At 34.4% G+C, this 72,089-nt stretch overlaps 1 protein-coding gene across 1 annotated transcript; it reads right to left on the bottom strand.

Annotated features, from left to right (window-relative positions):
* Window positions 1-35,701: 35,701 nt before the first annotated feature.
* On the bottom strand, window positions 35,702-39,199 carry LOC111914314 (mechanosensitive ion channel protein 6). Its single transcript, XM_023910086.3, has 5 exons — window positions 37,403-39,199; window positions 37,198-37,321; window positions 36,767-37,060; window positions 36,479-36,681; window positions 35,702-36,156 (listed from the first exon to the last, which is right to left on the bottom strand). Exons 1-5 carry the CDS (start codon window positions 38,971-38,973, stop codon window positions 35,868-35,870), a joined length of 2,481 nt encoding a protein of 826 aa, XP_023765854.2. The 5' UTR covers window positions 38,974-39,199; the 3' UTR covers window positions 35,702-35,867.
* Between the last annotated feature and the right edge of the window lie 32,890 nt (window positions 39,200-72,089).

Below are 72,089 nucleotides of genomic sequence, written 5' to 3'. Positions count from 1 at the left end.
AATAGCAACATACTTTTAGTAATTTTAATTTAATTATAGAATAAAATCAAATTAATTTTAAAAAACTCATTAAAATAATAATAAATTAATTGTAAAATCAAATTAAATTAGTTATAAAATCAATTTAATATTAATATTAAAATAAAATAAAATTATTTTAAAAAAATTAAACTAATAACAAAAAAATATTAAATTAATTAGAAAATCAAAATAACTTACCTGTAGAATCAAATTAAATTAACTAAAAAATAAAATTAAATTAATTATAAAATCAAATTAATATTAATATGAAAATAAAATAAATTAATTATAAAATCAAATTAAATTAATGTTAAAAAACACTAGAAACAAAAAAAAATATTAAATTAATTATAAAATAAAATTAAGTTAATTTTAAAATCAAAGTGCTTAATTTTGTTAGTGACTTAATGTTGGTCATTACAACTTTAGCTTAATTAGGTTATTAATAGCAACATACTTTTAGTAATTTTAAATTAATTATAAAATAAAGTTAAATTAATTTAAAAAAATCAATAAAAAGAAAATATTAAATTAACTGTAAAATAAAATTATGATGTTATAATTAACAAAAATCAATAAAAGGAAAATATTAATAAAAGCTGGACTACTAACAAAAATCATACTAGAAATAACTCCCGTGTTGGAATACTTTTTGAATCATCGACTTTAGAATACTCTAATTGATTTTTGCTTCCCGTAGAGTAATCGTTAAACACTAAACTATGTTTCAGTTGCATCATGTCTATTGACAAAAGTTGGACTACTAATCCACATCGTCGATCTCCTGAGTTCCAGCTAGGACTCGACTCTTTTGTCCAGAGATCCATGTTACACTTAGATTGTAAAGGTGAAACCAGATGTCCATGTGAGCAATGTGATAATTGTTACTTCATGGATCCGAAAGCAATGAGAAGTCATGTTCGTATATATGGTTTCAGTCGGTCATACGAAACGTGGATATATCATGGTGAACCTTTAATTCCTCCGGTTGTAGATGTCGTGTCGCCAAGTAACGAGAGGGATGATGTTATTGACGATGTTATGTGGGAGTCGAGAGAAAATGATACCAACATCGATGAAGGAACCTCGAATACAAGGGGTAGCGGTGTCGATAATGATTTTGAACAGTTGTTAGAGGCAGTCGAAACCAAGTTATATCCTGGTTGTACGTTTTATTTCCTTGATTTTCTAGCAAAGTTGATGCATATCAAGGTCAACAAAAAATGGTCTGATAGTTCATTTGATCAACTCCTTGAGTTGTTGCATTCATCATTTCCACAAGACAACAAGGTTACTCGTTCATGTTATCTAGCCAAAAAGAAACTGAAGAAGTTAGGTTTGGGGTATGAGTCAATACATGTGTGCAAAACGATTGTTTTCTCTTCTGGAAAGAACACAAGTCATTGCAAATTTGTCCCATTTGTAAAGAGAGTCGATGGATTGATAAAAACACCAAGGGTAAGAAGGTTCCCAGTAAAACATGATAAATATGCTATCAAAGAATTTCCGAAGAAAAGTAGTTTTATTCATTTTAAAACATTTGGGATGTCATTGTCAATACAGAAACATAAGCATAAACAGAACTTAAATTCATTATCACAAGTGATTTACATCTCCTTAATCTTTCAGTGTAGTGTAGCTTTATATCGACACCTATGATACAATTAAACTGAGTGGGTCAGGTTGGGAAACCTGGTGAGTACATAGGGTTTTCAACCCACAATAATATAATTATTATGTTTAATCATCAAACAATTAACCCAAATACCCATCCCCATTATCTTCTTTATTCCTAAGTACCTTCCCTAAGGATTTATCCTAAGGGTCGTCTCCTACATCATATTTACCTCTCATCTCCTTACATCGTATTTCCTTATATGTTTGTTCCTAAGGACTCTCCCTAAGGATCATCGCCTACATCGCATGGACAATATTGATTCAAGGATTACTCCCTCAATACGTGCCCAAAAAGGGTTAGGGTATCATCACATGAATACGTAGTTACAACATCGTCAGAACTCGTAATTCATAGTAAGGGGTTAGAATATTATCGCATGAATACGTAGTTACAACATTGTCTGAACTCGTAATTCATAGTAAGGGGTTAGAGTATCATCACATGAATATGTAGTTACAACATCTCCTGAACTCGTAATTCATCACCTACAGGTTATGAGCCTGGTGGTGTTTCCACGGGGTTGTCTATAATAGTCCGTGGTCGCCATCTATACTCTGGTAGATGACTACATCTCCAAATTGCCGGGCAAGGTTATAGTATCTTTCATCCTGCATCACCGATTCATCATCACCTATCTATCCTCACCAAATTATCATCACCTTCCTATCATCACGTATCTCTCATCATTTTATTTCATCACACACCTACTATTTTATCTATCCATATTTTATCCCAAAATATTTGCAGATATAAAATAAATATATAGTTTAAATCATTTAAAACATGTATAAAATCATTCATCTAGCATAGACAACAAGTATTCAGATAATATGCACACATAACACGTAATTCATATAAAATACTTCATATCTATGTGTAAGATGAAAATAACTATGCACTCACCTGAAAGGTGATGACTCAGCACTCAGACAACACTTCGATGCTCTCAAAACAATTTTCCTTCGATAAAACCTTGTATTAATACCACTAGGGTTTAGTCTAACAATAACCGCGACAAATTAATAGTCTGACTATTATTTCTATTATATAAGCGTTAAACGATACTTATATAACTCATAATAATAGCCCAAATAATTATTTTAAGGACCTAATAACATTACTATAATTATTTGAAAGCTATATTAAAAATTGCGTAAGCGTAGCTCACTTACAACGGATTTTAAAGAAAACCGGGCTTTGGTCGGAGCAGCGTTTCCGAAACCGAAAGACCCTTTTTCTCGGGACTTCCCTCAGGTGCTAGGGGGTTTACCTAGGGTTTAGGGGGAGGGGGGGGTTGGAACTCTAGAGAGAGAAAGATCTTAGAGAAAGAATGAATTTTGGTGTGATTTCTTTGGTAGCCCTCATAGCCTATTTATAGGCGCGGGCCTTCGGACTACGCTGCGCGTTCGGAAGGGCTACGCTGGGCGTAGTTTCGGATAGGATGCGAGTTGTCAGTCTCCGGGTGGTGCGACGTGGAGCTTGCTGGGCCGAGGAGTGCGAGGCATACATGACACGTTACAAGCTTCGTACGCGGTGCGTAATGCGAGGACAGGTGCCACCCATCCGAAGCAAGGCGTGATCAGCAAGCAACAGTCCAGATCATGCCACGTCATCAATCGAGAACAATTTTCGCAAATTCGAGTCTAAACTTTAAAAATTCGTATATTTTGCATAAGAGCTCCGTTTTTGACGTTTTCTATATCCACACGAAGGAGAGAACGTACTCTACAACTTTCATTTAGACTCCGTCGGCTAATTTTGACTTTATTTTAAAAGTTATATTATTTAACAGGCCGGGACATGATTGGTCCATTAAAAATCCATAACTCCTTCATCTAACGCCCGTTTTCGTCCATCTTTTTATCGTTACGATACTTTTAACGAGATCTTCGAGTCTCATTTAGGTTGTGTCGGCTAAAAACCGCTCGATCTAATATTCGAATTTCGGACTATACACTGCTAAGCCGAAACTTCGAAAAATCATAACTTCCTCATATGGAGTCAGATTTGAGCGTTCTTTTTATGGACGCTGTCGGTTTAACGTATTCTGCGACTTTCATTTAGGTCACTAAGGATAAAACTCGCTCTATCGTAAATTCACTATTTACGCTTTCCGGTGTCGTGCCGGTTCCGTCGCGAAGCTTCGACGGGTCATAACTTATTCGTTATAACTCGGATTTCGACATTCTTTATATGTACGGAAACCTTGAGACATATTCTACAACTTGGTTAAGATTATTCATTCTAAATAATCTTTTGTTGAAAATTCGTTTTCGACCCCCATTATCTCTAAATTGACTAGCCCGGATCTACGGACGTTACAATTATCTCCCCCTTAGGATGATTACGTCCCAGAATCATCAGCGAAACAGGGCTCACATGATGACTCCATACGTTATATCTTTATCCTAAGTAATAACCATAACTTTGATGTTTCTTCGAATGAATATCTAACTCTAAGACTTCCTGATTGCAGACGGTGCTTGATCTTGCACTTGCTCCCTATCTCACGTTAGACTCCAAATTATGACCTTCAAGCGACAATCTCGATCCTTACTGGAGACTGCTTCCTCTTCTTAACAAACTTAAGATAAGTTATTTTATTACTAAAATGGACCGATGTGTCATATTCTAATGACTTATCATCGTATGTTCCCACGCTTAGACTCATGTATCTTAAAGTCTTCCAGAACAGACTATACATTTCTTCATGTTCTAATCATATCTTAAAAGGCAGTGTTTCTAGCTACAAGCAACTATCGCGATACCTCTACCGATCGCTTTGATTATCTTTTATTTCAATCTTCCGACTTAAGTCAGATGCTACATCAAACTTGGTTCTGTGAACCACGTAACATACTCATCGTAGTCGGACTCAGTTAGATATGATACTAGGGTCGGAATAACAATCATTTTCTTAGTCATTACCGAAATGATGGTAACAACATACTTGAATAAAACGAAATCAATTACTAGCTTCTTGGTAACCTTGTGACTTTCCCTGATCCAAGCGTGAGTCATGTGCTTCCGGTAGTATATGCATCTACTACCTTTCACACCTACTCATACTCGTCCCAAGTATAGTCTCGCAGTTTTCCAATTAACCATAAAAAATCACATAACAATTTGACACATCAAATAACAAAATGAAGGTTTTATATTATTCCTTGAAACGATTACATAGGTGTTCAAGTTCAACCTATACTATGCCTCTAATAGGCTACACCTCCTGACACTATCTGCATGACTTCTTCATAACTTGATCCTCGAATATCCATCTTCACTCCTGATTCCTTGCATTGCCATCTACTTTGTCAAGGATCATTTGGAATGCTCTTGCTTTTGGCTTTAGCGGCGCATTTTGCCTTGTAGCTTCGTTCTTCTTTGGACAGTTCTTCGAAATATGCCCATCATTTCCACATTCGTAGCACTTCTTGTTTTCGAATGTACAATCTCTGGAATAGTTACCGGTCCTACCACACTTATAGCACGTCACTTTTCCATCGCATCTTCCGAAGTGCATCTTCTTGCACTTCTCACACCATCTTGCTTCACCTCCTCCTCCTCCAGACTTCGGGAATTTTCTTTCCTTGTTGGACCTTGAAGATCCTTTATGCTTCCTTTTCTCGCCAACTTTAGCTCTCTCTAGACCCCTTTCCCTAATCTGGGTCTCAACATTCTTGGCTGCCTAGATGGCGGCTTTCAAAGTGTTGCTTGCTTGACCATTTGACCATAGTCTGCTGGTAATCCATGGGCAAACTTGTTAAACTTGGAGAGTTCGGTTGGGACTAGGTAAGGGACCAGCTTCATCTTTTCCGTAAAGCTTGCAGCGTATTCTGTAACCGTCACACCCCAAAACCTGAGAAAGGCGAACTACGTTCTGGGGTGGAGGACGTCATGTACAGTATCATAACAATTGCATAATAGTAAAAACAAGCGACAACAACCATTACATTAATATAGTGATTATAAATACAAACGTGTTCTGCATAGTTAATAGACACCAAAAGTATAAACAAAAATAAAGATGAGACTTGTATACGCTCCATCTTCTCAAAAGCTGCACCAGTACTTGTCTATCTTTGACCTGAGGATACAAGTCATTTTGAAAACGAGTATCAGCATAAAGTTGGTGAGTTCATAAGAATTTAGTGTCGTTGTTTGTATAAAAGTGTTCAAAATCGTGTAATGTAAAAGTCGTAATTACTGTTTGAAAATAGTAGAAACCTCTAGAAAATCCTATATTTTCTAGAATTGAGCATCTGTAAGTTAAATCCTTCGAGTGTGTAAAAGTATTTCTATTGAAGCTTTCAGTTATAAATATAAGATAATGAATTTCATTCAAGTAATGTAAATGAGGATAAGTATTGCCGGATGGCTGTAGTAGCGTTGCAACTTCAATTAGAAATATATGTTTATTTACTTCGGGAAGTTAGCTTAGACTTTAAGTCTTAGTGTGTTAACTTGGATATGGATGTGATCTCTCATGTAACCAAACTGAATGATAATAGAGGGTCTGATGACCTTCCCGGTCATACGTAGTGTAGCGATGTAGTGCCACCCCTGGGCCTAGTCGGCTCAGACTGTAGTTAACAGTGGGGATGTAATGGCGTCCGTCCTGTATAGATCTATACATGTAGTGTTGCTTTCCCTTCGGGAAGCTCTGGTTACATGGTATTTGCGCAGTAGAGTGCCGTATAGAGGGATAGTGTGTTACATTCTGGATTAGTGTATTCTCTTGTATTATAGTATAGTAACTTTTAGTATAGTGTATAGAGTGTTCTCTTTAACATGCATTAACTTGTAATAGTAGTAATTGTAGTGAGTATCGTAGAGATAGAGGTAACGAGTAGTGGTCTTAACTATACCTATTATAGTTTAATAGAGTGTGGAATTGCATGCCTTTGATTTACAAAGGTACTGAGTAAGATGAAGATTTTCATATCTAACACAAATATATATAATATATAACTAAGAAATCAACGACAGTCGGACGGATAACAATATACCCTAAGACCATAATCAAACAAGAACAAGAAATAAGGCGAGCTATCGGTCCTAAGTCCTTCAAGTCTTACTTATATAAATATATTGGTGTGGATATAGTTTAAAAGAAAAGTAGTTTAAACACAGTTTGAAAATAGTTTAACAACAATTTAACCTAGAAAAAAATGCATTTGATAATTATTTAAAACAGTTTTATTGATAAGTAGCTAAAAGTATAGAAATTCCTTCTTAGTTACAAGTTATAAATCACATATGATTTGATACTGAAACTTGTTGTATTTAGCTTGTATCCCCCCTAAAACATGTAGAAACATTTAAAAAGGTTAATTAAGGGGTATGAACTCACCTGTAGCGAGTAGATCGGGTGGAAGTTTCGGATAAGCGTTTGGTGTCAAGTAAAGACTTGAACACACTCTATGACCCTAGTAACATATGGAGACATAGGTTTACAAGTAATTAGTGATTAAGACACTAATTAAACACATATAAACATCCTAATGCGAAGAAAAACTCTTTGTTCAAGTGCAAGGAGGCTATTAGGTTGCAATGAAAGAGTATAAGGCCTCACCATGAAGTTTATTCTTCTAATACTCACCTTAGGTGAGTTTACGGCTGAGGGACCATTTCCCCCATGAGTTTACGTCCGTAAACTCATGGGAGGAGTGGGTTTGAGCGCTTAAAGGTTTCTTAATTCACTAGGGATAGTTCTAGGGCTTAATCCAAGGCTTGAGGGGTGTTTAAGGTTAAAAGAGGGCACTCCCTTGGAGTTTGCGGTCCTAGGATCACTCCTTGGGAGTTTACGGTCGTGAAACCCATGGTTTACGGTCGTGAACTCTTGGATACCCCTCATACTTCGATTTTGAGGTCCTTAGCTCATTCCTAAAAGTTTCTAAGTGAAGGTCCAAGGCTAGATATGGGGTATAGGGCTTAATTTGCATAGTTTGAGGGAGTTTACGGCCTAAGAATGTTCTTGGGCCGTAAACCCTCTTTTAAGCCCCCAAACATAATGTTTAATGCATAAAACACTTCAAGGGTAAGTTCTAAGTTAGCCTCTAAGCTAAGGAAGGGTTTTGGGGCATTTTTGGCACATTTTTAGGTGTTTACGGCCTAAGAGAGTTCTTGGGCCGTAAACTCCTTGTTCTTGCCCTATTTGGATGATTTTTGAGCTATATGGACATGTAATAAGCATTAGAACAATCTAGGGTAAGAAGACTTACAGTTTGGAAGTGGAAACTTGCGGTTTTTAGATGGATCGGGCCTTGAGGAGAGAGAGTAAAGAGAGAGAGAGAGAGAGAGAGAGTGACTAAGGTGGTAAAAGGTCCAAATGATGTCTACTCACCCTTATATAGGGTTCGAGTTTTGTGACCAGGTGGGAATCTACGCGATACTGACGTTAAACGGGGTTTACATTTTTACCCGATTAAGTGGTCGTAACCCGACTTAGTTGTAAACTAAATTTTTTCCCAATTAAAATTGAGGGTATTACTTGTGTTTCATTTATTTCATAACAACACTAAAATAAAATAGAATATAAATTGGTTTGCCTAACCCAAATGTTAACGGAAAGTTTAATAAGAACGAGTTTTATTAACGGAAAACGGGTTACGGTGACGGAATAAATTCTAGGTTGTCACAGTAACGCTCATTCTTCCCTTCTTCAGATTCTGGAACTCATTGTTGATTTCTAGAAGATCCTCTCAGAGCAGTATTGCATCATCAACTGCACCAGAAAATCCTCCCAAGACATCTTACTAGCTTCTCCCTTAGGCATTGAATCAGCTAGTAGCTTCCACCAGCTCAGTACTCCAGATTTCAATAGAGGAACCGCGAGAGCGGTCTTTTGTCTGTTGCTACACTCGCAACTCTCAAACATTGTCTCCATCTCGGAGATCCAATCCATAACTTCCACCGGCGTCGGGCTTCCATATAGACTCGATGGTTTGGATGCCATGAAATCCTTGTACTTGCATCCGCGTCCGTCATTTCCTCCATCCTGATTGTTTTGTCTAACTATCGGTGGGTTATCTTGGTCAACCGTCCCACTGTAGTTTCCTCCTTCTGACTGCCCATCATTCAGCTCGGGCTGTTCAATAGGCAATGTAAGTTGCTCTCGATTTTGTTGAAGTAAACGCCTTGTTTCCTCCATTTGACGATCCAACATCATTTGGATCATCGCTTGTACCCCGACCATCGTGATTGGCTCAGGTGCGGTTACTACAACAGGTATTTGTTCAGCCACTAGGGATTGTTGATTCCTATCTCCATTCCGTTCCCGACTCCACTTCGGGTTCTTGCCATTTTGATCTATACACCAGATCAAATGTTGGGTGCGAAATGACAAGAATTAAGATAGGAAAGATTTTATTTACGAATAACGTGTAAATATCCTTATTACTCCGAAAGGTTACATGTCAGTTCTAATACCGTAATTAAACATTTAGAAATCTGTACACATAAAATTTCCAGATCCGGTCGGCAACAGACCATGGATCCGATCAAACGATAACATAAAGCATAACAAATCATTTAGCACGTAAAAGCAATTTAGGCATCATTCCTAAAATAAGCTAGTGCTTGTGTCTATTCAAGTGTATTACCTAAGACACACTCCTCACAATCATTTCTTAACATTCTAAGTTTAAGTCTAGAAATAAATCCATATTCCTATTTCGCTTAAACTAATGCTCTGATACCAACTGTGACATCCCCATTTTCTCGGCCAGAAAAGACCGATTTTGTTTATGCTTTATAAAAATCAGAGTACCTCTTTTAATAAAAATGTTGCGGAATTTGTTCCCAGTAAAACATGATAAATACACTATCAAAGCATTTCCGAAGAAAATATTTTTATTCATTTTAAAACATTTGGGATGTCATCGTCAATACATAAACATACGCATAAACAGAACTTACATTCATTATCACTAGTGATTTACATCTCCTTAATCTCTTAGTGTAGTGTAGCTTTATATCGACACCTGTGATACAATTAAACTGAGTGGGTCAGGTTGGGAAACCTGGTGAGTACATAGGGTTTTCCACCCACAATAATATAATTATAATGTTTAATCATCAAACAATTAACCCAATTACCCATCCCCATTATCTTCTTTATTCCTAAGTACCTCCCTAAGGATTTATCCTAAGGGTCGTCTCCTACATCATATTTACCTCTCATCTCCTTACATCGCATTTTCTTATATGTTTGTTCTTAAGGACTCTCCCTAAGGATCATCGCCTACATCGCATAGACAATATTGATTCAGGGATTACTCCCTCAATACGTGCCCAACAAGGGTTAGGGTATCATCGCATGAATACGTAGTTACAACATCACCTGAACTCGTAATTCATAGTAAGGGGTTAGCGTATCATCGCATGAATACGTAGTTACAACATCGCCTGAACTCATAATTCATCACATACAGGTTATGAGCCTGGTGGTGTTTCCACGAGTTTGTCTATAATAGTCCGTGGTCGCCATCTATACTCTGGTAGATGACTACATCTCCAAATTTCCGGACAAGGTTATAGTATCTTTCATCCTACATCACCGATTCATCATCACCTATCTATCGTCACCAAATTATCATCACCTTCCTATCATCACGTATCTCTCATCATATTATTTCATCACGCACCAACTATTTCATCTATCCATATTTTATCCTAAAGTATTTGTAGATATAAAATAAATATATAGTTTAAATCATTTAAAATATGTATAAAATCATTCATCCAGCATAGACAGCAAGTATTCAGATAATATGCACACATAATAAGTAATTCATATAAAATACTTCATATCTATGTGTAAGATGAAAGTAACTATGCACTCACCTGAAAGGTGGTGACTCAGTACTCAGACAACACTTCGATGCTTTCAAAACAATTTTCCTTCGATAAAACCTTGTATCAATACTACTAGGGTTTAGTCTAACGATAACCGCGACAAATTAATAGTCTGACATAACGACAAACACATTCTTCACGATGAAAGCTATGTTGTTATGGACAATAAAACACTTTCCCGCTCGTAGTAGTTTATTGGGTTGGAGCGGACAAGGGTATAAAGCATGCCCGACTTGCAATGAAGACATTCCCTCGTACCGTGCAGTAAATAAAGTCGTTTATATCAGTCATCGTCGGTTCTTAGATGATGATGATCCATTAAGGATGAGTTTGAAATTTAACGGACAACTCGAGACAAGACCCGCTCTGAGACATTTTACTAATGAAGACATACAATAGCAACTAGGCCGTCTACTACTTCGTAAACCGGGTAAACATCCTAAGACTCTCTAGGAAAACATGGATTGGAAAGTATTCGAGTTGAACAAGTGGAAACGTACCATATTTTTCGAGCTCGAGTATTGGTCTTCTCTGCAGCTTAAGCACAACTTTGATGTAATGCATGTCGAGAAAAATATGGGTAAGAGTCTTTTGGGGGTACTTCTATGATGAATGATAAGTGTAAAGACATATCAAATGCACGTGAGGACTTGAGAAATCTGAATATCCGACGTAATCAATGGTTGCAAAAAAGGGTAACAAGTTCACTAGACCACATGCAAGCTATTCATTCAAGAAACTTGACCGCAAAATCTTTTGTCAATTTATAAGATATGTTAAATTGCCAGATGGGTTTTGATCTAACATCAGTAAGAAAGGGGTAGATAATGATACTAACATTATTCAGTTGAAATATCATGACTATCACATTCTTATGAAACTTTTGATACCAATTGGAGTTAGAGCGTTATTGGACAAAGAAACTTCTACACCAATTGTAGATCTTTTACGTTTTTCAAGCAAATTTGCTCTATAACACTAAAGGTGGAGGATATGAGGAAAGAAAAAGAAGACATTATTAGAATCTTGTGCAAGATAGAGTTGATTTTTCCTCCAACGTTTTTTGACATTATGATTCATTTAGTTTTGCATTTACCTGATGAAGCGATTGTCGGAGGCCCGATATGTATGAGATTGATGTATCCATTCGAAATGTATATGAAAATACTAAAAAACTATGTTAGAAATAAGGCGAGGCCCGAAGGCTGTATATCTGAAGGTTATGTTGTTGGAGAAGTTTTGTCATTTTGTTCGATGTACCTTTGAGATGTGAAGACTTGATTCAATCACTCTGAAAAAAACGAGGACGTTGTCATTGAAAAAACAAAGTTTTGGATGTTTGAGTCCAAGTGCCGACCGGCCAGCGCAACGCAAATCAAACATCTTGATATAAGGGGAAAACGTAATATATAATGGTTTATATTGAATAGATCTCAAGAAGTCAGGCAATACATCAAGTAAGTGTTCTTATTTTTAATTATCTTTCATTATTTATTGTTACTCTTTTCCATTTATCAGTTACATATATTTGATCAATATAGAAAATTCAAATCTGAACATCCTGAAAGTGATGAAAAGACCGAATTTCCCAGTTGGTTTCTTGAAAAGGTAATAATAATTAACAAACAAATGTATTTGATCAATATAACGAATCAACAATACATAACACATCAACATATGTTTAATATGTTTATCAGATGGAAAAAGAAAACTCTTCAGAATTCCACAAAGAGTTGTCGGCCCTTTCAATGGGTTCACAAAGCGATGTTTATACTTACACTGCATGCATAGTCAACGGTGTTAGGTTTAAGGTACTTAGTCGTGATGCACAACGCAAAAAGCAAAACTATAGGGTTCTAGAGGTGGGCGAAAATGGAGTGAAATATTATGGCTGGTTGAAAGAGATTATGGAGGTGCAATATCCATATGATTATTCGACTGTAATATTTTGGTGCAAGTGGTTCGATACAAGAGATATCCTTGATGATAATTTCATAAGTATCAACACAGAACACGAAGCATACCAAGATGATCAACTCATATATGCTTCACAAGCCAAACAAGTGTTCTACATCCACGAGTCTATTAATCATCGAAGAAACCAAAACAACAACCCTCATTGTGTCGTCTAGCATGTTAATCATCGAAGTATTTGGGATCTACCATCCGACAATGCTCATGTCCAAAATGCTTACAGTGACTCTGTCCAAAATGTCGACAATGTGGAGGCCGAAAATGTTGACGTAGTTCAAAAAAACTCTTCATCTGAAGCTAGAATTTTTATCGACTTCTCACAATATTTTCAAAACAATGTTGATGTAGCTCAAACAATGCTGATTATGATGATGAGGACGATACTGAAGTACCTCCGCCAATTGGTAGAGTCAATAATGTTTCCGATGAAGAGACTGATTATGATGATTATGACTCTGATTAGGATACTGATGAAGAAGACATTTAAGTATATGATGGAGATTCTGATTAAAAAAATCAAATGTATTTTTTTAATAGAAACTTTATTTGAAGTCTTACTTTTATTCATATTTTTTGTTTAACTTTTATTTATGTTGTTTGTCTATATTGCATATCTTATAATTTAGTAGGATAACTAACTTGTATTCATATTGTATTTCCATATTGTACATCTTGTAATTTTACAGGCTACAAATGAGGTTTACGTGGGCGATATTCTTTGTTGTGATGGCCGATGTTATGGGCCTTGGTCACGGAGGTGATGGAGCTGGGGATCCACCACCTCTAGGAGGCTATTGTCGCGGGCAGCATGAACAGGATGGTACGTTTTATTATGATATATTTATATTTATTAGCTATTTTCATTAATTTATTATAAGTTATCATGACTAATATTTTCAATTGTATTTTTTCAGTCGAGCTCCCAAAGAAAAGAAGGGGCTTGTCAAAGAATATAGAGGTAGGAAAGTGGATGCAGACAAATAAGGGAAAACCCGTGGATTTGGATTTCGACAGGGAGATCACATATTCCACTGTCGAGAAGCCTGCCAATTGGTTCACATATGACATTGGGAGGTATATGTGGAACAACATCCCTTTCAACGTATCTGGTTGGGACAATGTTCCCCCTCGTTAAGGAATGCGAAAATTGTGCATCTAAAGGTAACTTAGATAATATTTTAAGTTTAGTTGTGATTGTTATTTAATTAACTAACTTTTTGTAGTTTTTGAATAAGTTTGATTTCGATAAGGTTAACTTGGATTCGGAGCGTGCACAATTGTTGAAGAGCATTGATCTGAGTCTTGCAAAAGTTTATAGAGCCCGAAAAAGTAAAGGCCATTCTTATTTTAAGCAAATCGGGGGCCTACAGATATCCCAATGGCACTAAACTACCCCCTTGTTATGTCACCTGAAAATTGGGCGAAGGTAATCGAACATTTTCAATCTCCCGAATTTTTAAGGCATTCGGCGTCAAAAAAAAAGAAGTCCGTGCAAAACAACTAGTTGTAAACAGAGGGGGGTCGAGCTCGTACATCAATGCATGCTTCAAAGAAGTAAGTTATGATATATTTAATTGTTTATTTAAAGTATAATTAATCTAATTTTTAATGTTAAATAGGATATCACTCGAATCGAAGCATTTCGTAAGACTAATTCCAATCATCAAGGGGTATTTTATAGTCTTGCAGTCGAGCAATAATACGTAAGTGGTTAATTTGTATTTTCATATAAGTGTTTATATCATCAAGGGTATTTCGTAATCAAATTTTTATGATGTTTATAATTTTTTGAACATAGAGACTGCTTTACTTCAGGAGATCAATCAACAAACTCAAGCTTCTTCTTTAGCAAGCTGTCTAACGCCAAGTGATACAAGAAAATGTTTTGAAAAAATATTGGGTGCTCGACGCTGACATATCAAAGGCATTGGTCGTAAACCTACTACCGTTGTGTCTATGTACGATTAAGAAAAACCAATGACACAAGAACCACCCCAATCACATGTAATTGTTTGTTTAAGTTGAAAAGTATAATGCTATAATGGAAAAACAAAAAAAAGTAGGATGCTATAATGATATGTTAGTAATTGTTTGTTTAGTATATAGTACAATGCTATAATGGAAAGTAGAATGCTATAATGATATGTTGGTTATGGTTTGATATAATGATATTTTGTAGTTTGGTAATTTTTGGAAAGTAGAATATTATAATGATATGTTGGTTATAGTTTGATATGTTGATATTTTGTAGTTTGGTGATTTTTGGAAAGTAGAATGTTATAATGATATGTTGGTTATGGTTTGATATGTTGATATTTTGTAGTTTGGTAATTTTTGGAAAGTAGAATGCTATAATGATATGTTGGTTATGACTTGATATGTTGATATTTTGTAGTTTGATATTTTTTAGAAAGTAGAATGCTATAATGATATGTTGGTTATAGTTTGATATGTTGATATTTTGTAGTTTGGTAATTTTTGGAAAGTAGAATGTTATAAGGATATGTTGGTTATGGTTTGATATGTTGATATGTTAGTATTTTTTTTTATTTTGGTAATTTTTTAAAATTATAATACTATTATTGATATTTGTAGATGGAAATGTTGCAAACGATACTGAAGGACCCGACATGTTCTACAGAATTAGAAGAGTCGTTCATTGTCACCGCCAAATAATGAAGGAAATGATGAGAGTGATGACGACGAGTAGAAATTTTAGGATTTTATGAAATGTTTGTTTAGAAGAATACTTTAGGTTGTATGGACTGATATTTTGGATTGTGGATCAATGTCTAATAGATTTTATAAAATTGTAGATTAATATTTTATAAAATTGTAACAAATTTTATAAATGTTATATTGTTTTTTTTATAACTTTAATATTAAATAAACAAAAAAAATGAAAACAGTTTTTGCGGCGACGCCTTTAGCGGTGACAAATAAGTATTAGCGGCGATGTGTTTTTAGCGGCGATTGTGAAGTATTAACGGCGACGAACCTGGCATTAGCGACGAAGCATTAGCGGCGACGTATTTGCAGCTACATGTCGCCGCTAATGCCTTTAACAGTGACACCCCTATCTTCTGCGGCGACTGGCATCGCCGCTAATGCCCGTATTTCTTGTAGTGATAGCCAATTAAACTAAAATGAAAAGGTGAAGACGGTGGTTATAAAGTAAATGTGGCCTCATAATTCTCATACCTTACTATAATAAATGAAGATGCATTTTGTCACATTTTAATCTCTCATAGTTTTGACATTTGTCATTTTGTAATATTTATGAAATAAATAATGTCCACATGTTAATTTCTAGATTTTTTTTAAAAAAATTTTAAAATTAAAAAGCCACATAATACTTATATACTTATATATATGTAAAATATCAAATGTAATAAATATAATAAATATAACAAATGTAATAGTTAATTGTGTAATTCATATATTTTTTATTTTTTATTTCAAAATTTTATTTAAAATACTTATTGTTTACACTTTGATATATTTTTTTTAACCAACTCGTGAAATATACTATATATATATATATATATATATATATATATATATATATATATATATATATATATATATATATATATATATATATATATATATATATATATATATAATAACTGAGAGGCTCAAGCATTATCAATTAATCGATGTGGGATTGTGGGATAAATTTGCTTATCTTATCAATAACATATAGCTGCAATTTGGAATGAGATTTTGGGGCACCGGCAGCCCCATAATGCCTCCGCCACTGATCTAATCTTAAAAAAAACAAAAAAAGACCATACCGGCTTTTCTTCACTACTTACAAGTTTAACCCGTATTTGGCTTGTCTATACAGAGAATACATGTTATGTAATGCTATTAAACTCAAAAGTCAAAATACACATTATTCTATCAACATGTCATCTCTTCTGCCGATTGCTCAGCCAGCAGTCTTTGAAGCTCGCTCGGTCTGCATGGTATAACTACCGCACCTTCATAATTAAACCCAAACTCTTCAGCAGCTCGTTCCAGTAGTCTTACAAATGAAGCCCTTTCAAGATATGCCACAGGAACAACAAACCTCCTCTCCTCATGTTCATCCACTGCTATCACTGCAAAGTGCCCTTCTTTCACATCCATATTTCTGGCAAAAACTCTCTTCTGTAACCTCTTCACAATCACAGAAATCCCAATCTTTTTCGGCATATTGCACTCTGAATATATGACAAATGATATCTTTTAGTCTCTGGTGATCAGGTTGTCAGCACGACTAGTACTTATACTCTTTGGAGTCACAATATAAACATGGCATGCATGTGTGCACGTATACACTATGTCGACTCCGTGTATGTGTGTGCACGTGCCGAAACGGAAAACTGGAAATTTACCACGAAATTGTGGAGCACGATTGATGCACATGGTGGGTTCCTTGTTTAGGTAAGTTCCCTTCACCGGCTAATTAATCCGAAAAAGGTTAGTATCTTTTCGTACCATTTGAGTGGTAAGGTGGGGTTGCAGGATCTATAACAAGTGTTATGTTATACCACCGACTCTAAAACCTCTTATGATTAACGTTTCTGTATCTCGACCTAAAACATAATATTAGTGAAATATTTATTCAATTATTTGTAAACAAAATTACATAAATGGTCCATATGGTTTATGAAATATCACAAATTAAGTTTTTTGCTAATTTTTTTATACATATGGTAATGGTTTCGAAAACTTGAATGAATAGTCTTTAGCAATTAGTATGAAAGTAATTTGGTCTATGAGGTTTGTGAACATGGGTAACTATAGAGGTTACTTGTAATTTGGTATATGAGGTTTGTGACCATGGGTAACTATAGAGAACATTTATGTAATTTTGTTAATATTTTATGTTGGTGAGTTTGTGCAATGACATCTTCACACCTTAATTTTCTAAACTTTCATGTTTATCGTCAATAGTATATATAATTTGATTTCACTAAATAACTTTTGTTTTTAACCTAAAAACACTATTTTTTATGTGTTTATTTTTATTTATGTGTCGATATAAATTGAAGGTGGTCAATGTTTCGATATGAATTTAGAACTTTTGTTTTGTTATTTTCTTTAAGAAAAAAACTTACTTGCTTTTTTTTTTAATGCATGTGTTGGTTTAAATTCGAGTTTGTCTATGTTTCGACGTAATATTTTTTACGTGTTCATGTTTTATTTTATGTACGTTTTCAATGTGTGAGTCTGATCACATATAATAACTTTTGTTTAGGGATGAACATTTGGACCGGTGAACCGGCTGAAACCGGTACTGGAACCGGAACCCGATGGAACAGGTCGGGCAGGGACTGAGACGATATTCTTGTTGATTTTTAAAACCGGAAACCGGTAGAACCGGCAAAAACCAGAACCGTATGTTGCTATTTCTTGATGACCGGCTTCAACAATGAAGACACGATAATAACCGGTAGGAACCGGGAACCGGTGGTCCGATTCAGTTCTTAATTTCGGCCGACTTCGGTTCCTGGGCCGGTCCAGTTCGGGCCGATTCCAGGCGGGTCGGTTCCTTTGCTCATCCCTACGTTTGTTCGTTAACTTTAAAAAATGCATTATATTCGAATTTGTCTACGTTTCGACATAATTTGTTTTTTATATTGTCATGCTTCATTTTATGTACATTTCCTACGTATGAATCTCTCATTTGTTAACTAAAAAACTAATTTTTACATGTTTATTTTTATGAATATGTCATTATAAATTCAAGATGGTTAACGTGTCAACATCAATTTAGAACATTCGTTCATTAGTTTTAAAAAAAACTTGTGTTTTTTATATACATATAGTTATAAATTTGAGTTCGTCTACGTTTCGATGTAAATTTTTTAATGTTTTCGTAGTTATTTTGATGTACATGCTTAGTTTTTTTTACATTTGACGTAACATTTATCAGTACAATCGTTAAATTCAATTTACAAAATTTAATACATTTAATTACGCTTTTTATTGCTACGTGAGATCTCGGTGCGTTGCTGACCACCCCGATGCAGGCTTCCTCAAATGAGCACTCCAGATGTCACGCTGCAATAAATTTACAAAGCTAGGTTAGAAAGTATTGCTCTCCGATGCCTAAGTTAGATGTCATCTTTCAGGTTAGGGTTTGAGTAGATTGCTAAAGATTACTTACTATTTATGGAGAGACCGAGCTTCGTTTTATAGTTGAGGCTTTAACCACCCCATGATCTTTTCTTTCGGGCCTTGCTTTGGTCCTCAGGTTGTAAGGGTAAGACCCTTTTAATAAAATAAACTTGCATGTTCCATGTTTCCTGGGATACTGCTTTATAGGTTATGTACAAAAGGTAGGAAGATTCCTGGTGTACGTGGTCGAAATATCTTGATGTGCTGAGTACCAATCTATACTTATTTGTTGGTTATGGATTTTCTTAAGATGGAGTTATTTGGCCGACCTGGCTTTACGTAGGTTGGCGCCTATACCCCAATTAGCCCCAGCCTAATTGTTGTTAACTTTTCCCAAATGGTTTATGATAATTGGGCTTGAAAAGTGTTGTTAAATCTGCTTCTTTAATCAAACATTGGGTAAGGTATTGCACGCGCCTTGATATCTGTGTTTTTGGCTACTTGATCGTATTTTTGCAGACGGTTGGCTTTCCCGCCTCATTTTCCATAAATACTTGTCACATCCATCTGTCAGTTTTTCTTTGATAAATTCTCCATTTTTTCTCTTTTCTCTTACGTGCCCCGATTCTCTATTTTGCTTAGACTAAGAACATGTCTCGTCCGATAATGCTTGTGGTTCATTCTTCCGTTACTTACGAACATCTTGACCAGATTTCCACGAAATATCATCTTGTCGAGGAAGACGGAGCCGTTTTCCCTGGTTCTACAACGGTTATTGACCGTCCGCCATCAAGTATAGTTGGTTTTTATCTCTATTACTTTGAGGTTGGCCTTCGTGTTCCCCCTTGTTCTTTCTTTGGTTCCATCATTGAGTCGTATAGAGTCCATACTTGTCAGTTGAAGACCAATTCTATTTTGAAAGTTGTTTGCTTCGAGTTGCTTTTTCATGCATCTCTCATTGTTCCTACTATCGATTTGTTTCATTACTTCTTTCGCATCTGTAGTAATGACGCTTGGTATTAATTTTTTTTCCAGGGGGCACTACTAGAAAAAGACCTTTAATGATGTGCTTTTTACGACACGCGCTGATTAATGATACGCAAAAGGGCGCGCCCTAAAAATAATGTTAGATCTTTGGAAATTTGAAGAATTTAGGACGCGTATTTTTGTGTGCCCTAAAATTATTATCCCACAAAAAAAAATATACAAACACGGAGGGTGCTTATTTAAAACGTGCGTCCTCTGTGAGTGTCACTTTATAATTTTTCACTCAAAACGCGCGTTCAAGGGGGAAATCAAATCCTCTTAAAATTCTAAAATTTTTAATTACCCCGCTTCAAGATCTGTCTTCATTCTCTTCTTCCCTTTTCTCTACAAACCCTAATCATAAATACCATATCTTCTTGCTTCGGTTGTTAGAGTTGCACAAATGGTGGTTGTAGTTTTCGGGAGCTTTTATGGTATGTATAGTTTAATTGGACCAAAATTAATCATATATTAATTTTTTTTAGCCGAGGGCAGTGGAGCTGAACACGAACACAAGGGAAATTACAACATCTCACACCTAAATCGAAGCAATCGAACATATTTCAGTCCTCTATCTTACATTGAAAATCGTTTCCCCTGCTATTGCCGACCCTTTTGGAGTGACTTCTAGGGCTTGAATGAACACTTATCCATGTCGACACTCCATCCAACGCCCTCATCGCGTTTTTTTTTTCTTTTAGTCGAGGGGGTGATTCTAGTCATGTATATGCTATTCCATGTTTATATTTCTGTAATTGCAATCATCTCCTCCCAATTTCTTTTTCTCTAACCCCTTCCATTCCATGGGCAGAGGTCAGTTGGTCGTCTCGCATGCCATAATTCATGGAGGTGCTGGAGTTCAAGCCCTGACAAAAGAACCCTCAAACCTTACTCCGATTTTCCAAAATTAGTTGTTATGTAAGTCAATTAGGGATGTCAACGGGGGCAAATGGGGCGGGGAGTGCATCTCCCGCCCCCGCCCCCGAAATTTCCTTGTCCCCATGCCTTCGCCCCCGTCCCCGGACTGTTCAATGTTCCTACCCCCGCCCCTGCCCCCGAATCCCCTTTATTACCCCCGCCCCTGCCCCCGTTCCCCCGCCCCCGATTGATTTTGGGCTACTTTTTTTTGGGCTAAAAGAAGTTGTTATTTAGACTAAAATAAGCTATTTTTTGGGTAAAAAATAATTATTTATAACAAAATTTTATATGTTAAAAATACAAAAGTTATGGCATTTAAAAAATTATACTAACAGCTTAAAAACATGTTTTTTGATGAATTTTGGAAGCTCAAAATCATGTTATAGTTTATTATATTTATATAATTAATATATGTAAATATATGTGTAATTTATTAACAGGGTCCCTATGGGGATTTCGGGACGGGATTGCCTACCCCCGCACCCGCCCCCGAAATTAAAATGGGGGTTAACCTTGACCCCGCCCCCGTCCCCGCCCCCGATTTTTTTTAAAAAAATACCCCAAACGGAACGGGGCCCCCACGGAAACGGGGTCCCACAGGACTTTTTGACATCCCTAAAGTCAATGACTTATCGACCATGATTTTTGACCAACTATTCTGTAACATAGTTCTTTTGTGATATAGATACCCTCAATTTCCTGAGGTTATATCCTTCAGTAAGGACCGAAAGAAATTCAACATTGCTTGTCATCATCCTAAGTTCTTTGTTCAACAAAGAGATGATAGTATGCGTGTAATTATCACTTCTGCCAATCTCGTGGCCAAACATGTGACTTTCTTACACAAATTACATAATTACCCTTATTAAGATTTTTATGGAACAAAATTTTCTATTTTCTCTATGATGTAATGGCTATGAGTGACAAATATTGGTTGGTGGCAAGATTACCCTCATGGGAATGTGCGTGATTATAAGTCTCTCTTTTGTCAATCATCTTCTGAAGAAGTAAATCAAGATTCAAAATCAGATAAAGCTTCAATTACAGATATTATTCGCTAGTTACTAATAAGATAAAGCTTCAATTATAGATATTATTCGCTATGTAGTTGTGTATATACAAAAACCATGATTTATAAATTCATGCACAATGAAGAGCATTATTTAAACTTAATCACGTTTCTTGTTGCTAGGATAACATTCTAACACTCTTGGGCGAAAAGCTACCCTTCTATCACCTGAACCTGTTGTTGCATCTGGTGTTCCATGTTGCTGGTGTGTTATTTCTTTGTTCAAAATCATGGTTTTTCCCTACTTTTATAAAAAATTGGTTCCATTAATTCGTTCTTTCTATATTAAATAAAAAAACGGGTGCCCATATATACAACTTGATGGATTAAATCATGTCTCTACATGCATTTTTCTGATAAGCTTGGGATCCCTTTCCTTGACACCAATGCAACAGATTCGGTCAATGTGGAACAAGCTTTCTTGGACAACCGATGTGATTAAGAAAAAGTAAGACTACTTAACTATGACAAGGGTTATTGGAGGTTATTTTAGTCTTTTTTGTTGTAATTTGAGGTTAACTTTTCTAATCTATGAATTGTTGATTCTAATTAGCCGTTTTTACTGGTTGATTGGCAACATATACGTGTTAAAGGGTAAAATTGGAAATTCATAGTAATTTTTTTGCCACATGGACCTTTTTTTTTAATTAAGTAGAGACTATTTATGTTAAACATTTCTCGACAGGGCCTGTTTTGTAATCGTATTTATACATTATTAAATGAATTGAAATATCAGCAGTGATAAATGATATTTTCTTCAAACTTTTGTTTCTTTTATACATATATATATATATATATATATATATATATATATATATATATATATATATATTTGAAAACAAAATTCCTCTGTTTTCAAGCAATTTTATGCTATTTTTTTCAGGTAAAAGTGGTTGTTGCATCAACCCAAGATTCAGAATCATGGTTAGATATCGGATAGCAATTTGGACCAAAATACCCCTACAAATGAATGATGTGGTTTAACTGACAACTCAATTTATATTTACATAAGAGATATAACCTACAACATATGCCAACAAAGTTAAGTACCTATAATGGAAACCAAGTAGAATCAGAAGCCTTTAATCATCACTACAAAGATGGATATGTTGTCCCCTTGTATGCCAACAAAGTTGTGTTCTGTTGTTCCTTGTAGCTTTTCTTCTGATAATACCCCTCCCCATGTTAATCTCCATAACCCAAAAAGTGTCTCACCCCAAAATACCGATTATACCCTTCACCAAGTTAATCTTAATAATCCAAAAAGTGTCTCACCACATTAATATTTAAAAATGTATTTTTTATATATTAATATTAAAAATGTATTTTTTATATAGTTTGGTCATCCCGAGTGGGTTGATTTCCCAAGATCAGACAATAATTGGAGTTATGAAAAGTGTAGACACCAATGGGAACTTGTTGATACAGAGCACTTAAGATACAAGGTTGGATACTTTTTTTTAATAGTTTATAATTTTATATCTACATTTTGTTACAATTACATTTTAAAAGCATGAATTTATAAATGTAGTTCATGAACGCTTTTGATAGAGCTATGAACTTGTTTGATGAAATTTTTTCCTTCCTCTCATCAACCAAGCACATTGTAAGCAACACAGATGAAGATGACAAGGTACACCGTTATAACGACTGTTTTTTAGATTCTTTATGATTTGTATTTATTTTAATCTTCTATCCAGACCAACTTATCATTGAAAGGACTTATTAATGATCATTACTTTTGGCATCATGTGAAATTGTTCATAATTGGGCTGTTAATGTTCCTATTTGTTTTCATTTATGCAAGTAACAATCTTGTTGAAAGGACTTATGAATCAGATGTTAATGGTAACAAGTTTAACACTCGAGTGCATACGATCAGATATTAAAGCAAGGTTGGTGTAAGAGTTGATGATTAGAACATTGTTCCAAGACCTTCAGTGAGTTATGATGATCTCCCTTAATAGCAATGTAGTATTAGGTTATATATTTAGCGATGATTATTTGTATTTGACATTTTAGTGCAATGAATTATCTTTCTTATTTATTGTATTTTATTTTGTATTTTGTAAGACATTAACTTTTGTGCAATGGATTGTATTTTTTGTATATGGTATTTTATTTTCTATTATGAGACATGAAATGCAAATTTAATTTGAAAATTAGTAAATCTATAAATAATCTAAAAAAAAAATTACGATACGCAAAAATGCGTGTCATCTTCATTTATGACATGACCTTTCTTGACAGCGGCTTTAATGATACGCATTGCGTGTCATAAATGTGCGTCGTCTCTCGTTATGACAGGGCCTTCCTTGATGCACATTTGCGCATCGTCTGAGCGTTTTACGATGCGCAATGAGCGTCGTAAAAGGCCTTTTTTCTAGTAGTGGGGAGAAGTTTTATTGAGGGCCTCCCTAAATCCATCAAGAACCGGAAGAATGAATCTATTTTGTTAAATGCATCTCGGTTTCCTTATCGTAATGGATTTCATACTCCTAGTATAATTATTGATTAGAAGCTCGATATGACTCCTGATTTAAGTCAAGACATAGATAAGATATGCCGCCTGAATGTTATGATGAAAAAATTTCCTAAGGCTGTATTGGGTTAGGCCGGTATGAGCCATTATTGGTTACACATGGGCGTGTTTCCCTCAATGTTTATTCGAGGCCCACGTACTCCTTTATTTTGTTGCTAACTGTTTATTTATTTTTGCCTTAATCGTTTAATTGCTTCATTTTATAGATGGAAGTTGGTTACTCTTCCTTTTTCTACTATGTTAAGGGTAAGATTTTAGCTCTTGATCTTGGTTCTGATGATTTCAATCTTCTTATTCTTGATGATAACTTTGATGGTAGCGGGAGTGACGGCAATATTCACAAAATGAGGAGGAATCAGAGTCCTCGTTCAGAGTTCATGAATCATATGATGATGATACGGGTGAGAAAACTCCAAATGTTACCACCATCTTGTTATTGTTTTTTGGGATGATGGTGAAGGTGAAACTAGAGAACAGACACTTGTTGTTCGTAAGAGGGGTAGGGATTCAATTGCTTCTATAGCTCTTGCGGTTGTTCTATCTGTTGGCGAGGGTAGTAGTGGTAGAACTATGAAGAGATGTTGCTCCTTGGATCCTGGTGCTTTCCAGTCTTTTGATGATAGTATTGGTGTGGGGCGGCCTTGACGGGATTTAGGTAAAACAAATAAACTTAAAACCCTTAAGTTCACATGCAGCCTAAAGGATCTATGTTTTCACTATTGAACCTATAACTACGAACATCAAATAAGAAACCCTAAGAACCCTAGGTAATTTTTGAAAATAAGAAATTAGGGTTTAAGATTAAATACCTTAATTGTTATTGTAGTAAATAACAATGATTCTTCAAAAGTAGATCTCTTGAAATTAAGCACCATAAGTGTCGTGCCTCTTATGGAATCACACCCAAGCTAGCAAGAAGATAACTTAAGAGAGGGGAGATGGGAGGATTGAAATTTTGGCTATCCCTTATGGAATTAGAGTGGCCAAAAAATGAAGGTCTTAGGGTCCTTTATATAGTGGTACAAGGAAGCCTTGGATAACCCTAATTGGAATATAATATTAATATTTCAAATTGGTAATTGTCCAACTCCTTATTTATCCACATGGGATATTCTAGAAACCCTAGAACATCCTCCTAAACTCGTCCACCACCTTTGTGGAAGGTTCTTGAGCCCTTTCTTTAACTATTGACAATTGCACTTTAGACCCTGCACTTTCAATCAATTCTTTGAATCCCGAAATTAATTCCAATTAATTTCTGATTAATTATTAATTAAATAATAATTAATTCTTTTAAGGAAGACTATAGGCTCATCTGTGAATGCATTATGTGTATTGTTTTGTGAGATATTTTAGGGAAACTCACTAAGCTTTGACTTACAATTGTGGATTTAAATGTTTGTAGGTACTTTAAATGATTGGGGAAAGGTGAATGCTTGATCGTACATATCCTCCTATTAATTTATGTTTTGAGAGACTATTTTGATACTCTAATTTCTATGGATTTGTCTTGAAAAAAATGTTTGATTATCTTATGGATTTTATGAAAATGTCTTTTAAAAATGATAACTTTTATCGTGTTTTTTGGGGCGTTACAACTCACTAAGCTTCGTGCTTACCCAGTTGATTATAAATGTTTTCAGATACTTCCTCAGATCGTGAGAAGGACAAGGCTCGAATGTACACGTGCACTATGTCTTCTGCTTAAATCAATTATACTCTAATTTAAATAGAATGCCGCCAAATAAAATGAAAAATTTGTTATGGAAATTGGGACGTTAAAAGCTGGTATCAGAGCCTTGGTTTAAGAGAATTGGATGAACACTCGTGTAATTCCAGACTCAAACTAAGGATCTGAATATCTTAACAAATATTTTAAAGAAAAAGAACTTTATAAAAAGGGAAGAATGTGATGCGTACAGTTAGCCAGGGCTAAGAAAGGAAAGTGATTCCCAAAATATCCATATTTATTATGTGTACATGTTGATGTATGAACCATTTGAAATACATGCTAGTATGTAAGGTATGGATCTTTTTTAGGAATTACAAATTAGAGTTTACATGATACTTAAGATGCCTTATAACCTAGAGATTTGTTTGTTATGTGCAACTTGGAACCTATATTGATATTAATTAGTTATTTGATAAATACGTTAGGTTACTTGCTCCCAAAATTTGATAGTTTTAGATTGCTTGATTTGGCTCTATTGCACAACTCTCGTTTGATTCCAACCATTGTGGTGTCAGATCTTTCTGTCGATAGACTATTTGATTTTAGCGGCATATAATTGTATTCTTCCAATAATTAGTTAATATTGGTAGAAGTTCTTCCTCGGTTGATAGCAGAGTGAAGTGGAGGGAATCCTAGAAGTAGAATCTAGGAAGTATAATATGTGCTTGGTAGGGCACATACATATATGTTTAGCGTCATCACGTGTAGTGTTGAAAAGTGACTTAGAATCTTTGGGACAATTGTTGGGACGAGTACGTATAAGTGTGAAAGCCAGTAAAGACATGTACTACTAGAAGCATAAGACCCGTACTTGGATCAGGAGGAGGTATAAAGTTACTAAGCCAATGACATTTTGGGTAGATAGTGTGGCTTACACTATAAATTCATTTTGTGTTATTTCTGTCATTACCTGTTCTATTGTGATGTCCAGGAGAGTGGCTCTATGTTCGAGCCTATGTAAGTGGCGAATTTAGTCATTTAAGAAGGAGATGATCAAAGTGATCGACAGATGGATTGTAAGATCTATTGGGGCTGAGCAGCCAATAATTAAAGTTGCTACCTTCTATGATGTGGATGTATGTCGACCTTCCATAACCCAAGGAGGAGGATCAAGTTGTTAGCACTGGAAGGATGGAGTAGATCCAACATCGGTCATTGTTTCTAGTAGTTCTACTATGTTAATAATGCCCATATATACCATTTAGATTTGTGTGTGCATTGGTACAGTCTAGACAACGTTAAGCTTGTCAAAATCACATTCAATATTTGGTTGTGTTATACCATAAGATCGCTGGCTGTCGCCATAAGTAGTGATGCTACATTAGGAACGTCAAGGTCATTATATATGACATTCAAGAGTATACTCAAAGTAAAAAAAATGGTCTACGAATCACATAGGCAAAGCCAACTTGGATTTTGATATGTTATGAGTAGCAACAGATGATCGATCGAACCTATATGGAAGAGAACCGAACCTTAAAGAGAAAGTGTGAAGGGTAACTCAACTTTCGATTTCAATGTCAAGGTACAAGAGAGTTGTGGCACAAGTGAGTGGAGGTTATTAATTTCGTTTTCATTTTCATTGTGCAGGTAACAAAAGAAGAAAATTTTCTGCTTGAATACACATAGGCTATGGGCTTTTGTTGGATTAAGGTGTCTAAGCTCATAAGTAAATTTCTATATTATTATAATTAGAAGCAAAGTTCTTTTTGGGTTGGCCTTATGACCAAAAATAACTAGAATTGATATTAGGAGAAAGAGATAACTTATTAGATTATTATATGATTAATAAACTAATTGGAAATTATAAAAAAAAATAATTTCTTAATATATTATATGATTAATATATTAATTGGAAATAGATAGTTTATTTGTTGACTTATTATGTGATTAATAAATTAATATGTGATCAATTGTTAAATAATTGATTTTTTAATTTATATGATTAATAAACTAATGTGAAATCAATTAGAATTGATTAATTACTAATCAGAATTAATCTGGAATTAATTCGACAGTAACTGGAATTAATTAAAGGTGTAAGAGGTGAATTGTAATTGTTCAATAGTTGAACGAAAGAGGCAATTCTAGAACCATCCAAGCATGGACGGTTTTGGGAGCTCTTCTAGGATTTCTGGAAGCCTCCTGTTTGCATAAAAGAAAATGATTTAAATTAGGATTAAATCTATTATTTAATCAATTCAAATCTTGCTTTGCCTACAAGTTCTCTAAACTATAAATAGGACCCATTGGCTTGCAAATTTCATGATGACATTAACTATATGCATATGACTGAAATTTCTCTCACATCTACTCTATCCTTTTCATTCTAGGGTTTCTGGTTTTGGGCGTGAGCCATTAGAGACATCATCACTTTGGTGCTAGCTTTCCAAGACCAACAAACACAAGGGATTAAAGTGATGATATAGATACTTTGGTGCTAGCTTTCCAAGACCATTGGCTTGCAAATTTCATGATGACATTAACTATATGCATATGAATGAAATTTCTCTCACATCTACCCTAATTCTTGTATTTTGATTATACTAGGGTTTCAATTAGGGTTCGTGTTAGTTTTGTTGTTCATTGTATGTTACATTCAAAGTGTTATGATATAGATACTTTAGGTTGCATGTGCCCTTAAGTGTTATGTGAAATTTCTCAAGCATATAGCTTTTTTAACCTATAAAACCCATAAATGGTATTAAAGCTTTGGTTGTGTCTAACATTGATTGTACATAAGTTGAATTGAACAATTTTTTTTACAAAAATTTGTTCTCATGACGTGATAATGTCTCTGCCATGATGTGAGCTTAGCTTAAAACAAAAATTCAGGATTTTCTGCCTAATCTGATTTATGTGGTTGTTTTTGGTGATTATCTGATTTGAATTCTGCCAAAATCCAATTTTTGCATGTTTTAGATAATTAAAATAAAACCTAAATATTATAAGATAATCTTGGAAAAATAATATTTAATTATAACATTTATTAAATTGAATTATCCTTATGATTTAATAATAAATTTAACTATAAGATTAATTAAAAGATAATTATAAATCCATGAGAGGTTTAAATTGATTAATTATATATATATATATATATATATATATATATATATATATTGAAACGTTTAATACTATATGTATAAGAAAAGTCAGTCAAATCAATAGTATGTCTCATTCATGAAGCCATGCTATAAGAGGGGTATATGGAAAGAAGCTATAAAATGATCGTTGATTGGGTATCCTTTTCACCCACCGCTCCTTTGCGTGATGGGGGGTCGTTAGTCAAACGAGTTCGATAAGACATAAAATATTAAATGTATAATCTATAAAGTACTAAAAAGTTCTTTTAAAATCTCAGTCTAGTTACTTAAGGAAAATGTGAAATTATATACTAATCCATGAAAACGCACATTGTTTCTTTATGAGTCATTAGTAGATCGTACATGATTAACCGACACACTAATGTGAGACTATAAAGATGAAATGATGAAACACATTGCTGGATTTAGGTGTTTAAGCCAATAACCAACTTGGTATATTCTTGTAATTAGAAGCAATGCCCTTTTTTGGTTGCCCTCATAATTAGAACTTATTAGAATGACATTTATAGAGAGATGATGCTTTATTAGATTATTATATGATTAATAAACTAATTGGAAATTATGAGAAAATGATTTGTTAATATATTATATGATTAATATATTAAGTGGAAAAAAAGTGTTGGTTTATTAATTTATTATGTGATTAATAAATTAATATGAGATCAATTGTTAAAATAATTGATTTGTTAATTTATATGGTTAATAAATTAATATGAAATCAATTAGAATCGATTAATTATTAATCAGAATTAATCTGAAATTAATTTGTGATTAATTGGAATTAATTAAAGGTGCAAGGGGTAAATTGTAATTGTTCAATATAGTGTATATGTAGAATTGTACTTTCGATGTAATCAAAAAAAGAATTTGACGAAGAGTTGGTAATACCGACGTTCCTCCGAACACATCGACAGGCATGGGGAAATAAAGAGTTTCCAAAACGATAGTGACGTAGGCACCGTTTAATATCATACCTTAAAACTGATGGGTTTCGAGCATTACATCATTCCTATGGTGTACATGCAAACCCTAAAGCTTTGGATCTAGTTTGTCTAATGAACATGCAATAATCATCCAAAGCCATAAACCCTAGATCTATCATGCTATGAATTGAATTAAGGGTTTAAAAATTACCTTTGATTGTTATGTAGTAATAACAATCTATTCCTCCTTGTAATTGGCTTCTGAAAGCTTAGTGTCACAAATGTCACACCTCTAATGGCTCACAAACACCAAGAGCAATAGGATGAAGAAGGAGGAAATTGACACAATTGATAGTTCTAGTCCTCTAAGTTTAATTAATCTGTTTTAGCCACAAAATTAATTCTTAATTAATTATTGAGTAATATTAATTAAACAATATGATTTCTCCTTTAATATATTATTCTCATAATATATTAATAAATCATAATTAATCCTCTCTCTCCATAATTCATCCTATCAAGTTGCTTTGGTGAAGGCAACCCAAAAGGACCATGCACCATCGCGTCAAGTACATACCAAAATATTTATGGACTTAGACACTAATCCAACAAAAATCCCTCTCATAAACCCTATTGTGCTCGTTTTTGCTTTCTCCCTGATGTAACACCGTTCTATCCAAATCGAGGGCTTTCTTGAAGATATCTGAAACCACCATCGTTCTCTCCAAATCGACCAACAATGATAGAGCAATCGTTGTCAACGATCATGGTGGAAGAGAAGGTGGTGGAAATTGACAGACTTGCCTCCCTCAAGAGTTTATGAAGAAGGTATATGAGAGGGGTATCAATTTGGAGCATCATTGTCAATTTCCATCAAGATACAATAATGGAAGAAGGTATATCGATTTAGACAGTGGTAAATAGGTGGAAGAGAACGATTGGATGGTAAAAACGATCTGGGCAACGCGTGTCTCTTGTTTAACCGGGGAGACTAACAGAGACCAAAGTTGAAATACCAAGGTAAACATTAAACATAAATCTAAACAAAGAAAGAGACCAAAGCCGTCTCCCAGCCAATAAAGGGGCTAAAAATGTTAAGTTGAAAAGGTTACTGTTCCTAACTTGGGTACATATATATATATATATATATATATATATATATATATATATATATATATATATATATATAAAAGTAAGTTCAAATAAAAACAGTAAATAGTGTGAGAACGTAAAAACACTATATTTATGTTATTATTCTGTAACGAATGTTGTATATGTGTATTGTTGAAGTAATTCTAATATGAATATTAACGTTTGCTTATTTATATATTTATTAGAATATTAATGTTATTCTGTCATAAATTTATATATGTGCATTTTGTAGTAAATTGTAATTTTAGTTTTAACATATGACTATTCATTTATTCATTATTGAATAATAACATAAAACTATGGATATATAATTCATTGCAAAATAATAACATAAAAAAGTGTTTTTACATTCTCATACTATTTTTTTTAACTATCCCCACTATATATATATATATATATATATATATATATATATATATATATATATATATATATATATATATATATATATATATATATATGCATTGTTCATTATAGTCACCACCTGACTATCAAGTCAATACATAGACTATGCACTTGAAAATTCGGGTAATCGGGTAACCCAATATTTAAATAGGTCGGGTATTGGGTAGGCTTAACAAAATTCGGGTATACTCGAATACTTGATTTAGAAAAAAGAATACTAATTAATACACTAGTTATAAGAACTATTAAAGTTGTATCATTATTTTACATAACTATTGTTCCTTATAGTTTAAACCAAATGTTATATGGCTTTGTTATTTGAATGATATATAATAAATACAAAAGAAATTGTTGAAGATGAAATGAAGTTTTGAACAAAATGTTGCAACAAATATATTGAAAATGAATAAGATGTTAGATTCCCCTTCATTTTCTTTGTGCACTATAGATCCGTTGTTTTTTTTTTTTTTCAACTATGCACATGTTTCTTTTTTGTCATTTCTTCCATGTGAATTGAAATATAGCTATATAATTTCTCCCTGCAATTTAGCTAACATGCTAAATTTTTTTATTTATAGCTTTTATGTACTCACCTTTTGCATTAAATCATGTAACATGTTTGGTTAATCCAAATTTGATCAAACATTGATCATGTACTCCATAAACTGTTTTTTTTTTTATCAAAATTTGAAATGGAATGCAAAAATCACATAACATATTATAATGACTTGTATTGTTATCGTATATGTACTTGTTAATTGTATAGAATATTTTGTTACCCAATTTTTTATTAAAGCAAGCGAAATACAAAATAGAATTATAAAAAATCAATAAGTGATACTTTAGTAATTTTCGGGTATAATTGAAAATACCCGATCCGAACTAAAACCCGAATACCCGAAACCCAAGAACCCGAATTACAATATAGGTCGGGTATCGGGTATTCTTATTGTAAGGAAATACCCGAACTACCCGACCGGTTCTACCCGAAACCCAAAATATTTACCCGACCAACACCCTAATATCCGTGGTCATGAGACATATTATTATCACTATAAATAAGAACCATAATTCCAACGATAGTGATTAATATTAACATAATAGAAGTAAGCGGGTCGATCAAGTATCCAAATTCTAAAGAAAAATCATTATTGATAATCCAAGATCATACATATTGCTAGACATAACCGCTATTTATTTGCTAAATAGACAAATTCATAGAAAAAATCATGACTATACTTAACAATAAAATACTCTGAAAAGACCATATACGACGAATACTTTTTTTTGCCGTCAGAAATAAGAAGAAGTCTCAACCCTATTAAGAGCATCCACAATGCATTAAACTCATTAGAGTTTAAAAGATTGACACATCATCATTTTATTTTCCATACAACTCTACAATAACTATTCTACAATGCATTCAACTCTATAAAGTTTAATGGAATGTATTTTTAATAATTAAAATGTTTCATTTTTCTCATTGAAGAGTTCAATGACCATTGAACTCAATATCCATTGAATGCCAACATGGCATCCCACAATTATAAAGTTTAATCTATTGAATACCAATTAGGCATGCCACCTCATTCCACTCTCCATCGAACTATGCATTATGAATGCTCAAGGAATATTTTTATCTTTTTCAAAGATTTCAAGACGCCACATAATTTTGTTGCCAAACAAGCATTTCAAGATTTTAAGACGCCACATAATTTATCTTTTTCTATATGAATTTTTTCTGTATGCTTCGACTTGCAATATTAGTGTCCGACCCACCATTACTCCTTAGTCTCCCAACATCCTTTAAACCTTAATTTTTCTTTTCTTATTTAATTTCTCTCATATTTTTATCAATACATGTAAAAAAATTCAAATCTACACAACAATATTTGACAATCATACTCATTTTGATTGAATAAAAATGATATATAATACAAATATTATACTTTATGCTAATACCTTGTACAGGGAAGAAAATAAAAGAGATAGACAAAGAAGAGAGTAGTAATGCGTGGTTCTCACCACAACCACTTCCATTACTCCATCTAGGGTGGTGTTCATGATGTCCCCATCTCTCCACCATCACAACTCTACTCCGGTAAGCCTTATACTTTTTGCAAATTAATATTCAGTATCATCCGATTTTTGCTGCCGTAATTTAGATCACATAATACTTGTTGTGTTTGCAGTTAATGCCAAATATATCTTATATTAACAACTACTAGATAGTTTTGGAAAATAAACTTCTTAAATAAATATGATATCTTGGATTCATATTTAATAATAATAATAATAATAATAAATAATAAAAGTATTAGTTAAAATATGTAAAATAGCTGTTAGATGGGTTAAAAGGGTCCACATTTTTTTTTGGAAAGGGTCCACTTTTGATAGTGTGTTCTTATTAAATTGGTGTGGTACGTGATGATTGCAAAATGTGATATGACACACCAAAAAGACAAATCTTAAAAAATATGATGACACATTTGAAAGACAAATCTTATTTCATTGATGTGATGACTTTAGTGTATTCACTGATGTGATCCTTAAAATTCTTGTGTGTAATTGTCAACATGTTACCAAATGTTGATGCTCAAAGCATCTAAAGTTTAGCAACGCCTCAAAGTAATAATCAACTTAAAGGTCACGAGGCCAAATTAAATCATATTTCCATATAGAAAAAAAAAACCAGTACTATCTAAGAACATTGTGACCCTTATATAAAGATGAATACAACACATTAATTAATCATAACAGGTTTGATACTAAAATAGGTTTTTAAAAGCTCATCGACTTAGCAGTATCAAATGTTTACAAATCTGTGTCTTTTATAAAGGATTGAGGGTGCAAATTAATCAACAAAGGTGTAATTTATATATATAAGATTTAGAAAATGCGTGTTAGCAGATCTAAAAAGAAAAACTAAAGTACTTCCTTTTAATTCTATTAACATAAATTTGCTTCCGCCTCTTGCTCAGACAACAGTTTTTGAAGCGCACTACTACTCGGCATGCAGGGTATCCCCACCACACCTTTATAATAAAACCCAAACTCTTCAGCAGCTCGTTCCATTAGTCTTACAACCAAAGCCCTTTCAAGATATGCCACAGGAACAACAAACCTCATCTTCTCATCTTCATAGACTGCTATCACTGCAAAGTGCCCTTCTTTCACATCTTTAATAATTCTAGCAAAACTCTTTTCTGTAACCTCTTCACCATCAAAGAAATATATATATATATATATATATATATATATATATATATATATATATATATATATATATATATATATATATATCATATACGATCTCTTGTAGCCTCTAGTTAGGTTAATAGTACGACTACTTATACTCTTTTGAGTCACAATGTAAACAAGGCATGCATGAGTGTATATATATACATCATATATGGCGTGTTTGTTTTTGTGTGTACGTACATGTGCCCCCGAATGGAAAACGGGAATTACCACGAATTTCTGAAGTAGGATTCTTGCACATGGTGTTTTCCTAGTTTAGGTAAGTTTCATTCACCGGCCAATTAATCCCAAAAGGTTACAATTTTTTCATATCACTTGATTCGTGAGGTAGGAATTGTGGGATAACAAGTATATATTATGTTCCTAAAAAAGTTATTTAGCAACCCTTTGTTGCCCACATCACCCTGCCTAATGTGAGATGAATATCAATTAAGGCAATGTTTAGTTGAGGGTTGCAGAATAACCCATTTTTAGGCACGAGGATGAGGGCCAACACCTATAAGAGCGTCCACAGAATCCAATTTACATTGAAATTGAGAACTCTCACATTATGTTTGTAGATACTTGAACCCTCAACCGTTTCTATATGTATACCACCCTCCGTGACCTTCGACTTGCAATAAAACCATGATGGTTACACCTATACGAGCGTCCACAATACAAGTATTATAAGTGTTGGATGGGGTGATGATTATGTGAATAACAGTTGAATGGAGTGTGAGTGATGACATGGAGTAAAGTTGAATGAAGAAATTGAATGATCATTGAATGATCCCATAGAAGAAATAAAATGATGATTAAGATTGAATAGAAGTTTAATGGGTTATGGATGTTGTTGTATAAGTGTTTAATAGATGATGTGGAAATCCATTGAACTCTATAGAGTTCAATGGATTGTGGATGCCCTGACACTAGAAAATAGGTTTAGCAGAAATTTGCTTATCATGTATTGATATGAATGTTACATCGATCTTACAACCTTTAAAGGTGACAAGAGTTGATCGTAAACTGGAATAGTCCACAATCCATAGTTTATTCACACTAACAAGGTATTTATACGAGTATACATATATGATTCTCCCTCATGGATCAATTTGCACAAGCTGTCCAATTTGAGGGAACTCGATTTGAAGTCAGGGCGGGTATATTGCGGACATTAACATCAAGTGGGAGCATGCGGTACTCAATGTCGAGATCCTTGAAAATCTTGATCATCTCCTCAACTAGAAGAGCTCTTCTTTTCCATCTTTCACCCATGTCTTGGAAGTTCATTCGGTGTGCAAGCCATATGGATATCTTGAGCCGATTCATGTCCTCAACATCCCTTAGCACGATCATCGGTGCAGGCTGCCAATGGTCGCTCTTCTTCTCGACATAGCTACAAACATAGTTTTACCTTAGCACTAACGCCACATTTGTTATATAGGATAGGACTTGACATAACAGGTTATATTGCATTTGAGTTTGGTATAGACTCGACTCTTATCAAGACTGGTGTTAATGGGACAAAAATTGCAACATATTTTGTCCCAACCAAAAAGGTGGAATAAGGCGAGTCTCAGACGACTCACTATAGATCTCTCGTTTGTGTAAAAGAAAAGAAATTGAATGTCCTTCTCATCCACATCATCGAGAATAGTCTTGAAAAGTTTGTCGAGTCCAGAACATTAATGATTGATCTCAGAAGAAACTTTACTTACCATGTAATCCTTTCCTTCATTTTAGCAATCTTTTCGGCTTGAGTTGACACATGGATGCAGAAGTCGATTGCATCGCCCATGTCCGGACTACGATGATAGTTAGCAATCGGCATTGTACACAGGACGCTGTTGGGATATGTTATTTTCTGATTATCATACCTCAAGAAGATGGTTGTTAATATATTCATCTCTTCAACTACCATCTGCACTCAATAAGACCCTCAATGATTACAATTTGAAACCCGGAAATATAAACCAAATGCATGTTTTAAGGTTTTGAAATCTGACCTGAACACCATCAATTTCGCAACGATCCCCGACATCAAATGGATGCACTATAAACAAGAAAATAATGGCCTCGAACAGCATCTTGCATGTGTTTCCAAACACAAAGGCGACCAAAACTAGCTGTGAACTTAGGAATATAAAGAACTGAGTGGTCGCAACTCTAAGTATAAGAAGCCAAATCACGAGTATTATGATTCCCACAGCCACATTCATCATCTGATGGAGTTTGTCCACAGCTGTTTTTGTGTCATTCAGAGATAATGCAAGAACTCTACGCTCTCGGAATACATTAACCTGGGAAAACAGAGTTTTAATTGGTATCAAATTATACTCGAATTAATGAACTCTTAATCACATATATAAACATATCATTCATAACATATGTAACTAACAATAACAAAATGAAGGAGGCACGAGAAGAACACACATACCACCCAACTTTTGAGAGCTCGTTTGCTGATTCCTTGTTCTTCATTTACGTCATCAAACAGTCGGATTGTCTTCAAAGCTTCATCATCTGGCAAAAATCTCCCCAAATCCTCAAGATAAATGTGTCTGCATGTCAAAGGAAACAAATGAACAAAAGAATTAATCTCCAATGTGAAGATTTCAAACAACAAAGAATTGAAAACTCACGTAGAGCCTGGCTTTGACACATTGAAAAAGATCTTCTTGGCTGCAACTTTAGCCTGGTTTTCACTAGTAATCTGCACAGCAGCTTCATCTTCATCATCACTTATATCTTCTAACTGTTCATCTAAAGTTGTTAACAAACTTGTGTTTATAACATTCATCATCCTGTTCATATTCCAAGCAGATATATTCCTCTGATTTAGCCTATGCAAGTGATCAATTGTAATCCCTTCATTTTTACCAGCTGTGGAATTACTGGATCTTGGAGTTCCAATAGCTCTCCAACCCTTAAAGACATCTTCCTTAAGCTTATCAACATCATCTATCCCCCAATCTTCCTCTTCCACTTCTTGTTCTTGCTGAATCTCAATCACAGGTGGGCCAGTGAGGGTTTCGATCAAGTATTGGTTAAATAAAGAATCTTGGATCCGATCAAAAAACTTGCTCACATGGAAAGATGAAGCAAGAACTTTGATCAACAAAGTTTTCAATAACCAAACAACTGTCCCCACCAAAAGACAAATCCAAATCTTGGTCACATAAGGCAAAACAGTCTTCCCATATGTCGTCCTTTCAACTTTCTTGTTGAATATGCATTGCCAAGCAATCAAAACCAAACATAACCAAATGCAATTTTGAACTGCTTTTTTTAACCCGTATACGAAATAAAGAACCTGTCTTCGCAATAAGAAGCTTCGTTCTATGAAGAACACTAAGATCCTAACCCCCCAGCCTGAAACTAATTTCCCACAGATGACAACGAATATCATAATCTCCCATTTCCACCATTCAAGATCATATAAGCTTTTGTTTCTGAAACTTGGTATAGCGAGTGTACAAACTAAAACACCAATGATTAGTATCAAACTGGCTAATTGAAATAAAGTCCATTTGCTATACCTTAAGTTCTTGTACTCGTCTGGAATATCATCGTCGTTGAAAGGGAAATCATCCTCTTCCATATCACCACCACCACCACTACCACCACCACTACCACCTCTCCCTTGATAATTTCCAGATTTGGATGTCTTCATCTCCGGCTCATCCATCAACCTTGACTTTGTCCTCGTCCTCATCAAGGTCGAACTTCGTTTATATGCAGCATTTGAGGAGCAAACCAGTACCTCTTCCCCACCACCGCCACCACTAACATTTGACCGCCGCCGGTTTGGTGTTGGCATCACCTCGTCGTTGAAGGAAATCCTTACCTCCTTCGGGGTGAGTTGGCCGTAGTTATTGGGACTTTCAGGGATTGACGATGATGTACGGTGGGTCTTGGGATCATATTTATATCCATCACTTGTAAAATCATAGTTGACATCCTTCCATACCTTGTTAGGATTTTCAAGGTCAACGGCGGAGTTGTATAGCTCTGGTTCTACAGCAGAAGTGTCAGTAGTTGCAGTACTGTAAGTTCCCTTCCCTGCATGTTTCCGGTGATTACCGGAATCCGTCGTAGGAGTGGTGTATGACGGAAACTGATCAGAATATTTTCTGGGGATGTGTATTTCTTCAGGTTCATTCTGCGGGTCGTTTAATGAAGGTCCTGGGAATGATCTTTCCCGATTCTCCATTAAATGCGTTTGCAGAATAAGAAATTAATGGGCCAAGAACAAGATCAGACGATTATTCTTTGGTAAAAGAAGCTGGAGATGAATCATGAATGCTCGAACCTTGGAGGCAATTTATAGTGTTCGTGAAGGATGAATACACGTAAGGGAGTGAGCAGTGGCTGCGTGTGAACAATGAACCAATGATAGAGCCAAAGAGGAAATGACGAGACAAACCGCCGGAGGTCACCGCCGTATTATTTTGTAATTAAAGGCAGTATTTTTATTTTCAAATGAATGTTATTAAAAGCAGTATTTTTTTTCGTTCTTTTTTGTAATTTATTATTTTCAAAATTTTCAATTTATTTTGCAAATCTACCCTAATAAATGAAAATGATATTGCCACTTGTCATTCTCTCATTTAATTGGCCACATGTCATTTTGTCATAATTTTGAAATATCTTTATTTTCCACTTGTCAATTGCTTCATTATTCATTTTTACTATATCATTAATTTAGTTTCCATAAATTAAACCTACTATAATAACTATTAATTTCAAACTTCAAATTTGAAATTTCAATTTTAATTTCAAATAAATGTACACTTTAAACATTTGTATTTAACATTTTATTATAACAACTCGTGTAGTATACGAGTCTAACAATTAAACACATAATTTTAGATAATTTATTTTTTGCATGTTTTTTTTTTCATAATTTTCACTTATTTCATATTTCAAATTCAAATAAACTTATCATTTAATCACTCATATTTAACATTATGTTTTAATTAACTCGTATAATATACGGGTTTCACAACTAATGTTTGTTTATATATTGGGTTTATGGATGTTGACATTTTTCAAATTCAACTATTTTTTTCAGTGTTTGTGAGTTAGTTTTATATTTTATCTAAAGATAGATCAAAATTATCAAAAAAATTACTTTCAATATTTGATATTTTTAATTTTATTGTGAACTTTATTTTTGTTTTAAAAAAAAGTCTATAATTTAAAAGATTTACTAATTGGACAAAATATTTTCAATTTTATTATTATTTATTTCTAATAAGAATTAAAAAATAAAAAATAAGATTGCATTCAAACCTCATTCTACAAAACAATTGTGCATGTAACAATGATTCTTCAACTTGTTATATCCTCATGAGTTAGAAAGTACACAATCATAATTATATTTGCATTAAATTATTGTAGATTTTTAAATACTTTATATCAGAATTAGGTTATAGATATTTTGCTTTACCATTTTAGCCTTTACGTGTAGTTCTTATTGTAATTATTATAACTTTAAGTCAACTTGTATATTTAAAAGTGAAATAAATATAATGCTTATAATTCGTCTTGAATTTTTTATTTTTTTTGTTTATGAGGCTGTGAAGGTACGGAAGTTTCTCTTCCTAATTCATCTCTAATGGTGATGAAAAATAGATATAGCCAAATTAAAGACATGATTGTATTTGTCTTCGGTGTCACTTACACTAATATATATATATATATATATATATATATATATATATATATATATATATATATATATATATAGAGAGAGAGAGAGAGAGAGAGAGAGAGAGAAAGAAAGCTAGGTTCAGGTGTTTAAAGTAATTATTGTGTTATTGTATGCATAAATGTGAATTATGGTAATTTGATAAATAGGTAATTTGATAATTAGTTTCCACAAATAATATCCTATAATTATGGTAATTTGATATTAATCACATATATTTATAGATGATAATTTTAGGGTTTTAATTTTCCAATTGACTTCTTAGCCAAGATCAAAATCTCGATTTCTCGACATCAACACATCACTCATCAGCTTCGTGACATTCGTCGTCCGTCGATACTCGATTGCCTGTCCGTCTTCACCGAATCACTGTCTCTGGTCGTCTTCGTCACCGTTGCATCCCTCACATCTTAATTCGATCATTTCCGGATTACAAAGGTCTCGAGCAGAAGGGTATTCAGATCATACAAATCTAGTTAAGGTTAGTAAAATTCATCAATTAAGATCCATTATTTTATCTACTCATCGATTTTGGAATCCAAATAAGAATCAGAAAGTATTTTATCTGTTTAGAATCATTTGCGATCAAATTTGTTGTCTGCTATTTGTGATTTTGGAGGTGAATCAGAATCAACAATCATTTTTTTCTGTTATTGATGCTTGTACTGTTGCGTTTCTTCAATTGGCACTTCAAGTTCGTTTTTATTATTTTCTTTCCCTAGAAATTGGTTTTCTAACCAGTACAATTCTTCAGATCGAAATTTGCTTAACATTCTAAACTTTATTTCGTTTAGTTTTGTAACATATTTCATTGTTAATTGAGATGTTCAAGCATCTGGCACTAACACTGTAACCAAGAATAGAAACGAAGTTATTTCTGTTTTTGTTCCTAAGACAGACACACACACATACATACATAGAGAGAGGGGATGCTTTTAACCCTTCAATTCGATTATAATATGAAGGAGCTGTGATTTTTGGTGGTTTTCAATTGATAATTATGAAAAGAAGTGAGAACATCAATTCTGCATAACTAAATTAGAAAACTGAAACAAATTTGATTGTAAATTGTTTATATTTAACTTCCAATCAAAATTGAATTGTGTATCTATTATGATACATGTGATTTATTGAGTGCATGTTATAGTGTAGAGTTACAATGCTTGAAGAAGCTGTCCACTACAGCTTCAAATTAAGGTATATGCACAGTTGTTAAGCTATGATAAACCGTACTTCACTTTTTCCATATTAATTTGCAGACATGGTTATCGAGGTGAGTAATTTTTTTTTCCTAATTTTATGCAGTTGCTAAGCTCAAATGAAATGTGGGTTTAGGTTTTGAAGAGGAAAAGAAAGAAAACTCGAAGGGATGATAGTATATTCTAGTAGAATGTATTCATACAGAATGTCATTAACATTGTATTCTTACAGAATGGATTTGTTATTCATTAAGAATGTATTTTTTTTTATTAGAATGAATTAACAACGATATTCTCTCAGAATGTATTAGCTTTTTACCTTGATTTCAATATATCATTCTAAGAATGTAATATAAAAAAATTGAACTTTATCCAAATTTTTGTTATTCTTCAAGAAACTCATTAAATAAATATATATATTTTTGTCAGAAATGTGTATTCTTTTATGGTTCAAGCATATTTGTTATTTTTCAATATATTGATAAACATATTCTATCAGAATATCCAAGAATTATAATCCCTACAATCAAAATTTTAAAATTAATAGAATCTATTATCCCTTAAAATATGCAATTTTCCTTTTTTAAATTTATGTTAATTGACTAAAATACCATTAAAATGAAATTAGATGGTATTTTCTAATTATCTTTAATTTAATAATATGTATTATTCACTTTCTTAAAATAAATAAAATGATTGGCACACAATCATTCATACAATCACACAATAATTAGTTAGAATAAAATAACCTAAGCCTATATACATACATATATATATATATATATATATATATATATATATATATATATATATATATATATATATATATATATATATAGAGAGAGAGAGAGAGAGAGAGATAAGTTCAATTGAGGGAAAAAAAGTTCAGAATGAGGGAACCATTCTCAACCAATCATTTATCTAACATGTAAACCTCAAAAATGTCTGTACCATTTTTTCATTAAGGGTATCTATGCAAATTAGACACTTTTTGGATTTACTTCTTTCTTGTTTGTATTTAGTTTCTGATTCCATCATATCTTTATCTCGTTTGAACCAGATATATCAGAATTCATTATAAAGATTCTTTCATTATATAATTTGTTAGCAATTACACATATTCTTTCAATTTGAGTCATTTTCTCCATTTATCGTGAAGTTTCATATCTGTATTGCAATTGTTTCATCGGATTTTTGTTGTGAAGTTTGAGATCTCTATTGCAATTGCATCATCTAATCGGATTAGATTTAACTTTCAATCAGATCGTTTTTATGCTCTGAAGTGAGACAAGTTCGAAATTGATTAGGTTTTCATATGATCTTTATTGCAATTGCATCATCTGATCGGAGCTGATTTAATTTTCAAGCAGATCGTTGGTACGTTAAGAAGTGAGCTGATTTAATGTCGTTTTCCCTTGTTTTTAATTTTGTTGATGATCATGTATTTACATATGAATCTATAAATCTGAATAAATTATTGTTTTATTCATATACGAATAAATGTGTGATAATTGTAATTTCGAATTTATTATTTTTCGTTTTATTCGTATATGAATAAGTACTGTTTTTATTTTATATTTTTGAATCATATGAATTTCATGTATTCATATATGAATGTTTTATTCATTCATTAATAAACATTGTTTTTTGGTTTATTCATATGAATTTCATGTATTCATATATGATTGTTTTATTCATGCATTAATAGATTAATTTAGATTTTATAATTATTTAATGTAAATCTACGAGTTCAGTAGATTATGTGCAATATTGTAGTAATGTAATTGGAGAACATGTCTATAAGCCAGATGTATTTGTTCAACTTATTCCATTTAAAGGTTTAATCTTCAAATCATTAAAGTTAGTCATCAAAATGTATTCTAAATATGTTGAAATTGGTGGGTTTGATGTGAGACTGAGCACATAAACAAGGTTTGATAACATGATTATAAAGAAGAAACATGTTATATGTAATCGTGGTGGAAAACAGAAAAAGAAATATTGTGACACATTGGGTACAAGTAGTGTTAGGAGGAAACGAAATTCAAATTCAAGAGTTATTAGTTGTCAAACAAAGATTATATTTGCATCTGTGTACGAAATTTTTTATTATAAAGCTTTTTAGTTTGATGAACTTCACAACCATCCACTTGAGAAGAGAAGTGAATGCATTACGTTGTGTCATATACACTATTCAAGATGTGACCATATGTAGGTCACAACGTGACGATGAGGGTCATCGACTGTTTTGGACAGACTCTGTCACGACATGGTCGCATTACTATCACGACATGACAATAGTTTTGATCGCTACAGAGTTGTTCGTATTGGATCGGGACTGAGTTATTAGCCACAACGTGGCCATTGTTTGGCCACAACGTGAAGGTAAGCTGTTGACTTTGACTTTGACTGTTACCTTGGTTGATTTTTGGTCAATTGGCTAGTTTTAGAAGGTTAATTAACGGTTTACCTTGTGTGGTTTATTAGGAGGTGTATAGTACTCATTCATTGACTGAGAAAGAGAGAGTTGTTAGTTGTTAACTGCGTCTATAGGGTGAGTCTTATCACTATACTATGTAGGATGCTAGTTGTCTTTATGATACTTTTAATGGAAGACCAGGGTGTGATCCTTGGCATGTGTATGAAAGACCAGGGATTGGCTCTTGGCAATTGTATGAAATATCAGGATGTAGCTCCTGGCAATTATATGAAAGACAAGGATTTAGCTCATGGCAATTGTATATAAGACCAAGGTCTGGCCCTCGACAATTATATGTAGAATGTTAGTTGTCTTTTTGATGCTTGCATGGAAGACCAGGATGTAGCTCTTGTCACTTCTACGTAAGACAAAGGTTTGGCTCCTAGCGTTGCAAGGAAAGATCATGATTTGGATTATGGTTGTATGGTTGTTAGTGACAGTAAGAATTTGGTTTGGACCATAGTATTTCCCTATTATATGTATGGTATGTGGTATTTTGGGAAACTCACTAAGCTTTGTGTTTTAAATATTTTCAGGTACTTCCAGCTTCAAAAGGAAGGGCCCGACTTGACTGAACAACATTCCCTAATGGCTTTTCCATACTGATTGTTATTATTTTACTTGATGTTTGAAAGATACATTTATTCTGATTGATTTTTGAAACAAATGTTTGTATGGGTTTGATGATTTAAAATGGAAAATTTATTGGTATTTTTGGGCGACATGTGGCAAATAGAGAAAAAGAGGGGGGGGGGGGAGAGAGAGAGAGAGAGAGAGAGAGAGAGAGAGAGAGAGAGAGAAATAGAGATGTTGTACGCGCATTTTTTTCTCTCTGTTTGATTTCTCATTCATACTCTTAAAACATTTAACCTTTTTCGGAAAATACCAAATTCTCCAACATAATTATCAAAACGCCATGTTATCTGACAAGATTTTGATGTTAATAAAATAAAATATCCACCTTTTATTTTTTCAATCTTATAAAAAATATTTGTCTTCGCTATCCTCACCAATTTGTGAGTCATCATCGCATCATATATATATATATATATATATATATATATATATATATATATATATAAAGAGAGAGAGAGAGAGAGAGAGAAAGAGAGAGAGATAGGTTCAGGCAAGGTTCTAAAAAGCTCACCATGGCTTCCCCATGGCGCACCACGACTCCAAGGCTTGCACCTGCCGCCAAGCTTTGCCAAAACACCGCCTTAACTATATGTGTATAAATATAAATAATAGTTGAAAATACATATAAAAATATTAATTATATAGAAAATTGCCGCCTTAAGTCACGCCTTGCAAACGTCATGACTCGCCAAAGCTCGGAAAAGCTTGAGGCTTGTCATTGCCGCCAAGTCACGCCTTACGTTATTTAGAACCTTGTGTTCAGGTGTTTAAAGTAAGTATTGTGTTATTGTATGCATAAATGTGGGACAATCATTTCAAAAACTTAAATAAGGATATATATAATCTTACCTATTAATTAATTTTGTTAATTAAATAAAAATTTAATTAATCCCTTAAATAGTGGATTGCTTTCCTTTAAATCCCTTGAAACTGTTACTGCTTCTTTATCACCGATCCATCTCTACTTTTTCAACCTAACCGATGTTGATGATTGAAGAAAATAAGAGGTTGGAGCTTGCCCGTTCGCCGACCAACACCATCAGCCACCATCGCCACCGAACTCACCAAAATTTGCAAGTCAAGAAGCGAAAGTCAGGGGAAATCGGTTTCGCTCTATAAGACTTTCGTTCGTGTTCAAGCTTTATATTCTGATTTCGTTTGTTGATTATGATTTGCACTTAGAATCAAATTCGCACAAGCCACTTTCATTCGGAGATCAATCGCACACTTGGAACGATGTCTAATCTTTAGAATCACACTTCTTTACTCGATTTTGAAATCACATTAACCCTAAAACAGAAATCGATCGTATCAGCCTTCAGCGATTTCGAATATTACTAACTTGGGATTGAATGTTGCAACTAAAATCATTTAGAAGCAAAAATTGGTATTATCGTTCACTGTTCGAGCATCAGATGATAGAAAATTGGTTTGTGTATTGCAAGCTTCATTGGAAGTCGATATCATATCTTCAAAATCCGGATCAATCACGATTAGAAATGAATTTAGAACATACATCGGGTTTAATGGATGTCAATCGAAATTCATGATAAATGTGAAGTGGTTCAATTTTGACTTTTCCTAAGTCAAACGGGGTATTCTTGTGTTCCAACTTCAAGGTTGGGATTCCAGTGCTTTTGGAAGATGGTATTCAGATGCCTGTTTATGCTGGGGAATATGATTTTATTTGCAATTGGTTAGGTAAGATACGAATTCCAATTCTATTGGAATGGAATCACGAATTCCAATTCTGTTGGAATCATAGAAGTTGATGCTTGAAGAACGGACCACAAAATTGAAACGGACCACATTATTCTTTTAGAATTTATTACTTGTTGTTAGATTTTGATGTTTTCTTTCCTAATTTGCAAGTTTTTTTAGTTTTATTCTTTAACAATAAATTTAATTCTTAGTAATTGTTACCCGTATTCAATAAGAAGATGTAATGTTTGTTTTTATTCTTCAATTGATGGTTCAAGAATTTGTTATTCTCCAATAATAGATAATTTGACATTCTCATAGAATATCATTCTAACAGAATTATATTAGAATCATAATCTAATTAATTAAAAAATGACAATTAAAAATTAAGAAAATCAAATATATTTGAAAATTTGAAACTTTTTATTAATAAACTTGTGTTTCCTAATTAGTAACTTTTTGGTAATTTAAGAAAGTGAATGTTACCTATTTATGCATAATATAACAAAATAATCACTTTCTTAATTTACCAAAAATGATTGGCCCACATTTATGTATACAATAACACAATAATTACTTTGAAACTTTTTTTAAAAAGAAATACAAATAATAAAATCGAGCATAGATCTATGTCCGGAAGAAAAAAATTGGAAAAATAAAGTTTACATCATTATAATTGATCCAAGATTCAATTTTCATTTTTTATTTTGCATCATTATGATTCATTATTCAATTTTAATGATTCAAAATTTTTTTTCCAATTTTTTTTTTCTCGGACATAGATCTATGCTCGATTTTATGATTTGTATTTTTTTAAGATTTTTTTTAAAAATTTTTTAAGGTGTTCTCACGAGTACTTACTTTAAAATGAGTCCTCACTCGATCATATATATATATATATATATATATATATATATATATATATATATATATATATATATATATATATATATATATATATATATATATATATATATATATATATATATATATATATATATATATATATATATATATATATATATATATATATATATCATGTTGATGTGTCTTTGATAAAGTTATGAAAATAAAAATTAGATTATACATGGTGCACATAACATGCCTTTTTCTAAACAAATGTAGAGTAGTTTGATTAGGGATTACTATCAGTAGATAAGGTTGTTATGTTTTTCTCCCACCAACGTTTTTGTAAGGGCTTAAGTTAGAAGTTATCCTAATTTTCAAGGTTTATTCGTTAACTTTATATTTTTGGTGTCGATGAATAAATCGAGGCCGTCCACTTGTGAAGTTGCCTAACGTCCATCTGTGGAGGCCGTGTTTGCCTGTTTGTGAAATACTGGCACTTATAAAAACCACGTAATTGTTTTAAAAATATTACTTGGTTTTCAACCTGTATTAGTTGGATATGAGTATTACTGAAAAATTAAAGTCGATTTTTTATTGTTTAAATGTAAGAATATGATAAGAATAACAATAAAATAATTATATTAATGCATCGTTTGATTTTGATTCGACGAATTTAATAGAAACTTAAGTTGATCCAATAATTATTTATTTATTAAAATATTTATTAATTTATATTTTTCCAAATAGTTAATTTCTTTCATTTTTCTGATAAAAATTTGACTTTTTTTTATTAATCGTATTTATATAATGAAATTTGGCAACAAACTTTTGAACCTTTATATTATCTTTTAGCTTTTAAGTAAAATTCGAATTAAAGAAAAGCTTTTAATTTTTTTTTTTTTTTTTTTTTTTTTTTTTTTTTTTTTTTTTTTTTTTTTTTTTTTTTAACTTTAAATCCAAAATACTGTCCTCAAAATCCCTCCTTAACAATTTATCTCAATTTTGTAGGTCAAGACTTTCATTAGTCATATGATAACTAGGCGAGAATATATAATTATATAATTAAAAATAATAATTCCTAACAAATTAGTATTTCAATTTTTTATTTGAAAAACCAATATTAGTAGTACAAGGAACATATATAGTTAACCTATTAGTTTTATTAAAAATTATAGTTTTAATCCATTGATGATGTATACCATTAATTATTTTTTTTATAAACTGTTTAAAGTTGTGTAAATTATATATCAAACTTATCACGATTTATATATAATTAATAACAAAAAGTATGAAAAAAATAAATATTAAAATTTTAATAAAATAAAATACTAAAACATCTATTGTAACAATTGTTTTAGAAAAAAAAACTTATTGAACACTTACAAACAATATAAAAAGAATATACGAAAATCAACATACATTTGATATATAGAAACACTACTATCTCAAGATTCAACAAAACTAATTTTTTGAACTCTTCATATTATAATCACAAATCTCTTCAAACACATTGATGAATTGTTTTAAAAAAAACTTACTTATATACTACTAATATAAGTTACTATAACACCTCAGTTCTGGTTGTGTTTTCCTCCTTTAATTATTGATCTTTTAAGCCCAATGTAGGTTGAAGCAATAAGCAAGGCACGGTGGAATTATTTACTAAGGATTTATGAATTTTCCTGGGTCGCAACACATCCTATAAGTCTCGCGGTGGGATTCCCGTTATTTGGGCTTAGGCCTTAGGCCTCGAGATTTGGGCCTATTTAAGGGTATTAAACCTAGGGTTGCGATATTTATATACTTTATCACCTCTTTGAGCATCTCTTATGAAACCCTAGCTTCTATTGAAGCTTTGAAGCTTATCCTCTCTTAAAATCATTTTAGGTGTTGTTTTAGTGCTTTTGGGTGAAGAAAAGAAGGAAGATTGATCTTAGAAGCATTTGATCTGGAATTTTCAGCCTTCACATCATCTTTGGACCTTTGTAAGTTTCAAAGATCCAAGCTTAATGTGCTTTTTCATCCTTAGATCTATTGTTGGTTGGTGTTTTAGTCCCTTTCTATCTTTTTTTCATTGTGTTCTTGGAGTTGGAAGAACTCTAGAAAATATGAAACGATTGTGTATGCTTCTAGACTTGTTAGATGTTGGATAAATGGATATGCATGCACTACCTTGGTGTCATGCCAAAGATTTGAGCTTCTTAATGTTATGGTTTGAGATTTGAGAAGTGTGGGGCTTAGATCTTGTGACATCACCATTTTTCTCGGCCAGAAAAAACTGATTTAGTTTATGCTTTTAAAATAAAATCAAAGTAATTTCCAAAAGATGTTGTGGAATTTGTTCCCAAAACAATATATAATAAAAATTTATCAAAACATTTCTTAAAGAAATATATTTTCATTATATAACAAAACATTGGGATGTCATGTTCCGATACACACCAAAAGTATAAACAGTACATTATAAGCCTTACAACAGATATTTACATCTACTGCCCTATAATCCAAAAATCCTTCATCATCATCATCCAACTATGCTCTGGATCGACTACCTGTAATACAGAAAGCTGAGTGGGTCAGACTTGGGAGCCTGGTGAGCATATAGGGTTTTCAAACCACAAATATTAATAAATTTATTAATTTCATCAAACAACAATAACCCTGATTACCCGTTCCCATTATCCTCACTTTACGTCCCTAAACACCTTTCATAAGGGACCTAGTCTAAGGATTTTCATCGGGGGTGACAACACTGCTTTAGGGATTCCTCAACAATTTATGTCAAATAAGGCAACCATGTGGGCGATAGAGTATACCATTGAACACTAAGTTCACACACCTACAGGTTGCGAGCCTGTTAGCGTTCCACTAGACCGTGTAGAAAGGTATGTGGTCGTCATCTATACTCCGCTAGATGACTGAAAGATTAACAATATCGAGGTCTCTCATCATTTTAACACACATCAACTATTTCATTTACCCATGTTTTACCCAACATATTTGTAGATAAAAATACATATATAGTTTAAAACTTGTATAAAATATCTATTCAACACTTATCTCAAATAAACAAACAATATAATTACACATAGCACGTATTTTATAGAAAATACTTCATATATATGTGTAAGATGAAAGTGACTATACACTCACTTGATTTAACGATAATCGGACAACACTTCGTTTCTTAAAACGATCGTTCCCGATAAAACCGGGATGTTTTCCCAAAAACCAAGCTTCACGCGGGTAGAGTTTCGTCTCAAAAAACTATTTTCTCGAGATCTTTGGGCTCTCTGAGGCTTGCTTATGATGCTAGGATGATATAATAGGCTTAGGGGTAGTTAAAGTAGGTAAAAAGAAAGTAGAAGGTGAAAGAAGTGAAAATTGTAAACAAATTTCGGATGGCCTTGCGTTCTATTTATAGTGGTTGATGCCTTAAATTACGCCGGGCGTAATAACCTGGTACGCGGGGCGTACTTTTTCAACAACCATTATGCTGGGCGTACATCGAGTACGTCGGGCATACGAAGGGATCATAGTGGACGTGTCAAGGCTACGAACATGCGTCTATCATGCGAATGAGTAGGCAACGTGGCCAACTTTGGACTGAGTAGACGAGTACGCTGGGCGTACTCCGATTTATCAAACTTCAAAAATTCGTAACTTTTTCATACGGACTCCGTTTTTGACGTTTATATCTACATGTAGGTGAGACCGTGCTCTACAACTTTCGTTTAGACTCCGTCGGCAAATTTTGACTTTATTTTTAAAGTTATATTTTTAACAGGCCGGGACAGGAAAAATCCGTTAAAAATTCTTAACTTCTTCATCCGACATCCGTTTTCGTTTGTCTTTTTACCGTTAAACTACAATCAACAAGATCTTCGCTTCTCATTTAGATTGTTTGGCTAAAAGTCACTCGATCTAAAATTCGAGTTTCGGGCTGCATACTGCTATGCCAAATCTTAGAAAATTCATAACTTCCTCGTACGAAGTCAAAATTGGACATTCTTTTTATAGACGCTCTCGGTTTAACGAACACTACGACTTTAGTTTAGATCACTAAGGCTAAAAATCACTTTGTTGTAAATTCACTTTTTACATCATACAATGTCGTGCCGGTTTTGTCGTGAAACTTCGACAGGTCATAACTTCTTCGTTATAACTCGGATTTCGGTATTAAGGGATGTCACAGATCTGGATAAAGTTAGAAATTTTATCCATTAATACCTTTAGGAGATCTAGATCTAAAAGGATTTATCTCTTGGATGAAAGGATTAAGGACTTAAGAAGGAAGTTGTTACGTTGGATTTCACGGCGCGATGATTTAAGGTGTCGCGGTGTGATAACTGGCTGATTCGTGGCTATTTTTGTCACGTTGTAATTCACAGCGGGATAGGTCATTGGTCATGTAATGACCATATGGCTTTCACCAATTTGACTTTAACTAGTTGACTTGACCGTTGGCCATTGACTTTCACCAATTTGACTTTAACTATTTGAGCTGCTCTTTCATGTTGTATCGCCCCAAGATTCTCGAATCACTTTTGGAGTTTTGGATACGTGGCCGCCAACATCAGACATGAGACCTCGATCGAGTAATGGAAATGCTTTTTATATTGAACGAACTCATGTTTAGTTGCATTACCAGGAAGCTCCTTAGCCAAATACTCGTCAAGAGCATACTTCTTTTTCTCATACCTCAGAGTGATCCTCAGGTTGCCAATCCAATCAATGTAGTTTGGACCAGTGAGCTTATCTCGCGATAGTAGTTGGAGTAATGAGAGGTTTGATGAAGTGGTTGGTATAGGAGGCAGAGTCACACTTGAACCAGGAGCCATCTGTTAAGAAAAAGGAAACACGATTAATTTGAAGAAGGAATCCTTTTAAGATAAATACCCAATATCAATATATTAATTAAAAGGCTAGGATCCATACCTAGATTCACAATGTAAAGTGGATTAGTCGAAAATTACACAACGAAGTTATTTAGGTGGACAAGCAATTGTGGATCTCAATCTCAATGAAATTCCTAGAAGACAAGATTTTTTTGACATATGTGAATAGCATGTTAATCTATTCTAATTCTCATTTACCATTCATGTATAAATTTGTTGAGGATCATAAATACAAATGTAGAATCGACCATGCGAAGTTACTATGATAATCGACTCAAGTTACGCTTGAGAATCGTGATCACCATATACCTTTCTTCGACTATATTCTTATTTGACTCGTCGGTAAACCACACAAGCATAACGCCAAAAACAATACACACCAAGTCGTAATTTCCATGGGAAACATAAGATTCACATTTTTATAAAATATGATTTTGTTTTATTACTTATTAAGTTAATACTTTTAACTCTGTACAATTGTCCTATCAAACCCTTTCGGTAGCTTTACTTAAAATGCACAAAGGCAGTGAGGGCGGAGAGCACAAAATGCCACTTAAAAGCCAACTTTATTTAGAATCGAAGAGACCTGCCTAGAACTTTCCTTATAACACTATAGTTAGTGAGCTTAGTCGTGGTAAGACTAATAGTATACATTAAGAAACACGTGGGGACACAATGTTTGTATTATAGTGTGATATATATATATATACATATATATATATATATATATATATATATATATATATATATATATATATACTCATTTTAATTTTTTTTTATTTCTTCTAATTCTATTGACTAACCAAGAATGAAAGTCAACAATTAAATTATTAAAGTCCAAATCTTTTTTCTTTTAATTAATCTTATAATTAAATTAAATTGAGTTTCATCTTTTAGTATAAAGGCTAGTTTATATGTGTTTTAAATCGAAAAAGAGGAAAGTGAAAACAAGAAACAAATTCACAATTTTGGAACATAGGTTTCGCGAGGTGGGGAAGGAGCTACCACGTCCTGGACCATAGAAACACGTGACGATTTATTGAATATTAGTTTTATGTTCTCCGTATCACACAACGACTTCTCCAGGTAAATACCACAAACTATCGATGAGGAATTCACAATCCAAATTCAGCATCAACGGGACCACGACGTGGTGGAGGACCAACCACGTCATGGCGAAGAGGTAGAACGACCAAAATTTCGTTTTAACAGGCATAAATAGATTCGGTTTTAACAAGGCAAATTTCTAAACTATTTAAAACGATTTAAACATAAAAAATCCTACACATACATACCCTAATTTACAATCAAATACAAAGTCAAAATGCAATAGACTTGAATTAACCTTGCTCTAATACCACTAACGGGTTACAATCCTAGTCAAAGACCAAATCGTGACAAAGGATGGACCAATATTTTCTGATCTATAGACTCGTAATAACCAAATCTAATTCAAACAATCTATGCAACTTAATGGACTTAATAGAATGAATCATGCATTCGTTTTTTTCTTCGATTTCTTTAGTCTCACCAATTCATTGAACTTGAGAAGCCAACATATAGTTCTTCTCTTGTGATCGCTCCCAAGAGACCAAACACCAACATAACTGGCTGAAACAAGAGTCGATTATCGAATCTGACAGCGACGACGACGTGGAACACGATGGACCATGACATGACAACGAGCTCCGAATCTTCTAGGATTTTATTAGGGTTTACGAACATTGGAGGTGATATTTTTTATGCACCCAAAACCGAATTTCGACCCTTTATATATAGGGGGATGATTTGAAACCATATAGATAAGTACCAAATATATTTGTAATTATCTAGGTTTTCGGTAATATCCATGAATCTAAATCATTTTAAAATATTTCATATTCTCTATGTTTTCTAATTAATTAATCAAACTATCAATTAATTAACCAAACAAGTCCCTAAAATAAATATATTTTAAGTTCTTCTTTAATTTGCTCTTGCGTGTAACCCAAAAGGACACTACTATTTTTTTGTAATATTACCGGTTTGTTATGGCTATGTGCACTAATCTCCATCAAATTTCTTACTGGAAGTAATATTCCAATGATATTACGAATTTATCTATCTAATTTTAGATTAAACATTCACAAGGATGAGTTGACTTTTAATCCTATGGATAGTAGCATGTGTTCATAATCCATGATCAAATCATCTTCTCCATGTTTTGGTCTTATCCACCAGACATATTGGGCATTTATGCTTTCTAGGTCCTTTTCTTGTTATGAAAATGAATAACATATCAGAATATGTCTCAGAATTAGCATTTCCTTTTGTACTTGGTGTTTAAGGTCGGATTAGGTACTCCAACACTAATCACCTTTTACCCATAGACAATTATCTTTTTTTTATTGACACTTATATTCATGATAGTGAATACGGGAGCATATGAAGTTGAAGTTCTTATGAATGGCCATGTTAGTTTCAGAAGCTCCTCAACATTCCATGCACCACCTCCATGGATATTTCAAGTTGTTCATATCAAAATCAGAGAGAATTGATCATATGTACATGTTAGCTAGATGATTTTGGTAAACACAATCACCTCCTAATTTATATGAAATTCCATCTCACTTCAATACATTTATTTGATAATTATTCTTACAATTTTAGAATGTAGTGGTTAGAGGAACCTTATGAAGAGCTTTATCTAAGGCATGATCTTTTTATTCATCTATGAGAACTTTTCCTAAACTACGAATTTGGTCTAGATTGATCTTCCTACCAGTTAATCCTTTTAGAGGTGTTATAACAATAATCTAAGTGGATTATCTTATAGACATCATTCAATATTAACTGTATTTTTGTTTGTTTCAATAATCCTTGGAATATTTTTTAACCTTAATTAACTATTTACTAAGGCTAGGATCCATATTTGGCTCTATGATGTGTAAAGGGATGTAGTAAACACACCACAAAATTATTTAGGTAGGCAAAGATCTTTGATAGTTTCAATCTACATGATCTTCATAAATCTTTTGAGATTTATTGAGTGGGGTCAATGACGTGTTAATCTTAGATTATGCTCATCTCAATTCAATGACGGGAATGTCGCGGATCATAGAAAAAACGGTGAATCAACCACAAAAAACCACACGAACCTCAATCAAAATTATTCTCACATTGACGTGTTGGTTAACTACATTCCATCAACAAAATACTTTTTCCAATTGTCAGATCATTTCTAACTTATACCCTCGCTTTGATCTGTCGATTAAGCACACTCGCTACATCAACATACTATAAAGAAAATGTGTGTTTTAATGGGTGGCGTATGACTCACTTTTTAATACATTGGGATTTTTGATTTAATAACCTTTCATTCCTTCAAACATATATCCTATCAAACCCTTTCAGTAACTCCAATCTCAAAATGTAAAGAGGCGGTGAGGGTGGTAAGCCTAAGGGATTTTAAAAACTGACCTAATTAAGAATCGAAGAATCCTTCTTAAATGTCTCTTTAGGCATTAGATTGAGTGAGCCTACTCATGGGTTGACAATAACGTTTCTGCTAAACATGTGAGGGCACATGTTTGTACTATTTTCTTATACTTATAATAATCTTATTTTAATATGTAGTTAAATTTAAAACTTTTATATTTTTATCCTTTTAAATATTCAAATTTAATTTTATAATTTAAATAATATTTAAAGTTTTAATAAAATCTTTTTAAGTATTCTAGTTTAAATCTTTATTAAACAATATTTAAAATTTAATTAATCGTTTAAATATTCAAATATAAATTCTCTAACTAAATAATATTTAAAATTTAATATTCATATTTAAATTCTAATTTAAATAATATTCAAAATTAATAAATTAAATATTTAGGTTTAAAATCTTAATTTGATAATATATAGAACTAATTTTAAATTGATTATTTAGATTCATATAATTTGAATAATATTTAAATCAAGAGGTTTATCCACTGAATTCGAAAAACTAAATAAATCCAAAAATCTAAAAACCGTCCAGTTGTGCCGCGACTAAGAGGGGACGCATTGCAAACTGCGACTATCAGGTTTCCAAATTTCAATTTTAAGCAGTGCTCTTAATTAAAACCTAGATCCTCTAATATCACTGTTGGGTTTTAATACATCTATGCACTAGATTAGCGTAGTGGAATAATCAAAACAATTCATATGTGTACATGCATCCTAGGATCTAGGTTTTACTAATTATAACAACCTACTTTAAAACTATAAATCTACTAAAAACACAAAATTACTAACCTCTTTTGAAGCTCGATCTTGACCTTTTTTTAACCTTCTTGATCCATTCTTGATCCAACCATGTTGCTACCTCTAATGGAATCATACGCAAGACCCCAAAGAGAGAACCAAAAGAAAACTAGGAGATGATCAAATTTCTACAAACCTAGGAAGGGTTAAGAAGTTCGTCCCATGGAGAGAAAGGGAAGAAGTTAGCAAAAATTTCAAGATAATGTGCATGGTAGAGTGAAACGCTTAGCACATGTTTATAACCTTAAAACCATTGCCAAGTTTCATCTCCCGTCCCATGTGGGATGGAGATATAATTCAAAAATCACATCTCATCCAATATAGGACAGAGATTTCGAGATTCCCTTATTCCCTAAAGGTTCTGGAATTTTCCAAATAGTGAATCTTTTAACTAATTAATATTTAACCCCTTAAATTAATTAAATCCAAAGTAGTTTATAATTAATTTATTAAACATGATAAATTAATAAACTTGTCTTCTCATTATGTCTATTTTCTTTTAATTTCTCATTTGTGTCATGAGAAAAACTCAAAATGACCATATTATTATTTAGAAATATTATAAATAGTTAATGACATTAGATATTATTTCCAACAGCACACCCATGATCCCACATATATTTTCCTTCTCTATTTTTAACTTTGTAAATCTGAACAAAACTCCTAACTAAGTGGCTCTAAACCTAGCCATAAAGCAAAATATTTATTAATTGTTTTAATCAACTTTGGTTATTTATTATACTTTTTTTTTATTTATAAAGCAATGTCTTTGCTTTATATATTATGTGCAAATTCAAGAAAAAATAATCTTTTGAAAAACCTACAAACCAAATAGAAAAAAAATTTCATTTCATGTTAAATAAATTCTGATTCAATTAGATTTAGGGATGAGCATTTGAACCGAGGAACCGGTCGGAACTGGAACCGGATAGAACCGGTCGGGTCGGGCCGTGACCGGGACGATATTCTTATGGATTTTTGGAACCGACAAAAACTAGAACCGTATATTGTTATTTCTTGAGGACCGGTTCCAACATCGATGACACGACAAGAACCTGTTGGAACCGGGAACCGGTAGAACTGGCGGTCCGGTTCGGTTCTTAATTTCGGCCGATTTCGGTTCCTGGGCCAGGTCCGGTTCGAACTGGTTCCAACTGGTTCGGTTCCTTTGCTCATCCCTAATTAGAGTTCAATTTCTTCATATTCTGATTCGTTTGATATATTCTATTTATTCCAAAAATATTCAGCAATCCAAACACCCATTAATTTTTTTGTTCAATTGGTTACAAATTATAATATACGATTTTAACGTTCCCATATTATTTATAGTAAGGTGCTGTTTGTTTTTTCTGAGGCAAAATGTCTGCAGTCTGCGGACCATATCTATACACTTCTGCAGCAGAAGAGGTGGACTAAATGTCTGCGGTCTGAAAAAAGAAGACTGTTTGTTTTTGTAACATCTGCAGGCTACTAAAATAAACAAAAATCTAAAGAAATTCATTTTTTTAAACTAAAAAGTGATTTTTTAATATATTTATGACTTTATTATAAATAATTAACACATCTAAATCAACTTTTATGTATTATTATATAAAAAGTGAAACTAAAAATGGTACAAATTAACGTATATATTTGATAAAAACCAACAATTTTGGTCGCAAAGTTATGCCTAAACATTGTAATTAGGAATCAAAGAATTTTATATATAAATGAATGGAAAAAAACTTCGATTTTTTCAATTAAATCAATTAAAAACGTGCAATAATGATTTTTTCTAAGAATTTAACGATGTTTATTAAATAATGTTTTATAAAATTTGGCTCAACTTCAACGACCATTATTGTAATAAACTTTTATTTATAAATTTGTCAAAAATATCATGCTTGTGTTGTCGAACCTTTTTTTTAAGTATTGTAACTTTTTTATTTCAAATTGTTTATCATTAATAAAGTTTGAATAAATATAAAATAAAAAAAAAAAACTAAAAAAAATAAAAAGTTTGAATAAATATAAAATAAAAAAAAAAACTAAAAAAATAAAGTATATGTGTTTTTTTAGGCTAGAAGATGTTAGAAGACTCTGGTCCACATCTGCAACAAGAAGAGGGCGCAAATACATTTTTAGGTCTGCGGTCTTCCAAAAAAAACAAACAGTCTGCAAAAAGCTAATGTCTGCGCGTGGTCTGCGCCACGCAGACAGAAGTGACCAGGAAGATCTGCAGACAAAAAAGAAAACACCACCTAAATAAATCATGAATGACTAACAATTAAACGAGCATCCATAGTTTTGAAACATAAACCTCTATTATAAAGTTTTATTCCTCTAAAACGAACAAACTATGATCGGAAATTTAAATAATAATTTTAGGTTGCTGAATGACAACCAACCCATTAAATATTTGTTATACATCAATTATGAGATAGTAATCATTATTTGTATTTTTTGTCATGGGATTGTTTAAGTTTAAGGATTTAGTTAGTTTTTTTTTTGAACGGATTTAGTTATTTAATTTTATCTGATATATGCGAAGAGATTGTAATTATATATTTATACAATTGGCATTAATGTTATATGTATTCCACTCACATAAATAATCAAATTGTGGGTACATCCACTCACCCATTTAGAATAGATACACAAGACAAGTTGGTTGGATACGCATATAATTACCTTTTGCATTATTGATGAACAAAAATATTAATATTTTAAGTTGGTCCATACTTCATAGCCCGAATATGCATGCAGTACGTACACTAGGGTCAAACATTATTTTGTGTTGTGCTTTATATTAATTGATCCATGTGTCGTTATGTAATTAAACAACTATTGAGAGACGTTAGAATATCATTTTTCCATTTGACCATGCTTGAAAAAAGGAATAAAATATTTTATCGGATAATATAATATATTTTTTGATTTGTAAATATTTGGTGGTTTTTTTTTTTTTTTTTTCCGTGCTATTTGCCTCTTTAATTCGTTTAACTATACACATTCAATCGCTATTATCGGTTAATTAAAGTAAAGCGAAAAAAAAGACTTAATAGGGTAATGTATTTCTCATTTTATATACATTTAATCCTTAATTTTTTTTGCACATTTAGTCTTTAATATATATATATATATATATATATATATATATATATATATATATATATATATATATATATATATATATATATATATATTGCAAAATAAGTCATTATTGTTTTTGCACACATTCAATACTTATCAACGACTTCTTTAGTTTTTTCTCACGATATCCTACATGGTATAATCGTTAATGAGGTGTTTAGGGTTAGTCAAGCTTATGGCCACTACAGCCTCGATTGCTTGGTGCTTAGGTCTCGTCTTATTGTTAGGAAGTAAAACATATAACTAGCAAAACCAAAAGCACATGAGACACAATATTTACGTGGTTCGGTCAAGGTAACATACGTCCACGGGTAGGAGGGGAGTATTCTTTATTTCAAAGGTCTCAACACAGAGGTTACAAGTACAATTACACAGAGATTCGTCTATCACTCTAGAATTCAAGATACAAAATGACCTAACATGCATCCCTATTTATACTTGACGGATCATACCTAAAACCCTAATGGGTCAAGCCTATTGGCCCATAGGCCCATGAAAGGTTTCAACCTATCACAATCTGCCATGCAGCATCTTCTGGAACATTCTTGAGCATTATCATCTTCTAGGCATACTTGGATCAGCATGGCACAACAAAGGAACCAATATGGCACATTATGTACCAAGATGGTACATGATGGCACAATAGCTTCTTCATAGCGCAACAACAGCCCTAGTTGGCGCAACAGGGATCTAAATGGCACAAGAGCATCACTTATGGCGCACAACATCAATCTTGGAGCAACAACATCACCATGAGAAACAGGCACCTACATGGCTCAACAAGGCCATGTATGGCTCAACAAGAAAACAAGATGGGCACAAGAGGAGAACAAGATGGCGCAAAAGCATCCCTCTTGACCCATCTCTTCATCATGTGGCGCAACAAGGACCCCTTGTTTCTCCATATCCCTTCCAAGTGCTCCAAACCTCTTCCAAGTGCTCCAAACTCCTTCCAGGTGCTCTAAACCCCCTTGTATACGATCTGTTCCTTTGACACTTAATCAGTTCCTTTGTCTGATGATCCATTCCTTTCTCAAAAGATCTGTTCCTTTCTCACATGCTCCATGAACCCCAAGTGCTCCATTGAGGTCCAAGTGCTCCAAATGCTTCATGAACATGATACAAATGCTCAAAATGCTCGAGTCACATTTAACAATCTCTACCTTGACTTGAGCATCCTCTAAACTCCACCTCGAACAAGAACTTCATCTCCTTTCCTGCCATTCGTCCCCGAAGGGACCTACCTCCTGCGAACATCAACCAAGTCCAAGCAAAGCTTGAACTTCTCCATGGGCAATGACTTTGTCAACATATCTATTGGGTTGACCTTGGTATCAATCTTCAGTATTGAAAACTTGTCTCCTTCCAAAATATCCTGAATGAAATTCAGCCTGACACCAATGTGTTTCGTCTTCTCGTGGTACACAAGATTCTTTGCAAGACTCAAAGCACTTTGGCTATCATAATACGAGACAGGTTTCTCCACCTTCAGGCCAAGACTCTGAATAAGCCCTTGCAACCTTATCTCCTCCTTTATTCCTTCCGTCATGGACATGTACTCGGATTCAGTTGTAGACAAAGCAATGATATTTTGTAACGTTGACTTCCAACTGATTACACATCTGAATAAAGTGAATATGTAGCACGTCCTCAACCTGCACTTCAACAAGTCACCACCATAATTAGTATCAGCATATCCCACCGAGTCACTCTTCGTATTTGCTCCGATCCATACATGAGGGAAACATCCGTCGTTCTTTCAAATATCGCAAGATCCACTTTACAGCTTCCCAATGAGTCTTCCCTGGATTACTCATAAACCTGCTAACCATATTAACTGCATGAGCCAAATCAGGCCCGGTATAAACCATAGCATACATGAGACTTCCAAAAACACTAGAGTATGGAACCCTGCTCATGTACTTCCTTTCTTTATTAGTAGTGGGTATAGTGCATGGACCAAGTTTAAAGTGAGCCGCCAAAGGAGTTCCAATTGGCTTGGACTGGTCACAGTTGAAGGATTGCAGAACTTTCTCAATGTACTTCTATTGATAAATACATAACCTCCGTGCTTTTCTACCCCTTTGTATCTCCATTCCCAGTATCTTCTTTGCTGCTCCCAAATCCTTCATCTCAAACTCATTCTTTAGGGTTGCCTTTAAGTCATTTATTATAGCCATGTTTTTGGTTGCGATGAGCATATCATCAACATACATCAAAAAATATATGTAGGATTCTGGTGACAATTCCTTTGAGTAAACATAATTTTCAAACTGGTTCCAAGTGTAACCATTTGAGATTATGAATGAATCAAATCTCTTGTACCATTGTCGTGGAGACTACTTCAAGCCATATAAGGATTTCTTCAGCAAACATACTTGGTCCTTCTTAGCATGAAGGAACCCTTCTGGTTGGGACATATAAATCTTCTCTTCTAAATTTCCATGAAGAAATGCAGTTTTCACATCAAGTTGTTCAAGCTCCAGATCAAATGCACTCACCATGTCCAAAAGAACCCGAATTGTGTTGTGCTTCATGACCGGTGAGAACACCTCGTGATAATCAATTCCTTCTTTCTGAGAGAACCTTTTGCCACCAACTTTCCTTGAACCTAGCAGGTTCAACTTTTGGTATCCCTTCCTTCTTCTCAAAGATCCACTTGCATCCCACTGTCTTTGCTCCCTTTGGTAATGGAACAAGATTCCATGTTTCATTCTTTTTTAAAGATTATATTTCTTCATTAATGGCCATCAACCAGTCATTTGCTTAGCCTCTTTATACGATTGAGGCTCCTCGGTGTCAATGACTTCTCCAGTTGCTAAGGAAAAAGCAATGGAGTCAAGTTCACCTGAATTTACACATCCCACATATATGTTAGGTTGTCAAATAACCCTCTTCGATCTTATCCTTGCTATAGATTCAAACCCATCATCTTTCCCGACATCAGCACCGCTGGATGAAGATCCCATGTGTTGCTCTTGGGTTTTGTTAACGTTAAATGTAACGGAAAGCATAAACGAGATGTTATCTCATCAGGACCTTGGCCAAGGCCCGATCTTGGCCCAAGCAATCCAGCACCGGGGGGGGGGGGAGTTCGTTTCCCTCCACGAGGGACGAATATCCCCCGCAATCTTCTCATTTAATCACGACCAATCAGGACATGACAAGAAGCTTAGAGGACGCCCATAACTGACGTCACCAGGCACTTAGTTAACGTGAGCGTGAACCTCCCAGTTAGAGGAGGCCACGTCTCACACCCATTTGACGAGGTCCCCATGATCCGTTAGTAAGAGGTATAAAAGGATCTCTTCTGCCTTAAGGAAGGGATCCATCTTATCTCTCATGAATATTACCCTAAAACTACCTCTCTTAGAAAACTAACTAGATCGTCGGAGCGATGTCCCGGGAGAACACCTAGACGTCCTTTAATGATTCTTTTGTGTTGTGTTCTCAAGAAAGCTTCTAGATCAGATCCATCATCCAGCATCCAAACCTCTGTAGAGCATGTCACAACATTTGGTACCATCCGAACGTATCCTCAGAGTGATACAACCAATAGACGACGCTGGTTCCATGCAAAAGGGAGATCTAAACCCAAAAACATCTGGCATTGCAGTAGAAATCTGTTTAATATATCGGTGATGCTAAGTAATGACTACCACAGTGAGTGTAGAATACAGGCCCCAATCTAGGTGCTAGTGGCACAAATCCCACCGATTACGGCATAAATAGCAGAACCAGTACTCAAGAGCAGTTTCCGGAAACTGTCGTCAGATGTTTCACTGCGTCAGACGACGATATCGCATCTCGATCTGTTGCAGAAAACTCTATATGACGGCACAAAGGTACTCACTTTCTCTAACTATCATAAGAGGAATACACCTCACTATGCGGAAGACGAGATAGAGGCACTCTCGAGAAACCTATTCAACATTAGTTTCTCGAGCAGCGATCCCAGACCATCGAACTGGGATCTGTGAGACCCACTCCTTATATCTGGGTTCATTTGTAAGACGAAATTCCATCGAATATACATTAATAATGGTAGTTGCTCCGATATACTCTATGAGCATTCTTTCCAGAAACTACCAGATGCGTGGAAGGAGGGGCTACAACCCCCAACCGGTGGACCATTGGTAAGATTCACCCGACGGTTGCCCTAAACATTGGTCAGTCACGATAGGAGAGACCGAATCACAAGGACAATCGAATTCTCTGTGATCTGGTACCTAACACAATATTCTGCTCGGATGATCATTAATCTCCTTACTGCAGCTCGTACCGTCGACGATTCACGACATCGTTAAATTTAGCACACACCAGGGATCGGCAATGGTCCTCGCCAAAAAAACTAGGGCACAACATTGCCATCAAATCATAGCCGTTCCAGAGCTTGTGCGAGCTCTAAAGAAGTCCAAGGAGGGATGTTCCGTCGAGTAACACCAGATAAACATGGAATATCCAGAACAACTCATGCGAATCGGCGCTTACTTATCAGACGAGACCAGGGTATGGCTGGTAGCACTCCTGAAGCAATACTCTACTGTTTTCTCCTGGCAACCAACAGACCTAACAAGCGTTAATCGATATGTTATAGAACACAACCTTAATATCATGTCTGTAAGCAATCCAGTTAAACAAAAAAAGAGGGTTCAGGCGGCAGAACGGAACAAGGCCATAAACGTAGAGGTAGCCAATCTGGTGAACGACAACATCCCCAGGGAAGTAATGTCCCCAACATGGATCGCAAATCCGGTCATGGTAAAGAAAGACAATGGGTCATGGCGAATGTGAATTGATCACTCGGCCCTTAACAACACTTGTCCAAAGGATTTTTATTCGCTCCCGAAGCTTGATCAGAAGGTCCAATCGCTTGAAGGCTCTTTCATCTCAAATGTTTCTTTGACGCATACCATCAAGTACAGATGAAATGAGAGGACGAAGCGAAAACTGCTTTTCACACCGAAAGTGGCACCTTCTACTACTAGAAAATGACGTTTGGAATAAAAAATGCGGGTGCTACTTATCAAAGGCTCATGGAAAAAGTATTTGCCGATCAAATTGGTAGATATATCAAATTCTATGTCAATGACATGGTAGTTAAGAGACGCAATGAAGAAGCATTACTCCACGATGTGGAAGAAACATTCCAAATGATAGCCAAAGCAAAGATGAAGTTAAACCCACCTGAGTGTACTTTCAGAATAGAGGAAGGGCAATTCCTTGGGTATCAAATATCCAAGGAAGGAATTCTACCCAATCCCACCGAAATCTAGGAGTTCCTCAATTCGAAAATCCTCACAACCTCAAGGGTGTACAGGAGATCAAAGGTAGGTTCACAACATTGGGAAGATTCATCGCCAAATTTGCAGAAAAAGTGCTCCCTCTATACCAAACGCTCAAAGGGTGCATAGACAAAAAACAGTTCAAGTGGACAGAAAAAGCAAATGCGACATTGCAACAACTAAAAGATACCCTACACAAACTACAGTCTCTCGCATGCCCGCTACCAGGGGAAAAGCTACAGATGTATCTAGCAGCTTCCGAAGAAGCTATCTCCTCCGCGTTAGCGGTAGAGAGGGAAGGCAAGAAGGTTCCCATCCATTTTATGAGCAAGGCCCTACAAGGACCAGAGGTCAATTACCCGCCCTTAGAAAAACTGGTCTGCGGCCTAGTATATACTGCCAGACAGCTTTTGAGTTATTTTCAAGACCAAGGTGGATGTTCTGACTAGTTATCCAATAAAGCAAGTGTTATTAAGGCCGGAAAAGTTTGAACGCTTGGCCAAGTGGGCCATAAAATTAGGCAAACATGATATCCATTACCACCCCGAACTAGCATCAAGGTATAGGCCCTTGTAGACTTCCTGGTTGAAATTCCAGATAAACGATCATCTTCGTCGACCCACTCAAGCCTGAAGCCGGAAAAGAACTCTAGAAACTATAGACCGATGGCGCAGCAAGAAAGGAAGGCTTAAGCACAGGCCTGATCCTACAAAGCCCCAAGGGTGAATAGATCACTTACGCATTGCGATTCGACTTCCAAATATTAAACAACGAGGCAGAGTACGAAGCACTCTTAGCAGGTCTGAGGCTAGCCAAGGAAGTTGGCACGAAACAACTAGCGACCCTTAGTGATTCGTAACTTGTCACAAACCAAATAAACAATACATACGAGGCAAAGTACCCCAGGATGCAGAAATACCTAGATGCAGTCCGTAGCTTAACCAACACATTCAAAAGTTTTTCAATAAAACAAATCTCTCGGGTAAAAAATGCAAGGGCAGACGCTCTCAGCAAATTGGCCTCAACTTCATATGATCATCTAACAAAGAAAGTGTTAGTTGAATTACTCCCGAAGAGAAGCATCGGAAACCAAAAGGTTAATACAATATCGGCTCCTCTAGAGTGGACCAAACCCTATGTCAACTACTTGCACCATGGCGTGCTACCGGACGACCCAAAGGAGGCGAGAAAAGTCAAAATCAGGGCACCAAATTTTGCAATCAGAGACAATCAACTATACAGGCGAGGGTATTTAAACCCATGGCTCAAGTGCGTGTAACATTGTAAATTTTCAAATAAGTTTTTCATTTTAAAATCACGTAAAGTCAATATTACATTTCCTAAAAACCACAAAAATGAATAAGTTGTCAAAACACAAGTCAACAAATGTTTGATAAAATCCCAGAATCCTCAAATTCATGATCTCTATCCGGTGTGTACAATCAATCTGATGCCTTCCCGCGATCCTAAGTACATGAAACACATATCACACAGCACGGTAAGTACGAAGCTTAGTAAGTTCCCCAAAATACCACATACACAAATAATAAGCCTCTCAAGGCTATAGCTCGGCATGGACCCTCCGGTCATGCGTCTCGGCGAGGACCCTCCGTTCTTACAGCTCAGTGTGGACCCTCCAGTCATGTGTCTCAGTGAAGACTCGCTGGTCTCACAGCTCGGGTTAGACCCTCCAGTCTTGTATCTCAGTAAAGACCCTCCGGTCTCACAACTCAGTTTGGACCCTCCGGTCCTAACTCAGTAGGGCACATAATAATATAACATATATCACAAAGATAAAATGCATAATATCACATAACTCAATATAAGCACATAGGACCATCTGGTCGATAACTCAAATCTGACCCTCCGGTCACACAATATTACGACTTAGGTAAGTACAGTGAGAAGACTCACCTCGTAAGTAAGCACACTCTACACTCCACCTACATAATATAATCATCTCTAATTAACACTTGATAACAACAACTATAAAAAGTTAGACTAACCCCTTATCTCACTCTTGGAAAGAGTGAAAGACTATTTTACCCATCGAGTTCCATAACTCATGTCTTGACCAAACCCTAAAAGTCAACGTAAGTCAACGCTCGATTCAACAGTTCATGTTGACCCAACTCATCGAGTGCACCTATACAAATCGTTGAGTTCCTTTGTTCTCTCTGAAGTATCAGACAAATCCAAATAAACTCGTCGATTTGTCTCATCAACTCGCTGAGTTGTAGCGCGTCTAGACTATCAGGGAAAACCCTTACCGACTCGTCGAGTTGACTCATCCACTAGTCGAGTCCCTTAAGTCCATTTCTCATTCAGATGATATTAAGAAGAACTTAAGCCCCATACTCTAGATCTAGTCTCCCAAGGCTGAAATACCACGTAAAGCTACAAGCTTTACGTCCATGCATGGAACCTAGGGCTCAAAGTGCCAAAACAAAGCTCTATGGAGAGCTTAATGCATAAAACTTGGCTAATAGTTTGATAAATCTTGCATCTTTAGGCCCAAGGGACCTCATACTGTCCAGATCTAAAGTTTCAACGTTATGGCATGCTCAAATAACTCAAAGGCTCAAAAGGAAGATGGAAATGGCCATAAACTCCCTAAAGAAGAGATATGACCAAAAAATGATCAAAGTGATAACCTTTTACCTCCAAAAAGTAGTTAGCACTGAAAAAACACCAGATCCAGATGCTTCTTCTTGTTCCAAGCCTTTTGCTCTTCTATCTCCTTCCAAGAATGCACCAAATCACACACTTTTAGTCTCTCTCTCTCTCTCTCTCACACACACATACACACAAACAAATGTTACCAGCTCGTTTCAGGTTTCTCTCAGGGTGTTAAAATGATCAGGGAGGCAAAAATGAAGGCTTAAGGTCATTTAAATAGGACACAACCCCTGAAAATTAGGGTTTTCACACTCAGCTCCTACTCGTCAAGTTGGGGTGCACCAACTCATCGAGTATACTCTAAAAATCACGTGGCCATTTATCCCTATACTCAGCAAGTTGGGACCTCCAACTTGTCAAGGTGCTCTGACAACATGAATATAAATTAATTAAATTTTATACCTGGGAGTCAGGAGGTTACAATTCTCCCCCATTAGAATCAGACTTCGCCCTAGAAGTCATCCTTTAGAAACAACTATGGGTACTGCTCCCGCATCTTGGACTCTGGCTCTCAAGTCCACCTGGATCCCTTCTGATGTTGCCACTGAACCTGAACCAAAGGCACCTCTTTATTCTCGAAGACCTTCACCTTCCTATCTAAGATCGCTACCGGCTTCTCAATGTAGTGCAGGCGATTGTCAATCTGGAATCCCTCTAAAGGGACCACTGTCGTCTCATCGGCTACACACTTCCTCCGCTGGGACACATGGACTGTGTTATGAATCTAGCTCAACTCTGCAGACAACTCTAACCGATATGCTACCTTACCTACTCGGGCGATCACCCTCAAAGGAACGATGTATCTAGGTCCCATATTGCCCCACTTTCTGAATCGGATCACCCCTTTCCATGGGGATACATTCAGGAGGACATAATCTGTAACCTGGAACTCTAACTCTGAATGTCGCCGGTCTGCGTAACTCTTCTGATGACTCTGAGCCGTCAGTAACCTCTATCTTACCTACCAGATCTTATCTGTTTTCTTGAGCACTATCTCAATGCTCCTCATCACTCTCAAACCTATCTCTCCCCAACAGATGGGAGTCCAACACCTCCTCCCGTATAAAAGCTCAAAGAGAGGCATACCGATACTGGAGTAATTATTGTTTTTGTATGAAAACTCAGCCAAAGGAAAGTAAGTTTCCCAACATCCACTGAAGTCCATTACATATGCATGTAGCATGTCCTCGAGCGTCTGAATCGTCCGCTCGCTCTGCCCGTCCGTCTGTGGGTGATATACGGTACTGAAATGCAACCGGGTACACAACTCCTCATGAAATTTCTTCCAGAACCTAGAAGTGAAACACACTTCTCAATCTGACACTATCGATGTTGGCACCCCATGCTGTGTGTCACACCCCAAAACCAAGAACGGCGGAAACGTTCTGGGGCGGAGGACGTCATGTATAGTATCACAACACAGTAAATGTAAATAAGCAAACAACATCATCCATTGCATTAAATATATAATTTTAATACAAGTGTGTTCTGTACAGCTATAGACACCAAAAATAATGAAACACAAAATAATGTGAGATGAGTCTTGAATGCACTCCATCTTCTCAAAAGCTGGCCTCGGTACCTGTCTACTGATGACCTGAGAATACAAGTTATTTTGAAAGAGTTTATCAGCATAAAGCTGGTGAGTTAATAAGTATTTTAGTGTCAATGTTTCTTGTAAAAACGTTTGAACCTGCCTCAATGTATAAGTTTGTAAAAATGTAAACAAATGTTTGAAAGTGTTTGTAAAAGTTTGAATCTCTCAGAAAATCCTATATTTTCTATAAAAGTAACCTTCTACCAAGGCTAGGCGGTTTTTGTAAACTTGTCTGTTGTAAAGTGTGTGATTACCCAAATATAACTATCATTTGTTAAAAATATAGTTTGTACACTAATGCTTAAGTGAGATTATCACTAAAATATGTAATGGGTAAATCATTGTAGTACTGTAGCTTTGTATAATAAGACTACTGCTGTACTAAATACTACTACCTTAAACCGGATTTATATTAAGGCATAATGTGATAAATTGCACCATGCTATCGACTGGTAACAACGACATAATGGATGGTCGTAATAAAAGAAATGACGTTTGGCACCCGCAGACCTGCAGGTCCGGCTGTAGCTAGCAGCAAGGTGTAGGATAGTCAATCCAGTATAGATCTATACGCAAACTCACGCTCTCCCTCCAGGAGAATTCTGGCTACAACTCGGGCCATGACACTTAAGGCATGCCCGATACAGTGGATCACAATTATTACGTATTTATGTATATGTATTGTTTCTCGTATATCTGTATATGTATTGTTTCTCGTATATCTGTATATGTATTGTTTCTCGTATATCTGTATATGTATTGTTTCTAGTATATCTGTATATGTATTGTTTCTAGTATATCTGTATATGTATTGTTTCTAGTATATCTGTATATGTATTGTTTCTAGTATATCTGTATATGTATTGTTCCTGCATTACCCCGATGGTAACCAGCTAAGATGTACTGATGGGTATGACTATGGAAGTACTTTTATGTCTATACATGTATATATGATATATAAGTAATATGGAAATGACCTTCGGAGGGTCACCCGAAATCCCACCAGACCACATCCAAATCGAGGAAAAGGAAATAGGGCGGATGGCATTCCTAAGCCTTTTGAACATTATTTATATATCTATACATATATGGGCATGCAATTGTATATATAAAGCATAAATAAGTTTTCATAAAACATTTGAAGAATAAATATGATTTCAAGAGGAGATCGACTTGATGTCGATCTATAAAACAATTTGAAGGCATAAGTTAATATAACAGTTAAGTATAAGAAGCATTTGTTTAAATCACAGTTTATAAGTAAGTTTGGATAGTAAAACAGTTTGTAAAACATTTCAAAGTAGAGCATTTTGATAAACAGTTTGAACAGTGGTAAAAATCGTTGTTTTCCTAGTTATTAATCACATGTGATTAAATGCAATCACATGTGATTGAAGCAATAACTTATAAGTATTTGACTTGTATTCCCCCCCATAAAGTATTTAAAAAACTTAAAATCATTTAAAAGGTTGATTCAAGGGGTATGAACTCACTTGTGGTGAGTCGTTTGAATTGCAGTGTCGGCTACCGTGCTAGGTGACAAACGGAGACTGGTTTACACGCACGAGCCTAGTTATCATATAATAAACATATATATAACTAATTAGACATATAATAACTTAAATAAATAAGTTAAGGCTCTTAGAAAACATTTAAACACTTTTATGAGTGTTTAGGGTTCAAATGGTTGCATCTAAGTTGCTACGGGACAAGGCATAAGGGTTTGAAACATCAAATAGCCTTGTATAGGAGTTCACCATCCAACAAACCCCACACCTTGGAGTTTACGGCCGTAAACTCATAGGTTTATGGCCGTGAACTCCTCAAATGGTGTTTTTGGGTGTTTTGTGGTGTTATCTTGCATCTAGAACACTCCTATCTTTATTGGAATAATGTATGAAGTAGTTTTAAGGCTCTAGAACACTCCATAAGGGAGTTTACGGCCTAAGGTCCTTCACCTTAGAGTTTACGGCCGTAAAATCTAGGAAATTAATTGATTTGAGGCACTTAAACAACAAGAATGGCATCCATGATTTTATCTAAGGCTAATGGGGACAAGAGGCACACTTTGGTGCCTTCACTTGGAGTTTACGGCCCAAGCCATGTTCCTTGGCCGTAAACTCCTTTCAAGGAGTGGTTTAGATGTGTTCTACTCTCCATTCTAGTCCCAAAGGTGCAAGGTAAATTGTCTAAATGCTTAAGGGTAGCTTGGAATGATTTTTGTCCCACAAAATGGGGTTTACGGCCCAAGGGAGTTCCTTGGCCGTAAACTCCTAGAAACTTATGGTTTTTATGGGCTTTTGGTGTTCTAAACAAGCACAAGCACTAGTAGTTAAAGTCCTTAAGCATTTGGGGAGAGTTTTAGGGCATTTAAGCCCTTGAAAAGGGGTTTACGGCCCAAGGGAGTTCCTTGGCCGTAAACTCCTAGAACTTGTGTTTCTTGGATGCTTTTTGGCCTATAAATGTCATACCCTATTTCCTATACAAGTCTTCTAGCAAGGGATTGGGACTAGGAAGCCATAATGTTCCATTTTGGAGTTTACTCCCCAAGAACGATCTTGGGCGGTAAACTCCCGGATCTTGTAATCTAAACATGTTATTGTTGCTAATATGCCTTAAACAAGTATTGAAACACATATAGAAAAGTAGACTCACAATCTGGGATGAAAACCCGAAGATCCGTCAGAGAGAATATGGCTTTTCTCTATTTGGAATTGTGAATAATGAATTAATTTAATTCAGAAAACTATTTATAGTCCTGGAATATTTTGACAGAAAATGTTTTTATTCCTGATGTTGGACTGTAACAGTATGAAACTTGAATTGCCCAAGTTTCACAAAACCAGGAGTATCCACTCTCCTGATATTATCTGAAACATAACC

This window comes from Lactuca sativa, chromosome 8, assembly GCF_002870075.4.
Source record: "Lactuca sativa cultivar Salinas chromosome 8, Lsat_Salinas_v11, whole genome shotgun sequence".
Classification (NCBI taxonomy): domain Eukaryota; kingdom Viridiplantae; phylum Streptophyta; class Magnoliopsida; order Asterales; family Asteraceae; genus Lactuca; species Lactuca sativa.
The sequence above is the reverse complement of the archived record's forward strand: the minus strand, read 5'-3'. Positions and strand labels throughout refer to the sequence as shown.

Coding starts and splice junctions, on each gene's coding strand:
- LOC111914314 (XM_023910086.3), bottom strand. CDS start 38,973: ATGGAGAATCGGGAAAGATCATTCCCAGGACCTTCATTAAACGACCCG. Junction 36,682..36,766: donor GCGAAATTGATGGTGTTCAG/GTCAGATTTCAA, acceptor TATTGAGTGCAG/ATGGTAGTTGAAGAGATGAA. Junction 36,157..36,478: donor ATGAAGGAAAGGATTACATG/GTAAGTAAAGTT, acceptor CTATGTTTGTAG/CTATGTCGAGAAGAAGAGCG.